Genomic DNA, 72,089 nt, shown 5'->3' on the forward strand with positions numbered 1-72,089 from the left:
TTCTCCCTTTCAGTTCTTCGCCGCTTCTTCTAGGTTTTCTCTTTTCCAACTCTTCTTTCCATTTCTTCTATTACAGGTACGAAGCTTTGAGCAGCTGTATTCATTACAAATTGCTGCAGTTCCAACCTTTGAAAAGCTCTCACTCAATTTGGAACTGCCACAATTACAACCAAAAATATTGGTGAAGTAGAAGCATCATACAGCCTTACGGTACTTTTTTTTATCTCTTTATAATTCAGAAAAAAAAATCCTTTCATAATGAAGCCAAAAGAAACCACAACTCTCGCCCATTTAAGCTGTTGTATCCAACCACCGATCAAGCTGCCAAATATATATCTGTTCTGATACGACACTTATATATAATAGTTACATTTAAATTTTTATTCTTGCTTAAATCAGTTTGTACGTAATTGATAACGGATCACAGGTTTACTGTAACCTCTTTATTGTGTGTATATACACTCAATTAGTGGTTGTGTCCTAACCACCACCCTGAGAAACGTACGTACTTGATTATATACATACAGGCCTTGTTCGGATTGGTTTTTTTTTTAAAAACCTAGAGAGAGAAAAATATAATGATTGGTGATAATTTTGAAGAGATAATGATTATTTTTGATAAAAAGACTTAAAGGGTATTGATATATATGAATAAAATAAAAAATAATAATTTAAAATAGAGCGTATTTTAGTATTTTGGTTAATGAAACGAGTGATGCGATTGTTGAGAGGTGATTGATTAGAAAACTGATTTTTGTTGGGTTTTTTAAAAAACCCAAAGGGATTAAGGCCATAGCTGAACAAACATTTAATTGCAGATCCCATTCTGGGCACCTGATGAAACACCAGTATGAATGAATGGCTTCTTTGATTCAATTAATATGGCTTACAAAATGTTTTTGTCTATTATGATTTTTCTATATTTGTTGTTTCTAGAGTTGGATTTGCAGACGACCCTTGAATAGATAGGCGATGAATTTTACTAATTAAAAGGTAATATGACTGATTGTTTCTCTATTTTTCTTCATCTGTGTGATTATTGTTATGGTTTCACACACACACCTGCTGTGTTGTTCTCAATACCTACAGATTCTAGACAGAAGAAAAGAGAAGAGTAGAGAAGAGAATCATCACCGGTTTGATTCTCCTTCAATGAAAAAGGATGAAGCTCCTTGAATCGTCTGAATTCCTCCTCCTCAGTCCACTTTAGTGTCATAATGATTTGATCAGACTTTATTTGGCCATGAATTAAGATTACAGAAGAGACATTAATAAAAGAAATATCCATTTAGAAATAGAATAAAATATTTTATTAAAATATTTAAAGTAATATATATATATATATTATTATGTATTTATTATATTTTATGAATTTATTTTTATATATAATAATATAATTATGAAGTCATAAATCATTGTTAATTTATTTCTTTGTTTTTCAATAAAATAATTAGTTTATAATATTTTGTTTGAAACAAGTGAAGTATGAATAGAAGAAAAAAAAAATTCAAGAACTAAGTTACACTATTGACAATTTTTTTATAATATCTCACCTATAAGGATAATATTTTTACCACTGTAGACATATTTATTTTATATTTTATTTAATAAAATAAAGTTAAATTAATCTATAATTTCATAATTTATTATTCGAATAAAATATTTATTTAGTTATTTTATTATACTTTTTTTAAGACCCATTCTATATATTTTAAATTCATCGTAACTCAAAATTAATACAACTTATCATAAACCTATAAGATCCTTAAACTCATTTAGGGTGCAAATTTATGGCCACAATCGGTGTTTTCCATTTTCATTGTAATTTACAGAAACAAACTAATAATTTTTTATTCTACAAACATTTTATCTATTTCACAATAAAATGATCTAAGCATATAAGAAATACAAAACAATAGAATTCAACATAAGGTCATTTTAAGAATAAGAACCTACAACTAGACAAACTGAGTATTAATTGTCTACTTAAGGCCCAGTGGCCCATTAGTAATAGTGGGGGCTCGTGGCTACTGGGGTTCATGGACTAGTGGTGAAAAAGTGATACAGTTTTGAGCTTTAGGCAGAAGTATGAATGACAATGAGGCGGATCGGGGCGGGAAATGTAATTATCATCACCGTCCCGTTTTTATTTCGGGGATTCTTTTACTATCATTCTCGTCCCGTTCGGTTTTGAGAAATCCCCGTGGGGCACCGTTTATACTATATTCTCTATTTTTTTTTAGATAAACCAATTTTTTAATATAATATATATTGTAATATATTGAAAATTTATATTATTATAAAGAAAATACTTAAAACTCTTATAAAATATAATGAATAAATATTTTTTTTTAACAATAGTGTTCGGGGTATAATTGTGGTGAGATCGGAGCAGGAACACAAATAACATCCCCGCACAATCTACGGTCAACTACCCGTCAAACCGAGAAAAACCTGTTTCAAACGAAACAATTTGGTTCAGTTACCGCGGACGGTTTCAAATTGTCATCTTAAACATAAGGTCTTGTTTGATGAATGAGTTATCGGGATAAATCCCACTTTTTATCCCAAAACACAATTATCACATCATTAATCTAATCAATCTATTTATCTCTTAAAATATCAAAATTATCCTTTACTTTTTTAAAATATAAATTAATTATTAAATAAAAATAATGAGAAATAAATGATAATTTGATCAAAAATAAATAAAAACAAGCTTTTTCATACTTTTAATCAAACAATTAAAAAAATAGAAACCAAAAAAGAACTTCTTCAGACAAGCTTAATGTATTTGATCAGCAATTATATTTAATATGCCATTATGAAGTTGAATTGGATTCATATTATTGCTCCAATCCAAACCGATGTAATGGTTCATCCTAATGTCCAGCATTCCAACTCACAATCTTTATACAGATTCCATTATATGATAATGGGTTAAATCAAACTCAATAGAATCAAAATTCCAAACTAAAAGTAATAAAAAGGGTAGGGGGCTGGCCCGGCCCGGTCCGGCCAGACCTGGCCCGACAACCAAACTATGAGGTGTTGTTGGTGGGTGTAAGCCAGCACTGACTGTTCCCAAATTTTCAATGTTCCTTCGATTTTTTTTCTCACAGGGAGAGACAAAAGTGTATATATTTTTTTTAAAATGACCGTTTTACCCATATCTATGAGAGGGAAGACGGAACAAAAGCATAGGACATTTGAAAGCAGAAGATTCAGTCCCGTTAAATCAACAATGGACTGATCGAATAGTTTTACTTTGTAAATTTATAAAATTGAGTCTACTTAAAAATAGTTTAACCAAAAATCGAACTGTTTAATATAAAAAAACCGGTTAACCAAAACAGTTAGAACCGATTAACCTATAAACCGGTAAAATGAAACAAGTAAGTTATCAATTCGATTGGGTTATCGGTTTTTCGGTTTTTTTTACATCCCTACACTAAAATAGTTAAACTCGTTATGAATAGTAAGATTTTAAAAATTAAATCGATATTTTAATAAATAAAAAAGTATAAGTTTATTTAAATCCAAAACTAAACTTCGACAAGATTGGAGTTGCATCAAATCTAGAGTTAACAATTTTATTTTTGAATTAACACCACTAAATTATGCACATCAAATTCTTCTTCCTGTCATTGGCTCGTCCAAAATTTTCGATTAATTACTTTGAGACTCGACAACCAGAACTAGCAAATGTCGTGACTTATGTAAATGTTATACCTTAATTGGTACGAGAAAGTTCTTTGCAGTGTAGGAGAGGACCTTAAGGATTTTATTAATTTATAAGGATATAATGAAAAAGAGCCCTAAATGTGGAGTAGGTTTGCCCTTCCTAATGATCTTTACTTGCATGTGCAACTCTTCCCATTTTATATTTTTTTAGAAAACAATAACTCATTCGAAGTGCGATTATCCCCGCAAATACACTCAACCAATTTATTCAGACGACACACGGATTTAAACCCGAGACTTTAAATAGACCGAAAATATCCAATTTTATTTTTCCCTTAGATTAGGTCCCTATGAGAACATGAATGATAGCAATTTTTGGGGCACAAAATAGTTGGAATAAATTTTATATCAATTATGGACCCTTATTAGGCCATGGGTACCCTTAGTTATACCTTAATTAGGTGTAAATTACCTGTTAATGACATTGTTTAAATTGCTTAAACGAGTTATAATGATCATGACACCAAAAAGAAAAACACATTAAAATTAAAAAAAAAAATAAGCTAAGTAGTTATAATGACTGTCTGTTTACGGGCTACATGTATAATCCGTTGTCTCATTTTTATCTCATCTTTCAGCCTAGCGGAAACAAGAGGTGGATATACTCAGCCTCCTTAAGAGGTCCTGGGTTTGAGTCCATTAAACGACAAGTTCTTTGCCTAATTAAATGGTTAAGTGTGTTTGCGGGATATATGTGTTTAACTGGCCACAATTTTTTTTATAATGGTTGTCATCATTATATTTAATCTATTAATGAAGTTAATGGTAATAGGATTTGTTTATTTACTTATAGATTTGGAAGAGAACTTCTTAACACTAGCATTTAGCCCGTGCATTTGCACGAGTAATAATATAAAAAACCGTGAAAAAAAATTACGGATAACATTTTTAATTTTATTTTTAACCGTTTTATGTTTATGAGTGGGTCAACCAACAATCCGATCCAAGTATCCATTTACTCAACATCATTATATATTAGTTAGTTAAAAAGTTGGACTTATATTAATATTAAAACGTCCCGTGTTTATCAAATTTGGTGTTGAATTTAAAATATAAAGCCTTTGTAGCTTAGTTGGTTAAAGAGTTGTACTTGTTTTGTTAGGTTGCAAGTTCGAAACATACCTCTAGCATTTTTAATTTTATTTTTAACCGTTTTAAATTTAAAAACGGGTCAACCCACAATCCGACCCAAGTATCCAAATTAACAAGAGTTCCCGACCCGGTAATCCAGACACTTTAAAAATTAAGCATCATTTTATATATATATATATATATATATATATATATATTATTTGGTTTATTCGGATAGTGTCACGTTTATTAATTCCATAAATATAATAAATTTTTTGTTTTATATTTTGTTACGACAAAAACTCCTGGGATCAATTTCCCGTCCCCATAGCTTAGTACGCGGCGTGGTGAACGCGTGACAATATGAGGGGGAATATCGTGAGAAAATTCGAGTTCGTACGTTTCAACCTTAGTTTGCGTGTCAAACATATTTTAAAATGAAATATTTAGTTTTTAAAATATTTTGATAATACTTGGAGCGGAAGAAATTAATAAGGTAAAAAAAATTAATTCTTTGTTAAAATTTTTAATAATCTGGGGAGTTTGATGAACATAATTTAAATTAATTAAACATAAACATAATTAATTTAAAAGATTATTTATTTGAAAAATCAGAGTGGACAAGCGATTTTATGAAACCAATAAAATGATACGTGTACAAACGTATTTATACCAGAGTTTCTGAAAAGGAGTTCGTTGTCTGTTTACGCTTGGGAAAAGACTTTCGCGCTATGTCTTATGCGCCCGCCTAAGGACGGTTTTGAAAATAAAATATTTAAGTATTAACTATTGAGTACAACCAAAATATTACGCATACTTTTTAATTTTTAATAATTATAGACATGATTAACAATTGGATCGCGACTAATTGAATAGTTGAGCTTAGTTCGGTGGTTTTAAAATCAGTAGATCATTTTGTTTGAATTTAGCGGTTCGGTCCACGCATTCCTAGATCAAGGTTAAGGTAATGCATCCATGAATCTGATGTAAGAACTCTAAAGCAATAACGAAAGGAAAATGTATGAAAAATCTAGAATAAAGTATTAAAAAAAAAACTCACAAAAACGGCTAAAATAGCTAAGTTCGATAGTGGTCCAATATAGCATGAAAACATAGTTTAGTGTAAAGAAATTACAAAATAATTATTTTTTACATAGTTCATTGTGAAGATTTGTTTTGATCAAAATTCAAAAGAAAATAAAATTAATGTGTTCAAATTTGGTCACAGTTTAAAAGAATAAAATTATTATTTTGAAAAAGTTTACATAATTATCGTGAATGTGATCTTATTTCAAAATTAATAAAAAATAAAGCCATACTTATTTTTCTCATTTTTATTTTTGTGTGTTAATGACAGCCAGGAAACTATTTTTTTATATTTTTTTTTTATTTTTTTTTTATTTTTTTTTTATTTTTTTTGTGTGTGTGTTAATGTGCTCGAGTGGAAAAAAAAATTCTCTATATGGCCTCCATCACTCTCAACAAGAATTCCGAGCAAAGCCTTGTGATGTTTTAAAATATATTAAATACAAATGGCCAATGATGCATCTTCTTTTGTCCATAATTTCCTGCGTTTTTCAAATAATCTGTAGGTGATAAAAGTGAATTGGCACCGGGTGGAATAAGAATTGGATCACCTGCAATGACTACAAGAGGATTCGCAGAAAAGGAATTCACACAAACTGCTGAATTTATGAAGTTTATTGGATAAAACGATTTCCCTTTAACCGATAAACTCGAAGCTTTACAGAAGAAAGTCGAGAATCTCACTACCCAATTTCCATTGCCAGGAGTATGAATGAATAATATCGTTTGGCTTCCAATCTTTGTTTGTGCGCCACAAAGATTGAAAATATAATTGTCTTCTTATTCACCCTAAAGGATCTTGATTCTTGTTTATTGTGAACCTTCAATATAATCAAACCTTATGAGAAGAACCCTTATAAGAACCAATATAATCAAACCTTATGAGACACGATGCTATCATCAAACATTGGGCACAAGTAAGGTTTAAGAGCATAGTTTATCGGAAAGAGTAGAGCTACATACTTATAATAACTTATACAAAATAAAAATAATACTAAAACTTAGGGATATCATATGTCGACAATGTTCATAGTCATCTTGTTTAAAAAGCGGCGGCGACGACACCCGGTCCTAATAATGTCGCTGCCCCGCAAATCTCTTCGCGCCTACGGACTCTTCTCCTTTTCGGCTGCCTCAATTTTCGATTCTTCTTCTTCTTCAGTCATCTAAACACAAAAAAAACATGGATAGAATCAAAAACATACACAATTAGAATAAACTCAGAAATCAACTTACCACGGAAGAAGAAGTAGCTCCGGCAGCTGCTCTTTCTTCTCTTTCGGCAGCTCTTGCTGCTGCCGCCGCCTCTAGCAGTGCTATACCAGCACGAACGTTATCTCCACAACATCTTTCTATCTCAGTTGCCATGGAAGAAGAAAAAGCTCCAGATGCTCCCAATTCAAACTTAGTTACTAGTAAGTTAAATTCTTCTCCGCATTCTTTCATTTCCTTAGGATCAACTTTCTCCGCGCACATCATCATTAACAGTCTTTTGATTGCTTCTACTCCAGCATCATCCTTTTTTTTCTCTTTCCCTTTCCCTTTCATTTCATCACTCATTTTTGCAGAAACAGTTGTGGATAACTATTAAAAAAATGTTCCCTGGTGGAACTATATATACACAACACTCGCACACACCATTCATGTTTTTATTATTGATGCAGAAATCGTACACAATTTCTGCTTTTTATTATTCGCTCCTGAAACCGTTACGATTCTTAGAGGGACATCAAAAATGTATGTTTATGGAGAGAAAAAATATACAATTAAAGAAGAACTTGTCCTAACTCCTAGATAATATTTTTATTATTTAATTTGGATGTATATTTTGTTTTTGATAAATTTTATAATATTTACTAACTCCTTAATTTAAAAAAATTTATAATTAATATATTTGAATTTGTATGGGTCTCCCTGTCTAAAATTCTATGATTTATTTGATATATGGTGTCTAGATAGTAAATATACGTGGATATGCTGTTAGTAGTAAATTAGTAATGAATGTACCTAATCAAGATAGGTAAAGAATTAGTTCATCATAAGTTTGTGTTTGTGAAAAAAACAAAATGTTATTAGGAATTGCCTAGTCCGGTCCATCATGACTTCTCCCGGTTCAAAAGCTTTAGCCGGCTGATTGAATTTAACTAAAAACTAAGCCTAATTTGGGTTGAACTCATGGTTTGTTAAATAAATTTTTAATCCAGAATTGTTTAAATAATTTAAAAAAAAATCTGATTTGAAAAAAATATATATAATGATTAGAATTAATTTTCTACATTTTGTAAAATAAAAATATTTTGTTTTGAAGATGTTTGGACATCTTTTATCATCTAGTGCATCGTATAGTGTCTATGACTTCTCCTACATGTGTCCGAAAAATATGAAGAATTATTTATGAATTTTCGGACACATGGAAGATTCAAATCATCTCTGACCCCAATTGTTTATTGGGTTTCGGTCTGTATTTGCCTTTTATCCTAAATTCTGAATTAACATTTTTGCTTCTCCATCGACACTTTCATTTCAATATTCAGGTTTGCACATGAACTTATCACATGCAAGATGTATCCATGAATGAATTAGAGTCGTGATAGGCTTGAAAAAATTGGAATGGTCATAACAAAAATAAAAATATTATAAATAAAATGAGTGAATTAATTTGTGTTTTGTCTTTTTTTTTTTTTAAATTAAAGAAACAAATAGTGAATTCTATCACATTTTTATCGTAAAAACCTGAGCCCTAACATAGATATTATGTCTAGTTAGTGATGACAACGGTACCCTACCCGTCGGGTAGTGAAGTACACATCCTCGTACCCGATTTATATTTCACTATCCGACCTCGAACCCGATGGGTATCTCTACTTCTATCCCTATTCACAATTCGGGTACTTGATGCCCGACGAGAATTCATTACCCGATTAAAAATTTAATTATAAGACTATAAATATTGAAGAAAAAAGAAACATAATTATAATAAATAATTTTAAAATTAGTAATATGAAATGTTTAAAATACAAATAAAAATATTACTTACCTACTTACTTATTTGATAAATTTTAAAGAATATAAATTAAAGTGAAAAAAAAATAGAATGAAAATTGATTAAAAAAAATAAAAATATTAAAGGATTGAATAAGAAAAATGATGAGAAACAATAATATTTTGTTATTAAAGTAAAGTTGAAGATCAAGATTTATGTTAAGAAAATATTTTACCAAATACCAAACTATTGTTTAAATATCTGACCTAAAACACGATTGACAATAAAATATCCGATCAAGTATTCAAACGATCATTTCCATCTTTTATTATCCAGTATCTGATAAACGAGTTAGATATCTGATAAACGAGTTAGATATCCGATAAGTGCCTCAATACCAATTATTTTATTTTTAAAGTGTAAGCAATTATATAATTTTTTAAATATAAGGAAAAAATAACTAAAATATATTTTATATTGTATAAAACAATCCAAATAATAATATTAGTTAAAATAAATATCCTAAAAAGTTAAAATTACACCTTACCTTACCTAATCTTTTAAATTATGTTCAATACAAATTTAAATGATTGTCAATTTGTCATGTTCATTCATATTTTGATTCTTTAAGATTTTAAAATTTGTTCACATTGTTTATATAAAAGTTAGTAGTCATCCTCCTCTATCTATAGTGTTTTTTATCCATCTAAGATTTTAGTTATGACTTTTCAATAAAATTTATAAAAATAAAAAATTAGGTGACACCGATTTATAAATATTACTCATGTTATATCTGTAAGATATATATTATTCTTATATTTTTAAATATATTATTAATTTTAGACCTCCCATCTCTTTTACAACCATCAAAAGAAAATTGAATAAGCTTTTGATGACACAATAGAAAGGTTAAATGCTTCATCCTCTGCTGTTCCTCCACTGGAAATTGAACCTGCTGCAGGTGAGCCTATTTCAAAACACTTATTTTGTGATTTTTGTTGCCCAATGGTGAGGACTGAGAATCTCTTTACTGCAATTTTCTTTATTTGAAAAATAATAAAATAAGAATGTATAAAAGTATATTACAAATAAACAAAATTAAGTTAACAAATATGGAGAATTAAAATATGAATGAACATGACAAATTGACAATCATTTATATTTGTATTAAACATAATTCAAAAGATTATGTATGGTGTAATTTTAACTTTTCATGGTATTTATTTTAACTAATATTATTATTATTTGGATTGCTTTATACAATCTAAAATATTTTTTTAGTTATTTTATCTTTATATTAGAAAAATATATATAATTGCTTACACTTTAAAATAAAATAATTGGGTATCGAGGCGGTTAACGGGATATTCAACTCGTTTATCAGATATCTGGATAATAAAAGACGGAAATAACCATTTGAATACTCGATCGGGTATATTATTGTCAATTGTGTTTTAGGTCGGACATTTAAATAATAGTTTGGTATTTAGTAAGATATTTATTGCTATTTTTATTTTCAGACGAGATTATTACTAAAACGCGAACAAATTACATTAGTATTTTGGAGAAATTATATGTATGACATTGTAAAATTGTATAAAGTATGATATTTTTCGATTGTATGTTGTTTCAATCATTTATATTAGGGAAGCATCGATCAGAATGGTGCAGGGTAGAGCCGCAAGCAACTTTGGTGATAATTATAATACATATATATTCATATGTTATAAGGACATTTGTTTTGGTCCATACATAAATTATTCTAGAGAAAAATAATTGAGAATGATGTCTATAAATTAAATTTGTAACTGTATATAATGTTATTTTTTTAAAGCTCCAACCTAGTAACATTTCTTTGAAAATGATGATTGATTTTATACGAATTATTTATAAGTAATTCTAAACCGGGAAGGAAATGGATCGGTGCAATAAATGCGTTTATTGTCCGATTCTATTTTATTTTACTATCCGTTCTGAAACTTCTTTGGCCACTGTTATATTATATTCAATAAAAAAGCAATTTGATAAAATTATATTAAATATTTTTTTAATATTTTAATATTGTAATATATTAAAATTTATATTATTATAAAAAGATAAATTTAAAACTTTTTAAAATATGAAAATTATATTATTAATATTAAATATTTAACTGGATGATTTCGGAGTACACAAATATCATCACAATCTACGTAACCAAATAATTTCAGACCCTCTAAATATAAAATAAAAAAAAAAAACAAAAACAAAAAACAAACAAACTTCTAAGTTTTTTCTAAAGTAAAATAAAAATTATTCCATTTACCTTTTTTAATTTAAAATTTCTTATATTTATTTATTAAACTAAAGAAATATCTAAAAAAGCCTTCTTTAAATATGATTAAGGTGATTTAGACTCTTAGAGTATATATATAGCATGATAAATTCCTCACATAAATTCAAAGCGCTTCAGATATAATTGAACCCGTAAAGGTCGTGATCTATTGAACTTTTAAACTGACTTTTATCACTATTTTACTTTGATGGAGTTAGACTTTTAGAGTATATTATTCATAAAAAAATATATTTATTTTATTTAGACATTTATAAGTGTTTTTTAAATGGGAAAGAGAATAAATTAAGTAGTACATAGTTTTTGCTCAATATAAATGTGATTTCAATTAAATGTTAATCTAAAATCTTAAGATGTCTTTAATTTTTTATATATTTGTAACATTAAAAAGGATGAACCTATGAGTAGTTAGGTGTTAGGGTAGGAAAAGCTCAAGTCTACCACATTATCATAAAAAAAAACATGGCTTCTTCATTTCACAATTTAAAAAAGCAAGTTTCTCTCAAGTTTCTAGACAAGATCAACAAGGCAAGAAGGGCTAGCTATCACTCAGTTCTACTCCAGCTCAAATGTATGTATAACCTCATATTCTTTTCCATCCAATTTTATCATCTTCTTCTTGATTTTGATTTTTTAATTTGTCTACTTTCTTCTGCTTAGAATCTATAGATGTGTGTATATATGCAAACATAACCGATGAAACCAAAATGACACAGTTGAAAAATAATAGAGAAGAAACAAGCAACGCTTAATAACGAAATAAAATGAAACTATTAAAGCATTGCTCTTTCAAGGGTGTTCAAATTCAACTCCAGAAACAACAAATAAAGAAAACATTTTTTAACAAATAATACTCAGTTGTTTTATAACGGAGACACTACCCTGTGAACAATGGAAGGTCCAAATTCATCATACTCTGCCTTTGTAATCAACATCTGTAAAAAAAAAAAATAGAAAACAATGAGTGACCTAGCCATATAGTATATAACCTGTCAACATAAATTATGTATCATGAGAATGCCTTCATCTATTAATAATTATGTGAATCCTTTGCTTTCTTGAAAAACAAAAAGTTAAGATTTACCTTCTTGAAAGGGCTTAGAGATGCAAAGATAGATCCACCAATCCAGACAAGGTACTTCCTCTCGCGAGGTGCAAACACATTTATCTTCATAGGTGCAAGGGAAATTATCTCTTTTCTCATTTTGTCAGCAATACCATGCAACATAGTTGAACCTCCACTAAGCACAATGTGTTCAAACAGCTCCCTCCTGATATCCACATCACACTTCATGATGGAGTTGTAAGTCATCTGGTGGATTCCAGAAGCAGCTTCCATTCCGATGATCATCGATGGCTGGAAAAGTATCTCAGGGCATCGAAACCTCTCAGCACCAATGGTGATCACTTGACCGTCAGGAAGCTTGTAGGTTTTCTCAATTGATGAAGAATTGGTTCTTCAAGTCTCAATCTCCTGTTCGTAGTCAAGAGCTATGTAAGTCAGCTTTTCCTTCATATCCCTAACAATTTTCCTGGTAAATAAATAACCACCTTCTGTCAGGATCTTTATCAAATGATCTGTCAGGTCTCGACCAGCCAAATCAAGACGAAGGGTTACGTGTGGACTGTGGAATGGCTTGTCCATTATATATGGGTACTGTGTGACTCACACCTTCACCCGATTCCAGCACAATACCTACCCAGATGAAAAGTACAAGTATTGAAAGAGGTTCACTATTCTTCTTTTCTTTTCAAATTCACATAAAGTGTTTGCTTTAATTACTTTAAATGGCTTACCGTTGTAACCACCATGTTCATATAGAGAAAGTACTGCCTGATTGACAACATACATGGAAGGAAGGGGTGTGAAATGTCTCAAACATAATTTGGGTCATTTTTTCACGATTAGCCTTAGAGTTAAGAGGTGCTTCAGTAAGAAGAACGAGATGATCTTGTGGGGAAACACTAAGATCATTGAATGTTTGATGCCATACTTTCTCCATATCGTCCCAATTGCTCACAATACCATCCTCAATTGGGTATTTTAAATTTAAAACGTTTCTCATTATCTCAGCTTTATCACCAACGTAGACGTCTTTCAGCATTCCATCCATCACACGCATGTGACGAGGACAACCCACAATGCTAGGAAAGATAGTCCGTGGAGCATTATCACCGGCAAATCCAGCCTACCAATTGAAATCTTTCGATTACAATTTAGTCATATATCTTAAATACGTATGAAAACTCACTCCATTTGAAATACCATAATTTTTTCAGTCCCATTGTGCACACAATTGGCTGAATGTCCCCCCACCTTCTAACATCTTACTTACTGTCCACATATTCAAATAAGAAGCGATAAGATCATGCATCATCATTTCTGATCTTAAAAATTACATTTAACTAGTAAATCATTAATAACTTTAGTGGCAAAAGGTTAAAACTAGCATCACATCATATAATTATAGTCAAAAGAGATAATCATCCAATCCACTTATTTTGGAAAACAAAGATGATTAGCTTGAAATGTTAAAAGATCATATTGCATCAAGTTCAATGGACAAATTATAGGCATATTGAATCAAGTTCAATGGACAAATTATAGACATATTGAATCAAGTTCAATGGACAAATTCTAGATCTGACTCTACATGTGTGAATCTTAACAATTAATTGATACGGGAAAATGAACGACACACAATACACAATGAACACGAAAACATAAGATATATTTATTGCACCGATCAGATAATTAGCGAAGATCGACGATTAAACTCGTATTGCAACATAAAAATGGATAAATATGACAATGCAGCTGCTACTACTACTACTTAAAAGCTGTTGGAATCCAAATTGAGGTGAACAGATCGAGGTATCGGAAGCAAGAATGAAGGGATCGAAAATTATAGAGGAAGGGGTTAAGAAATCTTACAGTGGAAAAATAAACTAATCTGCTACATAGTGCAGCTCTGTATGGTTAAGGTATTTGCATTTGTAAACTAATTAATTTTTCCATTGATATGATATTATAACATTCAAGATAAATAATTGATCCGATGAATTTCTAAGACCAACATTGATTTGAAATAGCTAAACCTGATCTAAAATGCACGGTCATGTGATAACCGATTATCTTCCATTTTCGAGCATATATGAAAGATGAACACAATGATAAATGAAGCTATCAATTTTAGGCCGACCAGAGAGATGGTGATATTATATAAGAACGATCTATAATCTGCATACATGAATACGTACATCAACTATGCCTAATTGAAGAAGAAGAAGAGTTACAGAAGAGAATACCAGTTCTTCGTTTGTTCTACGAGCACTGTCTTCTTCCCCCTCCCTATAGTGAGAATTAGCTATAACTAGCCTATACCCTAACAAAGATTAATTTATTTTATAATTTGAAAAGATATATTTTTGATTTAAAATTAATAATTAATAAAAAACATATATTTAATAAATATTAGAGAAATTATTAAAGAAGGAAATTTAGAAAAAAATAACAATTTATTCACTGTCTCTCCCTCTCAGGAATTCAAAATCTGATGCCCTGTCCCTTTTTCTATGAAAATTTGACTAAATAACCTCAAAATAGGTTATTTGAGCCGGTGGTAAGTTATTAATTAAATTGCGTTCGTGATCTTTTTATTTTTTTTGACGAAATTGCCCTTGTAGCGAAACGCTAAGAGACTTAGCGTTTCGCTATGTGGATTAGGTTTAGTATAAATACTTAAATTTTTCCATTTCCTTCATTTTCTTTCTCTCTCTTCGCTCTCTTCTCTTGTTCTTTCTTTGACGGCGGCGATGGAGGCGGCGGCTACGGCGACGGAGGCGACATAGCTTACATGATCTTGATTTCAAACCCTAACCTAAATCGATTTATGTTTTTATTTACACGATCTTCATTTCAAACCCTAACCCTAAACTTATTTTGCACGCAGGTGAAGGATTCTAAGGATTTGAAGGTCGAAGAAAAAAGGAGAAGAAGATCTTCATTTCAAACCTTAACCTAATTCGATTTATGTTCATGTTTCCATTATCTTATATTCATTTCAAACTCTTCGATTTAATCTGTTCTTATTTGGTTCATATTGATTCCGTTTCAGGGAAGATTCGCTAAGTGTTTACCGTTTCGCTAAGTGCTTATCGTTTCGCTAAGTGCTTACCGTTTCGTTAAGTGCTTATCGTTTCGCTAAGTGCTTACCGTTTCGCTAAGTGCTTACCTTTTTGTTTCTTTTTTAGACCTTGTTCGTATAAGGGTATGAAAAAAATGTTTTATGCAACTAATTGAAAATTTCACTGAAATCTCTTACATATGGTGCAGACTGATAAGGAGTCAAAGATGAGGAGCGATAGTTATAATCCATTTTTTGAAGATCATCACTCCCATAAGTACATATACTGAGCTTTGCGACTTATTGTTGCCTTTATGATGAAGACTCTTTGTTTAGATCGGGATGGATGGAATGATGTATTATTATTAGTTATGTGTGTGTGAATGCTACTTAAGATTAAGATGATGACGATGTTTTGTTGTTTGTTGCAGCTAATACAGTAATGTTCTTTCTTTTTATAAGGTTGCTAAAAAGAACTAAACTAAACTTGGCTATGTAGATATAATTGTTTTAACTTGTGTGCTTTTTGTGGCATTAATATATAATGTTCATTTTTTCAGTACTTTTGACATTCATCATCTTTTTATTTTGATTGTTTTTAAATATGATTAAAAACAAATTCTAGAGTTTACTCTTAAAAATTATATTAGTTATTGTAAGACGTGAGAAAATAGACTATAAATATCCAAAACAAACCACAAATATATCACTATATTAACTGTGATTTTATGATGGGAATTTAGTCGTTGCGATCTCTTTAAGATTCAAAAGATACTCTTCGTGACACCTTATTCCTACTATCGGGTCGGTTTTGATACGAGTATCGTTACCCGTGAAGAAATATACTAAAAGTACCTCGAGACCAATATAATCAAGCTCAAGAGGTACCCTAATAAAGGTATTTATAGTTTATTAGTGAAGTACATATTTACAGTAATTGATACAAATAAACAAATAATCTTTGCTCTTGCTAACACTACAAAAAGCTTCGGGGCTCCTACTAGCACTACAAAAAGCTCCGGTCCTTTCCTCGGGTTCATAGAGTCGTGTTTCGTTTACCAACAACGGAGGACCCCACAATGCAGGTAGCAACAACAGTTAGGAATAAGATGTCGTCAGCCTTAGGGGTGAGCATAATATGGGTTTACTCAAACCCAACCCTAACCCAAACCCAAAATATTAATTTGGGTTGGTTAATATGAGTTGGGTTGAGTATGGGTTGGGTTGAGTATGGGTTGAGTTTAATTTGGGTTGGGTTAGGGTTACCCAAATTACCCAAATTATATAAATTTAGTTTAATTCTCTATTATTAATCTAATATAAACTAATCATCTTCCAACTTTAAGTCGAACACGTTTAACATATTTTTCACACGTTTAACACGTTTTCCACACATCTAACACGTTTTTAATATTTTTAACACGTTTTTAATATTTTTAACACGTTTCACTTATAACATGTTTTCACACGTTTTCACATTTTTGACACGTTTTCACGTTTTATACACGTTTAACACGTTTTTGACATGTTTAACACATTTTCACACTAATAACACGTTTTTCACGCTTTTGTCAGGTTGAACACGTTTTTGACATATTTAATACGTTTAACGCATTTTTAACAAGTTTAACACGTTTTTTTACGTTTTTGGCACGTTTAATACGTTTTAAACATATTTAACACTTTTTTAACGTTTTTGGCACGTTTAACACGTTTTAAACATATTTAACACGTTTTTCACACGTTTACCACGTTTTTACCTTTTTGGCACGTTTAACAAAATTTTGACATGTTTAACACATTTTCATACTAATAACACGTTTTTGTCACGTTTAACACGTTTTTGACATGTTTAATATGTTTAACATGTTTTTGACAAATATAACACGTTTTTTTTACGTTTTTGGCACGTTTAACACGTTTTAAACATAACTAACACGTTAACACGTTTTTGATAAGTCTAACACAGTTTTCACGTTTTTGGCACGTTTAACACGTTTTTAACATTCTAACATGTTTTTGATATGTTTAACACGTTTTTCACACGTTTAACACGTATTTCACACGTTTAATATGTTTTTCATGTTTTTGGCATGTTTAACACGTTTTTGACATATTTGACACGTTTTTCACACATTAACACATTTTTCACATTTTGATACGTTTAATACGTTTTTGACATGTTTAACATGTTTTTCACGTTTTCACATTCTTAACACGTTTAACATGTTTGTAACATGTTCAATACGTTTGTAACATGTTTAACACTTTTTTTACGTTTTTGGCACGTTTAACACGTTTTGGCACGTTTAACACGTTTTTGACATTTTAACATGTTTTACACATTTAACATATTTTTGACATGTTTAACATATTTTTTTGCACATTAACACGTTTTGATAAGTTTTAACACGTTTTTGTCACGTTTAACACATTTTTGGTATTTTGACACGTTTAATATGTTTTTCACACGTTTGACATCAAACGTGTGAAAACGTATTAAACGTGTCAAAAATGTGAAAAAACATGTTAAACGTGTCAAAAAGTGTTAAACGTATCAAAATATGCCAAAAATGTGGAAAACGTGTTACACGTGCCAAAAACGTGGAAAACATGTTAAACGTGCCAAAAACGTGAAATATGTGTTAAAACGTGTTAAACGGCCAAAAACGTGAAAAACTAGTGAAAAACATGTTACAAACGTGTTAAACGTGTTAATAATGTGAAAAACGTGAAAAACATGTTAAACATGTCAAAACGTGTTAAACGTGCCAAAAACGTGAAAAATGTGTCAAAATGTGTTAAATATGTCGTAATCGTGAAAAATGTGTCAAACGTGTTAAAAACATGTGAAACATGTCAAAACATGAAAATAGTGTCCAACGTGTCAAATGTGTTAAACATGTTGAATGTGTGAAAAACGTATTAAACGTGTCGAAAACGTATTAAACGTGTTAAACGTCTCAAAACGTGGAAAACGTGTTAAACGTGTCAAAACGTGTTAAACGTGTCAAAACGTGTTAAACGTGTCAAAACGTGTTAAACGTGCCAAAAATATGAAAAACGTGTAAAACGTGTCAATAATATGAAAAACGTATTAAACGTGTCAAAAACGTGAAAACGTGTTAAACGTGTCAAAACGTGTCAAAAACGTGGAAAACGTGTTAAACGTGTTAAAACGTGTCAAAAACGTGAAAAACGTGTGAAATGTGTCAAAAATGTGAAAAACATGTTAAACGTGTCAAAACGTATTAAACGTGTTAAAACGTGTTAAACGTGCCAAAAATGTGTCAAAATGTGTTAAACGTGTCGAAAACGTGAAAAAACGTGTCAAACGTGTCAAAAACGTGTCAAGCGTGTCAAAAACGTGTTAAAAACGTGTTAAACATGCCAAAAACATATAAAACGTGTTCAATGTATCAAAATGTGTTAAATGTGTTAAAAGTGTCAAAAACGTGTTAAACGTGTGAAAACGTATTAAAAATGTCAAAAACGTGAAAAACGTGTTAAACGAATAAAAATATGTTAAATGAGTCAAATAAATGTTAAATAAAAAAATTAAAAAAAAATAATTTGGGTTACCCAACCCATACTCAACCCAACTCATACCCAACCCATATTAGTAAATAATATGGGTTGAATTATGGGTTGGGTAAATTTAATTTGGGTTGAATATGGGTTGGGTAATACGGGTTGGGTTTACCCGTTTGCTCACCCCTAGTCAGCCTCAATGAAACTCCAAAAGAACATTTATTGGAAAGTCTATTGTGTTTTTTTCGCTTCTATTTTTGTTTCTCTTAGAGGAGATCAACATTTTTTAATTCCATCATATTCTTTCAAAGCATTTATGCTTTGTTCTAATTTAATAACATCATATTCAAAAAAATGTTATCTAATAAGTGTAAGATAATGATAGCCTGAAAAAAATTGATCAATAATATAAAATTTGGTGGCAAAAACATATACAAATGCTAGACAAACCAAATATAGCGAATGATGAGACTGCTGGTTGATGAAATAGCTAGACAACTCGATATAGCAAACATATTAGGAAATGTGTTTTACAATCAATGTTTCATCAAAATGGATGTAAAGAAGAAACTCGTCATTATCTGTAATGACAATATTATTTGATTTATTTGCAGAGAACATCATCTATTATTGCAGCCAAACTTGAACATATACAAACAAACAAAAGAAGTAAGAAAAGAGAATTGTGATCAAATTCATTAGTAACCAATGGCAATTATAACAATGACAGAATTACAACAACAATAACCAAAATTACAAAGTCAAAAAACACCAACTTCATCAACATCCCACCTCTCTTTCTTTCTTTCTCTCTAGCTATATTCAAAAATTACAACAGATTATCTTTCTTCAATCTCCCCTGTCTGGATGATGTATATGTTTCTTCTCCATGTCTTGACGGGGATTGGGGAAGAAGTAGAAGAAGATTACCTCAAATCCAGCGCTTGCGTCCTCCTCGTGAGTTATGAGCTCCTTGAAACCACTTATCCCATCCTACCACTGCTGGACCTTTAGTGCTGCATGCAGTTCAGTTCAGTTCATTCTCAACAATGTTAATCATCTATCATCTATCTATCTACTACTGCTCTTAACTCTTTCTATAAATCAAACAGTTAACAACAAATAAAATGTAAAGGGATTGATGAAATTGTACATACATAGGGAGCAAAAGATCAAACAGACTTTGTCCAAGATTATCTATCATCTATCTATCTACTACTGCTATTATTTCGTTTATTGATTATCTAAATACATAATGATCTCCAATATACACCATAAGAAAATATATCTATGTACTTTAAACAGGCAGACTTTGTCCAAAATTATCTAAATGGTTGAAAATGCTTAACATATCCTTTGTATTATGTATAATCTTCAAAAGAGATGGGAAAATCTCTAGATAGCTTAACAATGCATAATAATAATAATAATAATAATAATAATAATAATAATAATAATAAATAGGGTTCAATATATCCATTTCGAAATGTTAAGCACTTAGCGAAACGCTAAGCACTTAGCGAAACGCTAAGCACTTAGCGAAACGCTAAGCACTTAGCGAAACGCAAAGCACTTAGCAAAACGCTAAGCACTTAGCGAAACGCTAAGCACTTAGCGAAACAGAAAATAAACCCTAAATAACAGATTCAAAGATGCATAAACCAAACATCAATAATAAACTTGAAGTATCATAGGATAAACGTACCAAGTGTAACCGTGCTTGTGCTCGTCGTGGAGCTCATCGTCGTGGATTTCGCCGTCGCCGCCGATCGCCGTCGCCCAGCTTAGAGAGAAGGAGGAGAAGAGCGGGAAGAGAGAGAAGGAGAAAAAAAGAAATGAAAAAAATAGGCTGGGATATATTAAATAGTAAGGGTAATCTGGACATTTCACACCTTACCACTTAGCGTTTCGCTACAAGGGCAATTTCGTCAAAAAAATAAATAAAAAGACCACGAGCGCAATTTAATTAGTAACTTACCACCTGCTCAAATAACCTCATCTTTGAGGTTATTTAGTCAAATTTCCCTTTCTCTATTATGCACTTAATTCTTGTCAATCCAATCCATAATGTTCAGCTTAAATGTCTATTTTTCTGGTGTAGGTTAATATTCAGAGAGTGTTGGAAAACGATTTAACAAGGTAAAATAGATGAACTATAAGCTTTTTTTCTCTGTTTATGTAAAATAGATTGGTTTGGTTTTGGCAGAAATGTAGAAAACGACAGTGATGCTTCTAATGTTGCCTCTGATAATAAAATCTTGAAGGAAGAAATATTAGAAGACATTGAAGAAGAAGTAGACAGTGACATCAAGAACAACGAGTTATAGACTCTAATACTTCAATGTCACGAGTTTAAACAAGTAAATTCATCCTCGTACGACGACAACACACGTCTACGGAACATAATCGAAGAGCTGGAAGAACGGCCACTAATAATTGCTCCCATGAATCCCTAAAGGTTAGTTCTTGACCAATGCCATGTGATATTAACACCGTTTGAATATAGAAGTATTTTCAAATGGACATGATTTATAGTTAATATAGTTTGGTGAAAATGTCAAATAAGTCCTCAAGCTTTATTCACTAGATCGAATAGGATCATGAGAACTTATCATATTAACTTTTAAACTAAGTGATTGCTCCCATTTATGCAAGGGCAAGACGAAGCTGAAGAAAAAAAAAATACAACAATCATAAGGTACAATAATACTAATACACTAACTTGATAATGCACAGATTCGGAGCTAGACTTGGTTTGGGTAAGAAAAATCAATTTATTTAAAAACATTTTCTTTTAAAATATCTGTAATATTGATTTAAATAAAATAATATTATAGAGTATATTTTAATTATTTATATATTAATAAATTTAATAATATGTGCTCGTTAAGTTACTCGGTCGGGTGTGCAAAACTCAAAACCCGACACCGAACTATATTAATTATAAAAGTATTTATTTCATTAAAACTTAACGTGACTTTTCAAATGTTTATTATTACAAATATATCATAAATACAGTCTTATCCAACCTCAACTCCAAATATCATCATAAATATATTACACCACTCCATATTTAAATTTTTTATATTTCCAAAAAAATAGTTCTTAATATAAATCTTGATCTTCAAGTTTACTTTAATAATAAAATATTATTGTTCCTCATCATTCTTCATATTCAATCTTTTAACTTTTTTTTTCAATTTTCATTCTATTTTTTTTTTTTCACTCTAATTTGAATTCTTCAAAATTTACTAAATAAGTAAGTAGGTAAGTATCAAATTTGCAGAAGTTAAAGGGGGAAGACAACAATTGATTATAACATAGCGCAAACTTAAGGATCCTAAGAAGATGTTCTTCTTCTAATGATACCTCAAAATGCTATCAATCTATCTTTGTTGTTCGTATGTAACTAATTTATTTTTTTTATCTCATTTGTGATGTACAAAATATATAGTCTCCATTTAAAGAAATTACCCTGAGCTTGAAAAAATAACCGATCATCATGGATAAAATTTTATTTTAATAGTTTAAGCATTTGTTGAGATATCGTAAGATTGTTTCTATCATGTTGAATATATATGGAATATTGTGGGTTCTTTTTCAATTGATTTTGGCTTTAAATGGGAAAAGTGACCAAATTTTAACTCTTTACACTATTTTTAGTAAATCTTTTATATTGATAACTTTATTATTTTTACTTTTGTATAATTAAATGTGGGTATATATTTTGAACTGTCCATATCATATTCAAACATGTCAAGGCAATAGAATGAGACCAAGACCAATGTGATAATGTTACCAAACCAAATGTTTTTTTTTATTGAGAATGAATGTTTCGGGAATATATGAGCCTATGATTGACAATGGCGGCTAAGTGAAATTCATCAATGAATAATTTTGTCAAAAACACGTTTAAGTCCAAAAACTCTAGCTAGCTTGTCACCAAAATGGAAAACAAAGAATTGAGCAATGGTGGTTTTATAAAGGTTGTTAAGAAAAATGACATCAAGAAAATATCATATATCACAAGAGATAAATCAAAAATCGAAAAAAGATATAAAATTTCGATGACATATTATTTTGTACATAACAAACTTAGAATGTTAATGTGAATTGATATCCTTAAGAAAATTGAGAAATTTGATGCACCTAATTGAAATCACTATTAAGGAGAAATTTCTTATAAATTATTATCAACTTGTAATAGTCAACAAAAATCCATTATCTAACAAAGGTATAACTTAATTAAAATATTCACTCAACTTCACAAAATCGAGAAACTAAATATTCGACAAAGAACGAAGAAGTAAGTGTGATCAACTCCTTAGCCACATGACCCAAATGACATTTAATAACAAAGATGATTCATTTCTTCTAAATATGACGAATTAATTAATATTTCACCATACACTAATCTCATTACATTCAAAAGAAAACTTTTTCTTTTTGATAGAGTTTAATAATTTCACAAAAAGTCCAAAGAAAGTAGTAGATGTTTTCCACCTACTTGTATAGGATCACATAGGAGTATCTTGTGCGAAAAAATATATTTTTATCAATCTAATCTAAGTGAGTCCAATATTTGGATGAGATTAATTAAATATTTATAATTAGTATATGATTATTAAATCTATTCAATACTGTTTTTTTTTTAAGTTTCAACCTAATAACCTCTCTTCTAAAGTGATGATTGATTTTATATGAATTATTTATAAGTAATTCCAAACATGGGGAATGGATCGGTGCGATAAATACTGTTATAATATATTCTGATCTACAAAAGAAAAAAACTTTTTTGATAAAATTATATTAAATAGATTTTTTTAATATTATAATATATTAAATTTTATATTATTTAAAAAATATAAACTTAAAACTTTTTAAAATATGAAAAATAAATAAATATATTGTTGATATTAAATATTTAATTGGGTGAGATCGGAGAACACAAATATCATCACCGTCCCATTCCGGTCAACTACCGATCAAACCGAAGAAAATCCGCAATAACGAGACAATTTAAATTGAAATTAACGAGACGAATTATAAATGTCATTGTCCCCGTAAATAACATAAGCTTATAATTTTTTATTATAACTAAAAGAATATTGATGGTCACAAACAATAATATTATTGAAAAAATAATTATAGTGAAAAAGTGTTGGGAGTTACTTTTTAATGTATTTGTGATTAACCCAGCTGAAACATGAAATTCAGCCCACCACCATGAAATCACCATTTTATTTCATTTAAGTTTGTATGGTTATGATTTACCAAATTACTCATTAATCATTCTAAAAATTGTATTATGATCCCTACTTTAATTGGTAATAAGTCACACTTTCAATCTAATCCAATATATTTAAAATATTAAATTAAAATAAACAAATATAAGTTGGTTTAATGATTGAATATATATAAATGATTAATAATTAGTGAGAGTTAGTTTATTTGAATTTAATAAAATTAAAACTTACTATTTAACCGATTGAGAGTACGTAAGCATACTAAAATAAAATATATTATATTATATAATTATTAAAATAAAATATATTACATAAATATTAAAATAATAAATATATTTTAATTTTACTTAATTTTATAAATATAATATATATAATTAAAATTAAATATATTAAATTAAATAATTCAAATAAATATTATAAACTAAAATACATAACATAAATTTTAAATAAAATAAATCTTTAAATAAATTACACAAATCTTAAAATATTTATAAAAATATCAATTAAAAATCCTTAAAATAAAATAAATTATTAAAATTTTATTTATATATTTTCTTTTTAGTTTATAATATTTAATTGAATTATTGAATTTAAAATGTTTAATTTTAATTATATATATTATATATATTAAATTAAAATAAACAAATGAAAGTTGGTTTATTGATTGAATATGTAAATGATTAATAATTAATGATTTATTTGAATTTAATCAAATTAAAACCTACCTACATACTATCTTCTTCCTTAATTTATTTAATTGTATATGGATGGTAGAGAATTCAGCATACCCTTTTGATGCGATGGCACTCTATTAATCATAGCTATAGTTAGCTAATGTACATGTTGCCACTCTATTAATCATCTAACCCGATAGAGAGTACGTACTATCTTTTCTTACGTTTACTAAAATAAAATATATTATATTATATAATTATTAAAATAAAATATATTACATAAATATTAAAATAACAAATATATTTTAATTTTATTTAATTTTATAAATATAATATATATAATTAAAATTAAATAATTCAAATAAATATTATAAACTAAAATAAATAACCTAAACCTTTAATTAAATTTCATGAATCTTAAAATATTTATAAAAATATCAATTAAAAAACCTTAAATTAAATTAAATTTACCATATTTATATTTATATTAAGTAAATTTTTTAATATTTATATAATATAATATATTTTATTTTAGTTTATAATAATTATTTGAATTATTTAATTTAGAATTTATTAATTATATATTATATTATTAAAATTTAGTAAAAATAAAATATATTTGTTATTTTAATATTTAAGTAATACATTTTATTTTAATATTTATATAATATATTATATTTTAATATATAATATTAAAAGTTTATTTAATGTATTTTATTTGAATTAATAATATTTATTTGAATTATTTAATTTAGAATGTTTAATTTTAATTATATATTATATTTATAAAATTAAGTAAAAAAATTATATTTGTTATTTTAATATTTATGTAATATAATTTATTTTAATGAATATATAATATAATATATTTTAATGTAGAATATTTTATTTTAGTTTATAATATTTATTTGAATTATTTAATTTAAAATATTTAATTTTAATTATATATATTATATTTATAAAATTGAGTAAAAACAAAATATATCTTGTTATTTTAATATTTATGTAATATATTTTATTTAATATATGTATTATTTATTTTAATTATATTATTTCAAATATTGAATAAATTTTTTATTTTATCTTTTGGAAAATAATATGGTACAATATATTAAAAAGAATTTAAAAAAAATAAAAACAAATATACATATTACAAATATATTTAAACATAATATACATAATTAAACATTATAAATTAAATAATTCATATAAATATTATAGGTATTTTTAATATTATAGGATAAAATACATTACATCAACTTTTAATATTATAGGTATTTTTAATATTATAAGTAAAAATAAAATATATTACTTTATATAAATATTAAAATAAAATATATTACTTAAATATTAAAATAACACATATATTTTATTTTTACTTCATTTTTCAAATACAATATATATAATTCAAATTAAACATTATAAATTAATAAAAATTCAAATAAATATTATACACTAAAATAAAACACATTAAATAAATTTTTAATTTTATATATAAAAATAAAATATATTATATTATATAATTATTAAAATAAAATGTATTACATAAATATTAAAATAACAAATATATTTTATTTTTAATTAATTTTATAAATATAATATATATAATTAAAACTAAATATACTAAATTAAATAATTTAAATAAATATTATAAACTAAAATACAAATCTTAAAATATTTATAAAAACATCAATAAAAAACCCTTAAAATAAAATAATTATTTACTGTATTTATAATATTTTACAATTACCAAAAGATTCTAATCTTATTTTAATATATAATATTATATTTTATGTAATGTATTTTATTTTAGTCTGTAATATTTTATTTATCATTTAATTTTAATTATATATATTATATTTATTAATTGAAGTAAAAATAAAATATATATCTGTTATTTTATTTTAATATTTATATAATATAATATATTTTATTTTAATATATAATATTAAAATTTTATTGATATATTTTCTTTTTAGTTTATAAAAAAAATTATATTTATTATTTTAATATTTATGTAATATAATTTCTTTTATAATTAATAATACATATATTAAATAAAATATATTTCATCAATATTAAAATAACAAGATATATTTTATTTTGCTTAATTTTATAAATATAATACGAGAAATGTAAAAGTGGGAGGAAAGAAAAAAAAGAAAGAAATTATTTAATTTTTTCAGCTCACCAAATTCCCTCACCTAATTATTTCTAAAATATATTTGTTATTTTAATATTTTTGTAATATATTTTATTTTAATATTTATATAATATATTTTATTTTTATATATAATATTAAAAGTTTAGGTAAGGTATTTTATTTTATATTATAATATTTATTTAAATTATTTAAATTATTTAATTTTTAATTTTAATTATATATATTATATTTATAAAATTAAGTAAACTAAAATATATGTGTTATTGTAATATTTATTTAGTGTAAAATAATATTATATAATTTTTTTTATATAATATTATTATTTTTAACATCATTATATTTTGTAAACATATGCAAATATTTTTTTTCTAAAATATGATGTAAATTATAATAAACCAAATTTGAGATTTTAAAATCTATTTAAAAAATATTTTTTACAAATTTGAAATTTTAATAATTTTTTGTTAATTCAAATTTATATCTGTATACAATTTATATTTATGACGTTAAAATATTTGTAAATTTGTTTTTTATTATTAAAAATTTATATATAAAAATGATTTTATTTTTTATAAATTATTATATATTTTCTAATCATTTAATTACATAATAAATAATAGCCATTAACTTAACTCTGGAAAACTAAATATTAGACAAAGAGCGACATGAAAATGAGTTTAATATTTGACAATGCATTAATCCTGATACATCCAAAAGAAAAGATTTTTTTTGATATTTTAATAATTTCAAATAAGTCCAAACAAAATAGTTGCTTTCCACCTACTTTGGATATGATCACATAAGAGTATTTTGTGTCCAAATATATGATATATTTATACATGCACATAAGGGCTGCCATTAAATGGTTTGAATACCTAATCCACATAAATCTTTGATAAAAATTCAAGTACACATTCACGATTTAGCATTACTTCAATTATTTGACATGATTATTAAATTCTGAGAATTTCTTACAAATTTTACAAAATCTAACAAATCACTCAATCAAAACCATCAAATTATAAGACCAACATGCATAGCTTTGACTTATAATTCCAAGCTAATTAGAACTTCAATGGTTATCTTATAAACTATAATCATGCGGACAAACATCCAAATCATCATCATAATTTAGATCATTAAAGAATCACAAGTCATCATAATTATTGCATATTAGATATATGGAATATCTAAATTAATAAGATAGAAGACTGAATAAATTGGTCTAACATGGGTAGTCTTTTTAACATTCCTTGGCGGTTTACGCCGGGGTTTTGTTTATGAGTTGGGGGAACATATAATCTACCCAAAAGAGGATACAAAGCATGCATCCCAATCACATGAAAGGAATAGACTGACCAAGGTCAATCACAACCCATTTTTTTAACATGTTCGTTGGTTATTTGAAATAGTTTTCGACAATGATTCTTCCGCAGGTTCACATACGGAAACATTGTTACGACTTCTCCTTCCTCTAAATGATAAGGTTCAGTGGACTTCTCGCGACGTCGCGGGCGGCGAACCGTCCACGTCGCCGCGATCCGAACACTTCACCGGACCATCCAATCGGTAAGAGCGACGGGCGGTGTGTACAAAGGGCAGGGACGTAGTCAACGCGAGCTGATGACTCGCGCTTACTAGGAATTCCTCATTGAAGACCAACAATTGCAATGATCTATCCCCATCACGATGGAATTTCAAAGATTACCCGGGCCTGTCGGCCAAGGCTATAGATTCGTTGACTTCAGTGTAGCGCGCGTGCGGCCCAGAACATCTAAGGGCATCACAGACCTGTTATTGCCTCAAACTTCCGTGGCCTAAAAGGCCATAGTCCCTCTAAGAAGCTAGTTGCAGAGAGGCACCTCCGCATAGCTATTTAGCAGGCTGAGGTCTCGTTCGTTAACGGAATTAACCAGACAAATCACTCCACCAATTAAGAACGGCCATGCACCATTTATTTGGGAATTTAATAACCATTTATTTGGGAATATGTGTTGTTTGGGAATATGGCAAATAATTATTGGAGCCTTCATATCGTGCAAATCAAGTCAATATATCTATTTTTTCTATCTTTGAAATAATGTGATATTAGTTATTTGCATTTATTTTACTTTTCAATTACTAAGTACTTTTTTCTTTAAAATAAAACTCTCTTTTTTTTCATTTTATGTTATCCAGATCTAACATCACGACTATTAATCTTTAAATTAGCCATGGAAACAATTTCACTAATAATTCAATATTTAGTATGCATAAAATTATGTGAAATTGAAATTCAATTCATTATTTTATTTTTGGTATTTCAAACGTTTAAATAAAATTTTAGTTGAGTGTACATTATTGATTTTTTCGATCAAAATCAAATAAAACATGTAGTTGACGTTAAAACGTGTTTTTTTCATTTATTAATATTACGGTTCATTTTCAAATTAATCAACTTAATTGTACTAAAAGTGCGTTTAATTTGAAAATGAAATAATGATAAAAGAATTATTATTCAAATCATGTATAGTTAAAAAGTGCCATTATACTTCTTGTTTAGTTGTGTTAAACTTCTCAAAACAATAATCATTTTAAAAGTGTAATATTTTCAACTACCATTTAGTCCATATAAAATTAAATTATATTTTCCCATTTTTAATATATCATGTTAGTTTTATCAACTATATTTAAATTACAAATTTTTTTAATAAAAACTTATTAAAATATACTCGTGTATGTTTAAAAAATCTGGTCAAATTTTTTGAATAATTGAATCAAACATTAATTAATTAAAATATCAAAAAATATATATATATATAATTTTAATATAAAAAATATGAAATAATTTAATCAATTAAAAAAACCAAATAATCAAATTTATTATCAAACAAATTAGTTTATAAAAAAACAATAAAAATTTCAAATAAACCAATGCATTAGGGAAATTGGACTAAATGACCCTAAAGATAGGGGTATTTGCGTCCGTGGTCACTGATAATTAAATTTGATCCGGTGACCACTTTATTTTTTTTTGGACGAAATTACCCTTTTCGCGTAACGCGAAGTGGCTTCGCGAAACGCGAAGTGAATTAGGTTAATATAAATACTTAAAATTTTCATTTCCTTCATTTTGCTTCTCTCTCTTCTCTCTCTTCTCTCGAAGTGAATTAGGTTAAACCTGAATCGATGTTTATAATACAGATTTATGTTCTTATTTCAATACCTTCATTTCAAACTCTAACTCTAACCCAAATCGATTTATGTTCATGTTTCCAGCATCTCCATCTGAAAACCTTAAATCAATTAAATCTGTTCATATTGGTTCATACTGGTTCATATTGATTCATATTGATTCATTTTTTTATTCATCTTATTGTTCTTATGTCGATGATGATATTTGCAGATCATATGGGTTCTGTTACGCGAAGGGCTTCTCGTTATGCGAAGGGCTTCTCGTTACGCGAAGGGCTTCTCGTTTCGCGAAGTGCTTCTCGTTTCGCGAAGTGCTTCTCGTTTCGCGAAAGGCTTTATGTTTTTTATTCATCTTATTGTTCAGGTTAAGGTTTTCTTATCTTTGTAGATTCATGGGGCATAATCGTAGTCCTCGTCGCCAAAGTTTTCGCCGTCGCCGTCGCCAAAGTTTTCGCCGTCGCCGGCCGACGAACAAGAACAGAGAGAGAAGAGAGAGAAGAGAGGGAAGAGAGAGAAGCAAAATGAAGGAAATGAAAATTTTAAGTATTTATATGAACCTAATTCACTTCGCGTTTCGCGAAGCCACTTCGCGTTACGCGAAAAGGGTAATTTCGTCCAAAAAAAATAAAGTGGTCACCAGATCAAATTTAATTATCAGTGACCACGGACGCAAATACCCCTATCTTTAGGGTCATTTAGTCCAATTTCCCATGCATTATTATCACTTATGATTGCACACAGGGTCGGCCCGGCAAGCCCTCGGGCTAGGGTAGCCCACTTATTAAAATTATTAAGGTATTTAGTTAAGTTTATTGTAATTTTAAACATAAAATTGTGTAGCTTAGTGATTAAGGATAAAAACTTAAAATATTTTAATAGTTATGAGTTCAAATCTCAAGAAAAAAAAACAATTTTTTTTATCAATTTTTTAAACTAGATCTAGGAAAACAAAAATTTATAGACTTTTTTCTACCGGGACTGGGGCAACTCAAAACTCGGGACCGACTCTGATTGCACATCTACTTTCAAATATGCTAGACTTAAAATCAAATATTTATATGTTAACTTATATGACAAAAATAACAAATATAATATAATTAGGAATAAATTCATACTTTTTTTGTTTAATATAAAATTAAAAAATAATATATTGTCAATTATAACATAGTTGAAAAATTATTAAAGTTAAAATTAAGAGTGATTTTTTATTTATATAAATATTAATTTTATGGATAGTGATCATATATTTGGTGTTTAAATTATAATATGATTTTAAAATTTTATTTAGTGTAAAAATAATAATGTATATTTTTTTATATAATTTTATTATTTTCACAATCATTGTATTTTGTCAAACATTAGCAAAAAAATAATAATAATTAAATATGATATGAACTATAATAAACCAAATAAACTCATAGGGATTTTTGAGATTGTACAATTTATTTTTAAAATGTTTGTATACAATTTTTAGGATATATTTTATTTTTCTTTGTTAATTTAAATTTATATCTTTATGCAATTTATATTTATGGTATAAATTTATAACTGTCCTTTTAGGTGTAATTTTTTTTATATTATTAAAATATTATACATATAAATAATTGTTATTTATATATTATAATTATTTATTTAAGCCATTAACTTAGCTCGGGAATAAAAATTTAAGGATTCAATTTATTTAAAATATCTTAATTATTTATCTTACTATAATTGATTCATAATATTTTAACTAAATAATTCACTTTGAATGTCTTAATTAATTAATTATTTTATTATTATTGATTAATAAAATTTAAATTAAATCAATATAATTCACATAAAAATGTATGAGAATATTAATTAAACTTTTATTAAAATTAATATAAAAAAATCAATACAATATGATATAATGAAATTAGAGTAAATTAAATGAAAAAATAATACAAAATTATAGTCTCAAGCGTGAAATGTAATAATTAAAATAATAAAATATTTATTATTTTATAATAATAAATTAATTAAATATTAATAATATAAAACACAATTAATTTACATATCCACATCTTAATAACTATCTTTTATCCTTATACCATATATCATATAAATATAATTTTTACCAATTTTATACTTCAAATTAACCAATAATTTATACTATCTTATATCTCTTTAGAGTAATTGACATTAAAATGTGTTTCTTTTTTTTTTGCCTGTATTAATATTATGTACGGTTCATTTTAAAATTAATCAACATTGTTTGTACCAAAATTGCATCTATTTGGGATTAAAATGATGATAAAAGAATTATTGTTTAAATATGTATAATTTAAAAGTGCAATTAAACTTCTTATTTTCTTGTTAAACTCTTCAAAATAGTAATCATTTTAAAGTGTAATATTTTCAACTACCATTTAGTCCATATAAAATTAAGTTATATTTTTCCATTTTTAATATGTCATGTTAGTTTTATCAACTCTATTTAAAATACAAAAAAAAAAATCAATAAAAACTTATTAAATACTCATATATGTTTAAAAAATCTGGTCACAATTTTTGGTATTTTAATATATTTAGCCTAACATGGTTTTTTTAAATATCATTCTATTAAAAAATTGAATAACTGAATCACACATTAATTAATTAAAATATAAAAATATTTAATATTATAATATAAAAATATTTAAAATTTTAATCAATTAAAAAAACAAATAATCTAATTTTATTATCAAACAAATTTGTTTATAAAAAAACCAATAAAAATTTCAAATAAACCATTATCACTTATGATTGTACATTTACTTTCAAATATGCTAGACTTAAAATCAAATATTTATATATGTTAATTTGTCAGAAAAAAATAACAAATATAATATAATTAGAAATAAATTCATATTTTTTTTAATATAAAATTGAAAAATAACCTATTGTCAATTATAATCTAGTTGAAAATTCATTAAAGTTAAAATTAAGAATGATTTTTTATTTGTAAAAATTAATTTAATTTTATGGATAGTGATCATATATTTGGTATTTAAATTATAATTCTTTTAAAAGGTAATTTTTTATTAAAAATTGAAAAAATAATTGTTTAAACACAATAATAATAAAGCATTATGGGAAAATAACAAATAAAAATTAAGAAAAAATAAATACTTAAAAAATTATCAAGTTCTAAAGAACAATTAACTCCTCGACAGACTATACTAGTTTTTCTACACGAATCTCAAAAAGGATCGTAATAATAGTAATATGAATAATAGTAATATGAATGATACGCATCGGACGACTCCGGTCATTGAAAGTTCGACGATTTCTCTCCAACTAGATAGTCCACCAAAGAATAATTGGGTTCATAACCCAAATATGTAGGTTTGTCATATCACCCGCATCAATCCAACTTCTCAGCAATTACCTAAATGAATCTTAGTAATACTTAACAAAAAGGCTTCAAATACTAGTCACTCGTCGACAATGCTAAAATAAGTGAGTTACAAATTCAACCTCTTTTTGACACATACGACTAGCCATAATATAATATATTTTCATGCACATATCATCTGTTATTCCACCATGTATAACGCTCCATCCAAAAAACGGAATTTTGGATGGAATCTTTGACTCCTAAAGTTTTTTCTAATAAAAATTATATAAAATCATCTTAGTGAACAACTTGTAGTTATGCCCCACAAGAAAATTGTCCATATCTTGCTAATGTATAATGTATTGTTCAGACGATGATACTTGTTTGTGTCATATCAAAAGTAAAACTCTATTATGGGACGAAGTCTCTCTATCCTTTTATCATTTATAATTAAAATGTATAAAATAATTATTATTCAAACCATTTATAATTAAAAAGTGCAATTAGACTTCTTGTTTTCTTATTAAATTTCTCAAAATAATAATCATTTTAAAGTGTAATATTTTTCAACAACCATTTAGTCCATATAAAATTAAGTTATATTTTTCCCAATTTTAATATATCATGTTAATTTTTTCAACTCTATTTAAAATACAAAAAAATCAATAAAAACTTATTAAAATATACTCATGTATGATTAAAAAATCTGGTCAAAAATTTTAGTATTTAAATTTTTTTAATATATTCAGCCTAACATGTTTTTTTAAATATCATTCTATTAAAATTTTGAATAATTGAATCACACATTAATTAATTAAATATAAAAATAATATTAAATTGTAATATAAAATATATTAAATAATTTAATCAATTAAAAAAACAAATAATCTAATTTTATTATCAAACAAATTTGTTTATAAAAAACCAATAAAAATTTAAATAAACCATGATCACTTATGATTGTTCATCTACCTTCAAATATGCTAGACTTAAAATCAAATATTTATATACGTTAACTTAATTATCAGATAAAAATAACAAATATAATATAAGTAGGAATACATATTTTTTTATTTAATATAAAATTAAAAAATAACATATTGTCAATTATAATCTAATTAAAAAATTATTAAAATTAAAATTAAGAGTGATTTTTTAATTTAATATAAATATTAATTTTATGGGGATAATGGTAGTATATTTGGTATTTAAATTATAATTTATTTATTTTTGAAAAAAATCCATATATATGAAAAATAAAGAAAAAAAATCGTTAAGCACACAACGATAAAAAAAATGACATGAAAATAATAAAAAAATAAAAATAAACCATACTTAAAAAAGCTATATATATATATATATATTTCTGTTCATTCCAATTTATACTTTATGCAATTTATATTTATGGTATAAACTTATAATTGTCTTTTGAGTGTAAATTTGTTTTTTATTGTTAAAATATTATATATATATAAATAATTGTATTTATTTTTTTTATTAATTATTATTATATATTATAATTATTTATTATTCATTTATGCCAATAACTTAGCTTGGGAATAAAAATTTAAGGATTCAATTTATTTAAAATATCTTAATTATTTATTTATTTTACTATAATTTATTAATAATATTAAATTAAATTCACTTAGAATGTTTTAATTGATTATTTATTTTATTATTATTGATTAATAACATTTAAATTAAATCAATATAATTCACATAAAAATATATATGTTAATTAAACTTTTATTAAAATTAATAAATAAAAAATCAATACAATATGATATAATAAAATTAGAGTAAATTAAACTACACAAATAATACAAAATTAGTATCCCAAGCTTATTAAATGTAATAAATAATAAATAATAAAATATTTATTAATTAAATATTAATAAATTAATTAAATATTAATAATTTAAAACACAATTAATTTACATATACATATATATCTTAATAGTTATATTTTATCTTCTTACTATATATCATATAAATATAACTTTTTAACAATTTTTATACTTCAAATTAAGTATATATCATATGTTAATAATTTTTTATACTATCTTATATAATACTTTATACAATTTATACCTTCTATAAACATAAAATCAAAACCATTTATACCTTCAATAATTTCACCCGTTAATCATCTTAATCAAAAGTAGGGGTGAGAAAAATTACCGATATTAAAGGTATATCGAAAATATCGTACCGTAATATATAAAAATATAGATTTTTAAGGTATACCGAAAAAAAGGTAAGGTATAATACTGATACCGAAATTATTGGTACGGTAAAGGTATGAGATTTTTAAAATTTTGGTATATCAAAATATATCGAAATACCGGAATAATATTTATAAGTTAAAATATATATATATAATACTTATAAAGAAATAATTAAATCGAATTGATATTAATTTAATTATAGAAATATAATTTTTGAATAATATCAAAATATAATTATACTGCAATATTATTCAATATATGCAATTTCTATCTTATCGATGAGATTGTTTTTTTTTTAATTAATATATTTTTTAGGTAAGGTAATTGTATACATTTTTTGCATATCAAAATTTTAGGTAAGGTATAAGGTATGGATAAAATATGAATGTATACCGTACCGACCCACCCTAATCAAAAGTAATTTAAGCATTCAGGTATATATACGTCTAATTAAAACACCTAATCAAATTGGACCCGTCATTTAATTTGTTACTTTTTCATAATAAATGATTTGATGTTTCATTTGCATTATTCATAAGCACTAGTTGATGATCCATCATTTAATTTAATTTATTTATTACTATCACAATTGATTTGTATAGAGAAATTTGGCACAATTCAATGTATCCTCTCCATTTTTTTGAAGCTCGGTATACTGTGAAGTGGTCAAATTAATTAATAATTAATTGTGTAGTCAGTACTATATATTCTAATTGCAATCATCCAAAATAAATTATATATTTTATATAAGAAGGATGCATTAGAATTTAGAAATCCTAAATATATATAATCATCCATTTTTTTTTTTTTATCAAATATTGAAGATGACATTAGTCTATTTTGGGTAGCCAACCAAAATAAAATATTTTGTAAACCTCACTTCTCTATCAACTTTAAAGTTGACATTTCAAATTATATATTTATTAACATCACAATAGAACTCATGCATTATTGTTTGAAGCAGCCAAATTTATAATTATTTTAATCATAGTCTAATTTAGATTTTGAACATTTATATTACATATAGATAGTTCGGATGATGACTATAAGGAAAATTAATTTTGTTTCTAGATTATCCATTCTATCTAGATTAAAAATAAGTGAAATTAATTAATTGTCAATTTTCATGGGAACATTTTTGAATTCGCAATAATATTGTATAGTTTATTTGGCTATATTTTGAGAAAAAACTTTATTTATTTTTTGTTTAATTAAATGTACAATAATAATGTGATAAACTAATTAAAAATAAGTTATTATATAAATTATAATAAATTTAATTAAAAGAATTACGATAATATAAAAAATATATATATAATATTAGTCAAAAGAAACATTATCGATATATGCAACAATAGTAAAATATTATTACTAATCTAGAATATTATTAAGATTCTTGAAGGAACTAGGTAGAGTCACCTAAATCTAGATGTGTTTACAAATCTTTATTGGACTGGGTTTTAAACATTTATCAACTCTGTGATATTCATAATTGAGTTATATTCTTCTAGCTCTCGTGTTATTTAATTTCCAGACAGAGAAGAGAATTCAACAAAATATTACAGGTTGATGATCTTTTTAACAAGGTAAAGAGGCGGACTATGGTGGTAGTGTGTGTAGTTATTGTTCCATTAATATAATCATCTATTTGTGGTAGCTTTCCCTTAATTAATGAGCTTCAACCAAAAACTCAAAATCCCAATTGCGCGCCACTGCCAATTAAGATCTTCTTGTCTATCGTCAAAGGTTTCTTCGACTTGGTCGACCTGGGCTTCCCTCCAATTACATTCTGACATTCTTATATATGTAGTCTCCTTTGCGAAAAATTCACTATCTTATAAACAATTATCATGCTTTTGTACGTACAAGGATGCAAATTAAAGAAAATAGATCGGTTGCTTTCCGACAAGAACACGAGGTAACCATATTATTCTAATACATTAATTAGCAATGCGAGGCAATCTTCTTTTAGTTACTGACAGTTCTTTCTTTCGTAGATTAAACATAATTCAGTGAAAGAATACATTGAGTCTGGCCACGGGAGAACTCATCATACAATTATCAACAGAGAGATTGCTAACGTTGAACTTTTGCCTGGCATGAAAAATCATATATAGTTATAACTATCTTGTAATTAATATGTATATTATTTTTTAATGTTTCAGAGGATTGGGCATTCGCTGAGAACAGAAAAGAATATGTCTAGGCTTCATTCACATATGAAAATTAAGCTTAGTCAGACACATATTTAGAATCTTTTTCGTTTGAAAGCAGATAGGCCCAAAGTGTCTCGAATACTAAACACAAGTACATAACTTTAGTTTCATATTTTCACATTGTAAAACTCCATCCAATTCTCAATAAGAGGCAGAATAGGGCTATACTTACTTAGGGCGGAGCTACCCTTGGGCTAGGGTGGACTCTAGCCCCACCTAAATTAAAAAATACTTAATAGGATAGGCTCCGCCCCAATTAAATTAAAAAAAATAAAATATGAACAATTATATTTTCTCACTCCTCTACTATTAGATTCTCATATATCTGGTCCGAGTAATGATAGGGGGAGCGAAAGATTTGCAGCGAATGTGCAGCGAATCTATGTGGTGGAAGGCTGACTAGGCATGATAACTCTCAACATTTCAAATTTTATTTACCTCTCTCTCCATGTCATTAATAATTTCTCTCTCTTCTCTTTATTAATAATTTATTTTTTTATCATCTTCTTCTATCTTTATTAATAATTTTTTTTATAGTTAATTTGTAAATATATATTTATATATTTTATTATTTAACTTATTTATTTATAAGAAATTAAGAATAATAATAATAGGGATAATAACAAATCAAATAAAAAATATATATTATATTTGATAAATTAAGATAATAAAAAATTAAATATAAAAATTCTTAATTTTTTTAAATTAATAATTTCTCTCTTCTACGTATATATAATTTATATATTTATTTATTTGTAAAACTAGTTATAATATGGAAAATAAATAAAATAAATATATAAATATATAATTTTTAAAATTATATATATATTTTTACTTAAATTCTTTAGTATTTGTTTTTCTTTTTTTCTCTCTTTAATTTTTTTTTTCTTGTAAATTATATTATAAACTTAATTAATTAACTCAAAATGTTATATATTATCTCTTCTTATATTATTGATTAACTCTTATCAAAAAAAATTATTTACAATTAAATATTAATATATAATAGTTTGAGCTATATTTATTTTGAATATTAATATATTTGATTTGAGTTAGTTCATCTTGACAAATTTTTATTTTTCGTTATAACTCATTTTAAAAACTAATAAATAAATTATTAACATATATGTATATATATTAATAGAGGAGAGAAATAATTAATTAAAAAATTAAGAATTTTTATATTTAATTTTTTATTCTTTTAAATATATATTTATCAAATATAATATATATTTGAAAATATATATTTTGTTATTTTGTTATTTAATTTATTATTGTCTCTATTATTATTTTAAATTTTATAAATAAGTTAAATAATAAAATATATAAATATATATTTACAAATTAACTATAAAAATAAATTATTAATAAAGATTTAAGAAAAGATAAAAAAATAAATGATTAATAAAGAGAAGAGAGAGAAATTATTAATGAGCAGGAGAGAAGTAAATAAAATTTGATGCCTAGTCAACCTTCCACATAGATTCGCTACACATTCGCTGCAAATCTTTCGTTCCCCCTATCATTACTCATCTGGTCCCACCTAGTAAAACTTCTTTTTTGCTTTTTATTTTTATAAATAAAATTAAATTAGCACTTTATGTTTTTATGATGTTTGAATAAGTCATTGTAGAAGTTAATTTCGCATTTTTAATACTATTTCTTTCTCCACATCAAAATTTATTTGAATTAGCAATTTAGGGAAGTTAGATTTCTTGAATTGATAAAATAAACAAGAACTATTTGATTGAGTTCTTGAAGAGAAAGATTAAAATAATATTATTGATTGAATGAATAATCTTTACAATAGTTTATCTACTAATATAGAAATAACTAAATTGAGAAAATATAGGAATTGATTATTATATTTAGCCTAATTAACAGGAGATAAATAAATAATTTCTCTTATTTATTTAATACTTTATCATTCCCTTAAAGCGAAAAGGTGAGACACAAACTGTGAGCTTGCTACGTAAAAGAGCAAATCGATGAGAAGAAAGACCTTTGGTGAAGATATCATCCACTTGATCTTCAGTAAGAATATACTGAATGAGTAGTTGTTTACGAGCAACTTTTTTTTTCCCGAACAAAGTGAAAATCGATTTCAATATGTTTTGTACGAGCATGAAATACCGGGTGTGTTGATAAGAATGCAGCACCAATATTATCACACCATAGAACCGGGGAAGAAGAAAGTGAAACTCGAAGTTCACTAAGTAGAGATTGAATCCAACAAAGATCAGCAGTTGTATATGCAAGAGCACAGTTTTCAGATTCAGTACTAGATATGTGACTGTTTCAAAAGCTTCACTCCAATAATGTAGTGGCATAAATGCATGAGTCAATAAAGTGAGACCAGTTTCCGTAATATGACGAATTTTTCGTTCAACAATGTCATTTTGCTCACTAGTATGTGGGCAAGATAAACGATGTAAAATACCATGATTATCTGTTAATGATTTGAAATTTCTATATTCTCCTCCCCAATCAGTTTGCAATATTTTGATTTTATGACTAAATAAATTTTCAATAAGTCGAAGAAAGTTGATAAACGTATTCAATACATCCGACTTTTTTTTAGCGGATATATCCACGTGAATTTGCTAAAATCATCCACAAAATGTACGAAATAACGACAACCATTAGATAAAAATTCAGGAGCAGGTCCCCAAACATCTGAATGAATTAGGTCTAAAGGAGCCATAGATGTAGATTTTGAAGCTAAAAAAGGTAGTTTATGTGTTTTCCCATATTGACATGATCCACAAAAAGAAATAGTATTACTACCTGAAACTGGTAATTTAAAGTGTGATATAACTAAAGATGTAGTAGCGCTAGAAGGATGTCCAAGTCGTGAATGCCAAATTTGAGCCGGAGATCTAATACCAATAAATGCTTGTTTATTAGAACATGTTGAAAACAAACTTTCAGTAGGTTCAACGCAATAAAGTCCGTCATTGAGTAATCCCTTAAGAAGCACTATCTTCGTATCTCGGTCGTTTCCGACTTTGATAGTTTGAGTTCCTGTATAAGGAGCATGTACATGTAGATTATTAAGATCAGAAGTAATATGGTCGGTAGCACCTGAATCTGGACACAAAGTGGGATCTACAATAGTAGACGATGTAACTAACATTGTCGTAGGATTTGTAGAAGGATTAAAACGAGGGCACTCGAGAGAACTATGTCCTTGTACATTACATTTTTGACAAGATGGATTATAAAAACAACTTTCGGAGCGATGACCAATTTTATGACAAAAATTACATTGCGGACGATTATTGTCTCGGTTCTGTCTTTGGTTCTTTCCGCCTCCATGCCTATAAATATAAGCAACATTCGCTGAAACGTTTGAGCGCGAAATATTTTCATAATGGAATTTTCTTTTCTTGAATATGAGTCGTTGTTCATAATTTAGAAGGATGTCTGTCATCTCGTTAAACAATAGATCTTGTCCGGAAGTTAGAGCACATATCATCGGCTCGAACTCGTCTCCAAGCCAGTTGAGTAGAGTTAGTTGCAGATCTTGATCAGAAACATATTGTCCGGCAGCGATAAGTGCATCTGATAGGTTTTTGATGTGTTGAATGAAGTTAAGAAGAGAACCACTACCTTTGTGTGCGTTTAGGAGTTGACTCTGTAACTCAAATAGTCGGCTCTTTAATTGAGAAACATAGATTTTCTCTAAGGTTTTCCAAAGTTCTTGTGCCGAAGATGATTTTGAGACTTGTTGACGAATCCCGTCGGTCAATGTTGAAAAGAGCCATGCAAGTACCCTTTGATCTTGGATACGCCATTGTTTAAACTTTGGATTCTTGATTTGAATTGTATTATTTTGACCATCTGTTTCTTGAAGAAATTTGGGAGGAGTTTCAAGATTTCCTTCTATTATATCCATAAAATCATAACCTATCATGATTGGAGTAACTTGTGATTTCCAATAGATATAATTATATTTATCAAGATTTACGCTTCCAGATATTATTGGTAGAACTGAGGAGTGATATTGTTCTTCCATTGAAATTGTTTTCGGGAGTTTTCCCTTAAGCTCTGATACCAAGTTAGATTTCTTGAATTGATAAAATAAACAAGAACTATTTGATTGAGTTCTTGAAGAGAAAGATTGAATGAATATTATTGATTGAATGAATAATCTTTACAATAGTTTATCTATTTATAATAGTAATAGAGAAATAATTGAGAAAATATAGGAATTGGTTATTATATAGATAAATAAATAATTTCTCTTATTTATTTAATACTTTATTAAGGGACAATGATTCAAAAAAGAGTAGTTGTGTTGAAAAACATTTTTTGAAATATTTGGTTAATTTTTTTTAATATGAATACAAAAAAGTTTTTATCCTTACCTTACTTAATTAGAATATTATTTATTGGTCAAATAATTAATAGATGTGTTTTAAGTCATTGCTAGTTAGGTTATTTGTTTGTTTTATTATTAAAATATAAGTGATTTGAGTTAAAAAAAAATATTAAAAGTACAGATATATAATAAAAAATAATTATAAAAGAAAATCTAATAATTTAATTTTTTTAGTTAATTCAATAAATAATTGGTATGTTTTCTCTTTAAATTTTATGTAAATTCACAAATTATTTTTAAAGTATATATTATCTAATTTTGATGAATGATAAGTCTAATTTAAAAGTTAAAATAATTAATTAAATATATTATTAATTTTTTATTAAATATTTTTTAGTGTTATTTTTTTTTAATTTTTTTTTATTAAAAAAATAGAAGAGTACAACTTCAATAATGTGCTAAATGTTTTAATGTACAATGTACTGTTTTATTTCATAATTTCATAAAGTAAATGTTCATATATCTTTTATTTAATATGTTTGAATGAATTAATTTATTATATCAATTACAGGAAGAAAAAAAATGAAACATAGAAAGTTAAATTTGAAGTGATGAGGATTTGATTTGCGAAAAAAATTGTAGTCAGCCCCAGGTAAAGAGCTATTTTTTCATCCTGGTTGCTCACTGCCAATGTTTTATTCTATACTTCATCCAATTCATCGTATATAAATATATATATATATCCATGGGCAGAGTCCTTGTTGTATGGATGAAACAAAGTTGAGAGGAGATTGCTTTGCCCATCGACGAATATCACGAATGTTTTTTTTATTGTTAATATTTTATTTACAACTACTATTTATTTTTATAAATATATATATATATATATATATATATATATATATAAATTCATAAAATATAATATATATATATATATATATATTCAAATATTAAAATAAAATAATTTATTATTTTAATTTATAATATGATCGATCGTATAACAAAAGAAAAAAAAAATATTGAATAAATTTTGTATTCTATTTCTAAATGGATTTTTCTTTTATTGTTTAGCACAAACTAACTAAAGCAAGATAATACTATGTAATCTTAATTCATAGCCAAACAAAGCCGAAGGTTGCTGTCTGGCCTGTTTGAATTGCTCCTCAAAAGCCTGGGGGAGACCCCAAGATGTTCAATTATCGACTTCCAAAAAAGACCCATTTTCGTGTCCATTTTGTGACCCATTATTCAGCATACCGTTTTGATGTCCACGTTGGCAGTTTAGCTAGCTATGAGCCCTACTAATACCGGTCATGATTATATTGAAAACAGAAAAATTTGCGTGTGCATATATATATATATATACACGATCATCAGAGACATTTTTTTTGAGATATGTTGAGAGTTAAAGAACACGATGAATGAAGATAAACATGGTATTTGATATATTCGGTCATTTTAATGACATGATAATCACAAATTTTAGTATTATTTATGCTTTATATATATAATGTATAAGTTATAATAATTAGAATCCGCTTCTAGCTATCTTCCTTAATGTAAGTAACGTAGGTTCCCCACTTGTTTATTGTTTATAATGTGTGAATGATTCTGCTTCATTTGAAGACCTAAAACTGGAAAACACAAATCATTATTATTATTATGCGACATTTTTTTGGAATTCTATTTCTATCTATTTTGTTTTAAGAAATTTCACACGTCATACATTTATTTATTATATTAATGGTTCCCTGATTCTCTTTTCTTTCTTCTTCATCTATTGAGATCTTAAGGGTATGATGATAACAATCTTTATCTTCCAGAGTTAATTTTGAGAGCAAACACTCTTCATCAACAATTGTGTACCAAGATCTAGTGGTGGAGAGGAGAACATGAGCTTGGAAGGAAGTGATTCTGATAATGAGCAAGCGATTGCTCTAGAGTCAGTGAGTGAACATGAAGTAGATTAGTTTTCTTACCATTAAGCTCTAATAGTTTGTATTCAACACATTTTTTTTAGGAGTATCTTGTATATTATTGTATTAGTTTCACTGTTTGCTTAGTCTATCATTTTATGGTCTAAGAATTAACACTTGGGGATACTCTACACGTTCTAAGAATTACAGCATGGAAACTGGGGCCTTGAACATTAAAGTTTTCACAAACTTGAAAAGGGTTTGAATATGATACATGATCGTCAATAAGTTTTTATACTTAAAATTTTAGCAGCTTATAGCCTGAATATGTATTGAACTTCCCAGACTTGTTCTTTGTGCATGATGCTCCATTGAATCTTAAATTTAACTCATGTTTGGTGCACAATGCTAGACTTCTTTTTGAAGAAATTATTAACTGAACATTCACTTACTATGTAATTATGTTCTTATTAAAGTCTTGGCTCATTTCATCCTAATGCTCCCATTGTTGGAGCCATGAGGAAGAATTTCATTGATTTGTTTTAAACAATATATGCATTGAAATGTGGAATACGCGCAGATCATGAGAAAGATTGATTTTCATTCCAAATATGGGCAAATAAAATCAATTTTACCTATATCTTCGATTTGCCCGTATTTGATAGATCCGATTTTGACCATCAATCTCCCCAAGATCTGTGCCTATTCACATTTAATTGGTTGTTCAAGTCTGTGTAATGAGATACTGTTTCACCATTTGTCTTCTTGTTACAGATTGCACAATTCTGAAGGGAGAAATTTTAAACAGCTTACAAAGTGGGGGCATGCTCCAACATTTGCCCACAGGTACTTCAAGTTTCATTTCCCCTAAAAAAAAATAACTGTTGCTTTCATAAACTTTGTCCTTGAAAATAATATTGAAAGGGAAATTGTATCCTGGTTATCACCTTTTTTTAAGCGAGTTAACCTGTTTAGTTTCATCATATTGCTGAGATTTTTAATGTCCTTTGCTTGGAGACGTAGTTATAAGTTAAAAAAAAACTGATTGTTTCATTTTGTATCTTGTGTAACCCAAGGGTGATTAAATCGTTTATTCTGATATCTTATTTTTGTTTGGTAATATGTATCTCAAACATTGTTGTTTATGTTTCTTTCTAGGTTTGACATTTCCAAACCAATTAAATAAAGACGACAGCAAAGCTCAAGCTAAGTCTTTTGCAAAACCATCATTTCCAAGAGTGTCAACTCTGATGATGAAACCTACTGCAAGTCAGTTAGCGAAGCAAAATCGAAAGCACCAAATTGGTGATCCTAGGTCATTTACAATATTCTTTTTTCTTGTGATCCTGCATAGCTGTTAAACTCAACACTAACATTTGGTAATTTGATGCTTGTCTTCTAATTTTGTCTGTCTAACAAACTCTTTTCCTTTGAAATCCAACTTTTTATTCTCTTTTCACGGTTTCTTAAATTTCAGCTGGTGTGATTTGTTCATTTTTGCTTGTGTGAGTCCACTGTCCAGTATAAAATTACTTCTGCATAGCAAAAGATAGCATTTGGTGAAAGAAGAAAGCTCGTTTTGTAGAATACTTATTCTATTTTAGGTTTTCGAAGCTTGTAAATTCGGATAAACCAAAATGCGGGAACACCCCTTTTGGCACCGAGATGCAAGCTGCTGGTAAAGTGATTTCTTTTTCTTATTTTTCCTCTTTTCAAGGGAGGTATTTTGCTCAAGATAAATTATGCTCTTAGACCTTGCTTGTGCCCAATGTTTGATGATAGCATCGTGTACTCAGTGTCACATTTTCTCAAGATTTTCATATTGAAATTCTGAGGTTGTTCCATTTTGTGCATGCAATGATTTCATGAAGTAACCTGACCAACCCACATGTCCTTTCATTATGTGCTTATGCATATTGGGATTCTTTTGATTATAGATTCATGAGAAATAAACATATATTATCCATTTTGTTAGCAGAATTAAGATTGGTGATCCTTATTTCCTGAACTGTTCTCTTTTCTATTAAATAGGATGGTGGCACAAAGCAACAAAATGTATTGATTCATAAGGTGTCTAAAAAGGTAATTTCCTGTAGAACATGATCTTGGAACCAAGATGCCCCTCTATCTCGTCCCTTCATATTATGTTATATGCCTTTATCATACTCTTGATCAACTTTCTTAGGATAATTCTGACAATCAATAGGAGGAAACGATTAATGGGAACTCCACACAGGCCAACTTCAAAATCACAATTCCTAGGGAGCCTGAACTAGTGACATCACAAAGGGCTTACAGGATGAGGTAGTGTTTTAAAAATTTATCTTTGGAGGGGATATATATATTATATAAGGAGGATGACAGATCAGTATGTAATTTGAATCTGCAGCACCAGATATTCGTAGATTCAAAGCGCGACCACTGAACAAAAAAAAAAGTAAGTTATAGTAAAGTCTAAAATGAGGTTATTTGAATGAGATCATATAAATATAATTATGTATCTTTTGCAGATTCTAAATGAGGATATAAAATGTGAACAAACTTTTAGAATCTTTTTTCAATTCTAAAGACTCAAAATATGAATGAACATGACAAATTAACAATCATTTAAATTTGTATTGAACATATTTCAAAAGATTAGGTAGGGTGTAATTTTAACTTTTTAGGGTATTTATTTTAATTAATATTATTATTTGGATTGTTTAAAATATTTTTTAATTATTTTTTCTTTATATTTAAAAATTTATATAATTGCTTATCCTTTAAAAATAAAATAATTGGGTATCGAGGCGGTTATCGGGATATCCAACTCGTTTATCAGTTACGTGGATAATAAAAGATGAAAATAATCATTTGAATAATCGATCGGATATTTTAATGTCAATCGTGTTTTAGGTCGTATATTTAAATAATAGTTTGGTAAGATATTTATTGCTATTTTTATTTTCAGATGAGATTATTGTTAAAAACACGAATAAATTACACAATTATTTTGAAGAAATTGTATGAAGTGTGATATTCTTAGATTGTATATTGTTTCAATCATTTATATTAGGGAAGTATTGATCAGCATGGTGGTAGAGCCGCAATCAGCTTTAGTGATAATTATAATATAAATATATATATATATATATTCATATGTTAGGACATTTGTTGATTTGTTTTGGTCAATAAAGAAAATATCCTGGAGAAAAATAATTAAGAATGATGTCTATAAATTAAATTTGTAACAATATAAGAGTTCTTGAATTAATCATTAGAAATTTGACAATAGATTAAATTTATTCAAAAATGCTCCAACCTAATAACATCTCTTCTAAAGTGATGATTGATTTTATGCTAATTATTTATAAGTAATTCCAAACAGGGTAGGGAATGGGTATTTATCTGTTTAATTCTATTTTATGGATATTTTTACTATTCATTCTGTTTTGGAAAAATTCGTTGAGAACCATTTTACTATATTCTCTACGAAAAGAAAAAAAACATTTGATAAAATTATATTAAATATTTTTTAATATTATATAATATTGTAATATATTAAATTTTATATTATTAAAAAAATATAAACTTAAAACTTTTTAAAATATAAAAAATAAATAAATATATTGTTGATATTAAATATTTAATTGGGTGAGATCGGAGAACACAAATATTATCACCGTCCCATTTCGGTCCACTACTAGTCGCAATAACAGAACAATTTAAATTAAAACCGGGAGACGAATTATAAATGTCCTTTTAAATAACATAAGTCTTATAATTTTTCAATATAACTAGTCACAAACAATAATATTATTGAAAATAATTATAGTGAAAAAGTGAAAAACAAGTGTTGGGACATTACTTTCTAATGTATCTGTGATTAACCCAGCTTTCCAAACATGAAACTCAGCCCACCACCACCATGAAATCACCATTTTATTTCATTTAAGTTTGTATCTTTATGTGAGATGGTATGTCACTTAGTACTTGATGTTTATAATTTACCAAATGGCCTAAATTGTCATTAATCATTCTAAAACTTGCATTATGATTACTTTAATTGGTAATCTGTCACACTGTCAATCTAATCTAATATATTTAAAATATTAAATTAAAATAAACAAATAGAAGTCCATATGAAATAAATAAATACAAATGATTAATAATGAGAGTTGGTTTATTTGAATTTAATCAAATTAAAACTTACCATTTAACCGAGAGTACTATCTTCTTCTTCATCGCACAGAGAATTCAGCATCATATCATATAGAGACAGTTGCAAGCAAGATATAGAACTCGATATTTCTTCTCTAATAACGTTCCTGGATCATTCGATAAGTGTAACAACTTACCTCAGCTCAATCCTCAACTGATTCCGGACTTGCTCGATCAATTCCTCGTCCAGAATCCATCTATTTACAGCTTTGATCTCGTCCGAAGGTCCATCCATCTGCAAATGAAGTGGATCCTCCGGCATTGGGGGAAACCAGACGTAATTTGAGACGTGGAACGCGGTGCAGAGGTTTCCGGCTGAGTTCAGTGAAAAACGAGGCGAGATGAACTGACGCCAACACAGCGAAGATGTTCCGTTCGGCGCGATGGAGGAGGGAGAAGGAGAAGAATAAAATCAAAGCGGTTTTCAAGTTGCAGTTCCATGCAACTGAGGTAATTCGAATTTCTCTGAATCCATGTCATTAGTTAAGCGATCACTCGAGAAAATCAGTGAATTACGATGTACCTAGCTAGTTTGGATTATAGAATCTTATTGACTGATTGATGAATGTGGATTACGTGTTAGATTTCCATCGTTTTCTCTGTTTCCCGAAGTTATTCCCCTAAGAGAAGTAATGAGTTATGGTGTGAATTGGTTGCGGCAGGTGGAAGGAGATGCGTTTACGATATCTCTAGTGCCGGAGGATGTTGGGAAGCCCACAGCGAGGTTAGAGAAAGCATTGGTTCGAGATCGTTGCTGTTACTGGCTGGATCCTGTTTATGAAACAATGAAATTCACTAAGGAAACGAGATCAGGGAAGATGAATCAGAAGATTTACAGTTTTCTTATGTCAAAGGTGTTAATTCTTCTCTATTTCAATAGTATGGATTGACGACATAATTGGTGTTAATTCATTTATGTATGATTGTTTGTTAAGATCACGCAGGGATCATCCAAATCCAATGTTGTTGGTGAAGTTTCCATTGATTTCGCAAGCTATGTTGAAGCTACGAAAATTTATTCACTGTCTCTCCCTCTCAGGAATTCAAAATCTGATGCCATTCTGCATGTTTGTTCTATCCCTTTTCTCTATTGTGCACTTAATTCTTGTCAATCCAATCCATAATGTTCAGTTTAAATGCCTATTTTTCTATTGTAGGTTAAGATTCAGAGAGTGTTGGAAAACGATTTAACAAGGTAAGATAGATGAACTATGAGATTTCTTCTCTGTTTATGTAAAATTCATTATACGTAGATTGGTTTGGTTTTGGCAGAAATGTAGAAAACGACAGTGATGCTGCTAATGTTGCTTCTGATAATAAAATCTTGAAGGAAGAACCGTTAGAAGACATTGAAGAAGAAGTAGGCAGTGACATCAAGACCAACACAATTGAGGTAAGAATTCATTCCATTAGGCTGAAGTTCAATCAATTCTCTTAATCGGAAGTATGTTCATTTGATTCCACTTGACGTTTTTGCAGGATGATTTGAATAGGAATGATCATCGTGTATCTAGTGGATCAAATTTCACGATTTCAAGTTCTGATAGCAGTTTCGACACAGAAACTCCTTCCAAATACGCAGTGAAGAATGATAACACCGTCACTGAACACGAAACAGAATTCTCTGATTTCACTACTACAGATGATTCGCGGGGGAGCATTGAAGAGCCTAAAACGGATATGGAGCTTCAGACTCTGAGAAAGCAAATCGTGAATGAAAGTAAGAGAGCGCAGGATCTAGCAAAAGAGGTCGCCACTCTGAAAGAGGATAGAGACGCTCTTAACCTAGAATGCGACAACTATAAGGCCTTCCATAAACGTCTTGATGAAGCAAAAGATAAAGATAGGTTGCATTTCAATGGAGGTGATGCGTTCAATCTCCTTGAAGAACTCAGACAAGAACTGAGTTATGAAAAGGACCTAAATGTCAACCTCCGTTTACAACTCTGTAAAACGCAGGAATCAAACTCCGAGTTAATCCTAGCAATTCACGACTTAGACGAAACCTTAGAACAAAAGAACAAGGAGCAACTGAAGATGCAATACGAAAGCACCCAAATAGAGAACCTGGAAAATGAGCTGAAGAAGATATCAGAACAGTTAGCGGATTGTTTTGACATCATAAGCAAACACGAACTTCACATTCAAAACCTGGAAGAAGAAATCGAAAACCAGGCTGAAGGATTCAAGGCTGATCTAGATACTGTAACTCGCTCTACAATAGAACATCAACAAAGGGCAATAAAATCTGAGGAATCCCTAAGAAAGATTCGCTTACAAAACGCTAGTACCGCCGAGAGGCTTCAGAAGGAATTCAGAAAGCTGTCTTTTCAAATGACATCCACGTCCGAAGCAAACGAGACTATAGCTACTAAAGCCATGGAGGAAACAAGTGAACTGCGTTTGGAGAAACACCTTTTGGAAGAAATGCTTCTAAATGAAAAGGAACACCTCAAAATTGTCAAGGACCAGTACGAAGAGGAAATCTGTGAACTAGAACAAGAACTGCAATATCTGAAAAGGTCAATGGAGGAAACAGAAGATCTATTGGAAAGATGGAGTAGTGAAAGAAATGAGATGGAATCCATTGTTGTTTCATTGAGGAAGGAAGCAGATGAGTTCATGGATGAAATAACTGCAATTGGTAATCTAGAGGAGGTAAGGAAGAGAACGTTTGATAGTACAAAATCCGAGTTGGAGACTCTAATACTACAATGTCACGAGTTTAAACAAGTAAATTCATCGTCGTACGACGACAACAAACATCTACGGAACATAATCGTAGAGCTGGAAAAACGAATCGCCACTACTAATTGCTCTCATGAATCCCTAAAGGTTAGTTCTTGACCGATGTAATGTGATATTAACACCGTTTGAATACAGAAATATTTTCAAATGGATTTGATTTATAGTTAATATAGTTTGGTGAAAAATATCAAATAAGTCCTCAAGCTTTATTCACTAGATCAAATAGGATCATGAGAACTTATCATATTAACTTTTTAAACTAAGTGATTGCTTCCATTTATGCAGGGGCAAGATGCAGCTGAAGAAAGAAACACACCAATCATAAGGTACAATAGTACTGATACACTCACTAGCTTAGAGATGCACAAATTCCGAGCTCGACTTGGTTTGGGTAAAATAAAAAACTAATTTATTTAAAAACAATTTTTAATTTTTTTTGGAATATTATTTATATGAAATAATATTATAGAATATACTTTAATTATATATATTAACAAATTTAATAACATTTATTCACGTTAAGTTACTCGGTCGGGTACGGGGATGGGGAGTGTACGAAACTCAGACCCGATACCCGAGTATATTAATTTTAAAAGTAATTTTTTCATTAAAACTTAAGGTGACTTTTCAAATGTTTCATCGTTATCAATATCATTATAAATACATCATTTAACTTTGTCTTATCCACAATTAACTCCAAATATTATCATAAATATACTACACTAAATTTGTAAATTTCCAAAAAAAAAAATTTTGAACATAAATCTTGATCCTCAACTCTACTTTAATAACAAAATATTATTTTTTTTTCATCATTTTTCATATTCAATCTTTTTTAACTTTTTTCAATTTTGATTCTATTTTTTTTTCACTCTAGTTTATATTTTTCAAAATTTACCAAATAAGTAAGTAGGTAATTTATATTTTTAACTATTGATATTAATAATTTGAAATTTATTTATTATAATTATGTTTTTTTCTTCGATCTTTATAATCTTATAATTAATTTTTTTAATCGGGTAATGGGTTCCCATCGGGCATCGGGTACCGACGAATCGGGGGTAGGGATAAAAGTAGAGATACCCGTCGGGTTAGGGATCAAATAGTAAAATATAAATCGGGTACGAGGATGTGTACTACACTACCCGACGGGTAAGGTACCATTGTCATCACTAGACAGATCTATGTTAGGGCTCAGGTTTTTACGATAAAAATGTGATAGAATTTACTATTTATTTCTTTAATTCAAAACACAAATTAATTCACTGATTTTATTCATAATTTTTTATGACCATTCTTGTATATGAAGTTCATAATTTACTGTGCAAAACTGAATATTGAAATGGAAGTGTTGATGGAGTTGTATATGATAAATTCATAATTTACAGTGCAAACCTGAATATTGAAATGGAAGTGTTGATGGAGAAGCATAAATGTATGGAAGATGAATTGAATGAGATGCAAAGAAGATACTCAGGATTAAGCCTCAGATTTGCAGAAGTTGAAGGAGAAAGACAACAATTGATTATGACATTGCGCAATCTTAAAAATCCAAAGAAGATGTTCTTCTTCTAATAATACCTCAAAATGTTATTCATCTATCTTTGTTGTTTATAAGTAACTATTTCTTTTTTCTCATTTGTGATGTAGAAAATATATAGTCTCCATTCAATCATATTTTCCATTTAAGGAATTACCCTAAGCCTGAAATAAATGATCATCATGGATAAAGTTTTATTTTAATAGTTTAAGCATTTGTTGGAATATTGTAAGATTGTTTCTATGTTGAATATATATGGAATATTGTGAATTCCTTTTCAAATGATTTTGACTTTAAATGGGAAAAAGTGACCAAATTTTAACTCTTTACACTATTTTTAGTAAATCTTTTATATTGATAACTTTATTATTTTTACTTTTGTATAATTACATGTGGGTATATTGTTTTGAATTGTCCATATCATATTCAAACATGTCAAGGCAATAGAATGAGACCAATGTGATAATGTTACCAAACTAAATGTTTTTTTTTATTGAGAATGAATGTTTGAATATATGAGCATATGATTGACAATGACTGCTAAGTGAAATTCATCAATGAATAAATTTGTCAAACACGTTAAAGTCCAAAAACTCTAGCTAGTTTGTCACCAAATTGAAAACAAAGAATTGAACAATGGTGGTTTTATAAAAAGTTGTTAAGAAAAATGACATCAAGGAAATAACATATATCACAATAGATAAACCAAAAGTCGAAAAAAGATATAAAATTCCGATGACACGTTATTTCGTACGGAACAAACTTAGAATGTTGATGTGAATTGATATCCTTAAGAAAATTGAGAATTTTGATGTACCTAAATGAAATCATTAAGAAGAAATTTCTTATAAATCATCATCAACTTGTAATATATAGTCAAGTTAGAGTACCCAAAAATCTACATTCCAACCAAGTATAACTTAATTAAAATATTCACTCAACTTTGTAACATCGAGAAACCCAAAAATCTATATTTTAATAAGGTATAACTTAATTAAAATATTCACTCAATTTCGTAAAATCGAGAAATTAAATATTCGACAAAGAACAGGAAAAATAAGTGAGGTTAACCCCTAGCTAGATGCCCAAGTGACATTTAATACCAAAGATGGTTCATTTCTTCTAAATGTGAAGTTAATTAATATTTCACCATGCAAAAGAAAAACTTTTTTTTTTATAGAGTAATAATTTCACAATAAGTCCAAAAAGTTTAGTAATAATTGTTTTCCACCTACTTGGATAGGATCACATAAAAGTATCTTGTGCCGAAATAATATATTTCCATCAATTTAAGTGAGTCACTTTAGATTAATCCAACATTGGATGGGATTAATTAAATATTTATAATTAGTATATGATATATTTGTACATGCACATGAGGGCTACCAACAATAAATTATTTCAAGGCCTAATATTACTTCAATGATTTAACATGATTATTTAACTTCACAAATCTTTGACAATTAATTTAAATTTGACAAATTCTAACAAAATCACACTATTAAATAATTCCAACATGCAAACCTAACTTTGACTTATAATATAACTTTGAAATAAAAAATATTAAATAATTTAATCAATTAAAAAAAAATCAAAAATCTAATTTTATTTATCAAACAAATTTATTTATTAAAAAACCCAATAAAAATTTCAAATAAATCAATACATTCACTTATGATTGCACATCTACTTTCAAATATTAAAATATTTATACATCTTAACTTGTCAGACTAAAATAACAAATTTAATATAATTAGGAATAAATTCATATTTTTTTTGTTTAATATAAAATTGAAAAATAACATATTTTCAAAATTATAATCTAGTTGAAAAATTATTAAAGTGAAAATTAAATTAAAAGTGATTTTTTATTTGATATAAATATTAATTTGATGGATAATGATCATATATTCAGTATTTAAATTATAATATGATTTTAAAACTTTATTTAATGTAAAAATAATAATATATTATTCTTTTTTATATAATAATATCATTTTTACAATCATTAATTATATTTTGAAACATTAGCAAATATTATATTCTAAAATATGATGTAAACTATAATAAGATATGATGTAAACTATAATAAGCCAAATTTGAGATTATACAATCTATTTTAAAAATATTTTTTATACAAATTTTAATTCAAATTTATAACTTAATGCAATTTATATTTATGGTACAAACGTATAACTAAGTCTTTTTATGTGTAAATTTGATTTTTATTATTAAATATATATATATATATAATTGTATTTTTTATTAATTATTATTATTATTATATATTTTCTAATAAATTAATTACATCATAAATAATAATATTTTTATATATTATAATTATTTATTATTTATTCTTTATTTAAGCCATTAACTTAGCTCAAGAATACAAATTTAAGGATTGAATTTAATTTAAAATGTCCTAATTATTTATTTAGTTTAAGATAATTGAATAGTCATATTTAAATTAAATAACTGATCACTTAAAATGTCTTAAAAAATAATTAATTAATTTATTATTAATTAATAACATTTAAATTAAATAAATATAATTCACAAAAAACTGTATATTAATTAAAATTTTATTAAAATTAATATAAAAAATCAATACAATTGAGATATAAATGAAAGAATAATGATAAGTATATAATGCAAAATTTGAGCCACAATTTATAATTATTTTAATCTTAGTCTAATTTAGATTTTGAGCGTTTATATTAACTATATATATATATTATATTATATTAGGACTATATAAGAAAATTAAATATTTGATTTTAGATTATCCATTTCATTTAGATGTAAGTGAAAATAGTTGGTATGTTCGCAATATTATACTAGTTTATTTGGTTACTTTTATTTGGTTTCTTTAAACAATAATGCAATAAATTGATAAAAATAAAAGCCATTATAGAGTTAATGTAAATTTAATTAAAAGAGCTACAATTATATTAAAAAAATAACATATTTGACCTTGATCTAAAAATAAAAGCCATTATAGAGTTAATGTAAATTTAATTAAAAGAGTTACAATTATATTAAAAAAATAACATATTTGACCTTGATCTAGATGCTCTTTTATATATATATATATATATATTTACCTTGATTTAGGGTTATGAAGATTTTCTTGATATAGAAGCTCTTTTATATATATATATATTTACCTTGATTTAGGGTTATGAACATTTTTCAACTCTATTAAATATTCTCATAATTGAGTTATATTATTCTCTCATTTTATTTAGTTATCTTCAATCAACACTTTTTTTTTAATTTGCGCTCTTTGTCCATCTTCTTGAATTTTTTCGTCCATCTCAACCATGTTAGTGTCATTTCCCACTTTAGCTATAATGTACTCTTTTACTTCTTTTTTTAAATGAATCCGAAAATTCCCGATTATTTAAAACAAAATAAAAATTAGTGTTAAAAGATGTATCATGAGACCGGATAAGTCACTCCCCTTTCACACAAGCATGTGTGACACACATAGGTCCCATCTCAAAAAATAATAGTATATATATAAGGGACATCAAATATCTTTGTTTAAGAAAACATTTCTAGAAACACAACATGACTGATTAAGGTTATAGTATATATACACTTCTTTTAATTATCGTTTAATTTATAAAATTAGTAATTTATCCTTAAAAAAAATAAAACCTAGCTCATAGATTATGAATTAAGTAACCCTTTTATATACATGAAAAGATTACAAAAAAAAAATCACAAGAACCAACTAAATAGAGATTCTTAAAACTCACATATTTCTAAATAATAAAAGAAAAAAAAGATTTTGATTGAAGTATATGATATTAATTTACATGATAATGATCACTATAGTCAAATCAAAGGAATGTCTTCGCGGGTTTCAACCATGCACCAAACCTAAATCCACGATAATGTAAATTGTTAAAGTCCTACAGCATAATTTCTTCTTTAATTTAATAAATAGATTGTTATCGCCGATTTAGTAATTGTAAAATATTATAAATATTGGAGTATGTTGATCTACGGAGATGTAGTTTGTGATTGTGTTTGGACAGCAGAGTTTGAGGGAACGAAATCAACAGAAAAGAAAGGAGAAGAGTCCTCTTCAAAAAAGAAGAGTACAAATTATATTATATTATATAATTATTAAAATAAATATATTATATTATATTATATAAATATTAAAATAACATATATATTTTATTTTTACTTAATTTTATAAATATAATATATATATATATATAATTAAAACTAAATATACTAAATTAAATAATTTAAATAAATATTATAAACTAAAATACATAATCTAAACTTTAAATAAATAAATTATATAAATCTTAAAATATTTATAAAAATATCAATTAAAAAAATAAAAAAAATTATATAAACTTACAATATTTATAATATTTTACAACTACTAAATCTTTTAATATTTATATAATATAATATAATAAATATTTTACAATTACTAAATCTTTTAATATTTATATAATATAATATATTTTAGTTTAGTGTACAATCTTTTATTTTAGTTTATAATAATTATTTCAATTATTTAATTTAAAATGTTAAATTTAATTATATATATTATATTTATAAAATTCATTAAAAATAAAATATATATGTTATTTTAATATTTATATAATATATTTTATTTTAATATTTATATAATATAATATATGTTATTTAAATATATAATATTAAAAATTTATTTAATGTATTTTATTTTAGTTTATAATATTTATTTGATTTTTTTATTTTTAATGTTTAATTTTAATTATATATATTATATTTATAAAATTAAGTAAAAATAAAATATATTTATTATTTTAATATTTATATAATATAATATATTATATGTTAGTGTATAATATTTTATTTTAGTTTATAATATTATTTGTATTATTTAATTTAGAATGTTTAATTTTAATTATATATATTATATTTATAAAATTAAATAAAAATAAAATATATATGTTATTTTAATATTTATGTAATATATTTTGTTTTAATATTTATATAATATATTTTATTTTAATATACATTATTTTATTTTAGTTTATAATATTTATTTAAATTATTTAATTTAGAATGTTTAATTTTAATTATAAATATTATATTGATAAAATGAAGTAAAAATAAAATATATCAGTTATTTTAATATTTATCTAATATATTTTATTTTAATATTTATATAATATATTATATTTTATTTTAATATATAATATTAAAAATTAATATAATATATTCTATCTTAATATATAATTTTAAAAATTTATGTAATATAAAATTAACTAAAATAAAATATATTATATTATATAATTATTAAAATAAAATATATTACATAAATATTAAAATAAAAAATATATTTTATTTTTACTTAATTTTATAAATATAATATATATAATTAAAATTAAATATAATGAATTAAATAATTTAAATAAATATTATAAATTAAAATACATAAAACAAACTTTAAATAAAATAAACCTTTAAATAAATTACATAAATCTTAAAATATTTATAAAAATATCAATTAAAAAACCTTATAATAAAATAAATTACATAAACTTACAATATTTATAACATTTTACAATTACTAAAACTTTTAATATTTATATAATATAATATAATATTAAAGTTTATGTAATGTTTTTATTTTAGTATACATTATTTTATTTTTATTTTATAATATTTATTTAAATTATTTAATTTAGAATTTTTAATTTTAATTATATATATTATATTGATAAAATGAATTAAAAATAAAATATATCACTTATTTTAATATTTATATAATATATTTTATTTTAATATTTATATAATATATTTTATTTTAATATATAATATTAAAATTTATGTAATATAAAATTAACTAAAATAAAATAAAATATATTATATAATTATTAAAATAACAAATATATTTTATTTTTACTTAATTTTATAAATATACTTAATTAAATAATTTAAATAAATATTATAAACCAAAATACATATATAAACTTTAAATAAAATAAACCTTTAAATAAATTACAAAAAAAAAATTAAAATATTTATAAAAATATCAATTAAAAAAACTTTAAAATAAAATAAATTACATAAACTTACAATATTTATAATATTTTACCATTATTAAAACTTTAAATATTTATATAATATAATATAATATACAATACTTTTAATATTTATATAATATAATATTAAAGTTTTTGTAATGTTTTTTATTTTAGTATACATTATTTTATTTTAGTTTAAAATATTTATTTAAATTATTTAATTTAAAATGTTTAAGTTTAATTATATATATTATATTGATAAATTGTAGAGAAAAAGAAATAAAATTAGAAAGAATATTGTGAATTGTGTGTTCATGCAAGTTAATATTGTATGTTACATCAATATTAAAATAAAATATATTACATAAATATTAAAATAACTCATAAATTTTATTTTTATTTTATTTTTCAAATATAAATTATATAATTTAAATTAAATAATTCAAATAAATTTTTTAATAAATTTTTAATTTTATAAAATAAAATAAAATAAAATATATTAAATTATATAATTATTAAAATAAAATATATTACATAAATATTAAAATAACAAATATATTTTATTTATACATTATTTTATAAATATAATATTTATAATTAAAATTAAATATACTAAATTAAATAATTTAAATAAATATTATAAACTAAACTTTAAAATCTTTAAATAAATTACATAAATTTTAAAATATTTACAAAAATATCATTAAAAAAACTTTAAAATAAAATATTACAAAAACTTATTATAAACTTACTGTATTTATAATATTTTACAATTATTAAAGCTTTTAATATTTATATAATGTAATATATTTTATTTTAATATATAATATTAAATTTTATGCAATGTATTTTATTTTAGTTTATAATATTTTATTAATTATTTAATTTATATAGTTTAATTATATATATATATTATATTTATAAAATGAAGTAAAAATAAAATATATTTGTTATTTTAATTTTAAGGTAATATATTTTATTTTAATATTTATATAATATAATATATTTTATTTTAATATATAACATTAACTTTTATGTAATGTATTTTATTTTAGTTTATAATATTTTATTAATTATTTAATTTATATGGTTTAATTATATATATATTATATTTATAAAATGAATTAAAAATAAAATATATTTATTATTTTAATTTTAAAATAATATATTTTATTTTCATATATAATATTAAAATTTTATTAATATATTTTATTTTAGTTTATAATATTTTTTTAATTATTTAATTTAGACCGTTTAATTTTAATTATATATATATTATATTTATCAAATAAAATAAAAATAAAAAATATTTTTTATTTTAATTTTCATGTAATATATTTTATTTTAATATTTTATAGTATAATATATTTTATTTTAATATATAATATTAAAATTTTATTAATATATTTTCTTTTAGTTTATAATATTTTTTGAATTATTTAATTTAGAAAGTTTAATTTTAATTATATATACTATATTTATAAAATTAAGTAAAAATAATATATATATATATATATATATATATTATTTTAATATTTATTTAATATTTTTTATTTTAATATTTATATAATATAATATATTTTATTTTAATATATATTATTAAAATTTTATGTTAGGTATTTTATTTTAGTTTATAATATTTATTTGAATTATTTAATTTATAATTTTTAATTTTAATTATAAATATAAATATTTTATTTATAAAATTAAGTAAATTAAAATATATGTGTTATTTTATTATTTATTTAGTGTAAAAAATAATAATATATTATTCTTTTTTATATAATATTATTATTTTTACAATTATTATATTTTTTTCAAAAACTTTTTTTTTATAAAATATGATGTAAACTCTAATAAACCAAGATTGTACAATCTATTTTAAAAATATGTTTTAAAAATTTAAAATTCTAATATTTTTCTGTTAATTCAAATTTATAGGGCCGTTTTTCTTTGGTTATTTAAAAAACCTATACAAAATCTATTTTTCAATTAATTACTTCTCACTAATCAAATCACTCATATCGTTAACCAAAATATCAAAATACCCTCTATTTTAAATTATTATTTTTTATTTTATTTATATATATCAATACTCTTTAAGTCTTTTTACCAAAAATAATCATTACTTTCTTAAAATCATCACTCATCATTCAATTTTATTCTCTCTTAATTTTTAAAAAAAATCACAACCGAACAAGGCCAAGATGTATACAATTTATATTTATGATATAAACTTATAACTAAGTCTTTTTAATGTGTAAATTTGTTTTTTATTATTAAAAATTTATATATAAAAATAATTGTATTTTTAATAAATTATTATATAGTTTCTAATCATTTAATTATATCATAAATAATAGCCATTAACTTAGCTCAGTAATACAAATTTAAGGATTCAATTTAATTTAAAATGTGTTAATTGTTTATTTATTTTACTAAAATTGATTAATAATATTTAAATTAAATAATTGATCACTTAATGTCTTAAATAAATAAATAAATAATTTATTATTGTTAATTAATAACATTTAAATTAAATAAATATAATTCACAAAAAAAATGTATATACTAATTAAAATTTTAATAAAATTAATTAAAAAAATCAATATAAGTATATAATGCAAAATTTGAGTCACAATATATTGAATTTCATTTTCCTCCCTCTTACTTTTTTTTCTTTTTTTAAATATTTTCCTAAATCTCAAATATTTTATCCTAATTTTTAAACCATAAATTTTAAACCTTAAATCATAAATTTTATACCTTAAATTCTAAAGAATAAACTTTAAACTCTAATATCATAAATAATAAAGCCTTATATAGTAAACTAATTATATAAATATATATTCATATAAAAAATAATAGTAATATTAATTATATGCAAATATTAATAATAAAATAAAATATATATTAATATAATATGAAAAATAAAATTTACCTAATTAAGAGATGGAGGAGAAGACAACATTCTTCCAACTATATATATATGGCCTTGTTCGGATTGGAGTTTTTGAAAAAACCTAGAGAGGGAAAAAGGTAATGATTAATGATGATTTTGAGGAGGTGATGATTATTTTTGGTAAAAAGACTTAAAGGGTATTGATATATATGAATAAAATAAAAAATAATAATTTAAAATAGAGGGTATTTTAGTATTTTGATTAATGAAATGAGTGATGTGATTGTTGAGAAGTGATTGATTGGAAAATTGATTTGGGGTGGGTTTTTTAAAAAACCCAAAGAGAACAAGACCTATATTAACTTTAAAATAATACAAAATTAGAGGCCCAAGCTTATTAAATGTAATAATTAAAATAATAAATTAATTAAAAAACACAATTAATTTACATATTCATTTCTTAATAATTATCTTTTATCCTTATACCATATATCATATAAATATAAGTTTGAACAATTTTTATACTTCAAATTATGTCATAATTTATACTATCTCGTATCTCTTTAGAATATATATTTTATACAATTTATACCTTCTAAAATTTAACTGATTAAGCTAACCTTAACTAAAAGTAATTTAAGCATTAAGCGTACCTCTAATTAAAAGACCTGATAAAATTAGACCTGTCTTTTCATAGGGAATGATTTGATGTTTCATATGTGTTATTCATAAGCACTTATGACCCATCATTTAATTTAACATTTTTTTATTATTATCACAGTTTATTTGTATAGAGAAATTTGGCACAATTCCATGGACCCTCTCCATTGTTTCGAACCTCTATATATTATTTAATTTATTAGGGTCCTTTTGGTACATGGTACTAATTATACGGGTACGAGTATAAGGAGTATAAATTATACGAGGGTATTAAGATGTATAAAATATATAGGTTATATGTGTTTAGTTGGAGGTATAAAAGAGGTATAAATTGTATATATTTTATAATTTTGTGTTTAATTTGTGATATAAGAAAAAGTAATAAAAAGATAGAAGACTATTTTACTCTTATATTTATAAAAATTATTTTAATTACTATTTTAATATTTATCTTATTTAATTTTTATTATTAATTATATTTAAATTAATAAAATAATATTTAACTTAATAAAAATAATATATATTTATCATATAAATATTTAAAAAATAATAATGTAATATGATTATATATATATATATTTTATTTTAATAAATTCATAAAAATCAAATTTGATTATTATAAATATAAAATATGATCATAATTCATAATCAATCGCTAAGGATAAACTCCTCCATTTATATTGAGATTGACTTTTTCTGTAGTTCTTCCTGTATTTTCACTTTAGGTTAAAAAATGAAATGATTTAGTGAGAAGAAATTTATATACAAAGTTAAATAAAATAATTAGTAATGTTTATACTTATCAAAACCAACCGGTTACAATTTTATACTAGATAAAAAATTATGTAACCAAACAACAATTTAAATTTACTATTTATATTATTATCCTATATCTACAATACTATACCTATAACCAAACGAGGGCTAAGTGGTTAAATAAATTAATTTTATAGTCAGTAATATTTTAATTGCAATTATCGATCCAATACAAATTATATATTTTATATAAGAAGGCTGCATTATAAATCCTAAATATATATAAATTAATGACCACATATACCTTAATTTTAATGATTAATTTAAGATGTAACTTAATTAATGTCACGTTCTTTACAATTATTTTAAAATATTCACTTAACTTCATTTATTGATTTGCAGAAATAATTGCGCAAGTTTAAGACAACAATTGATTATGACATTGCGCAAGTTTAAGAATCTTAAAGAAGATGTTATTCTTTTAATGGCACCTTAAAATGTTATCCATCTATCTTTGTTGTTTGTAAGTGATATATAATGATATATATATATAATGATCCTTTTTTTTTATCTCATTTGTGATGTACAAAATATATAGTCTTCATTTAATCATATTTTCCATTTAAGGAATTACCCTGAGCTTGAAGTAACTGATCATCATGGATAGAGTTTTATTTTAATAGTTTAAGCATTTATTGAATATTGTAAGATTGTTTCTATCTTATTGAATATATATGGAATATTGTGAATTCCTTTTCAATTGATTTTGGCTTTAAATGGGAAAAAGTGACCAAATTTGAACTCTTTACACTATTTTTAGCTAGTCAATCTCTTATATTGACAACTTTATTACTTTTGTATAATTACATGTGGGTATATTATTTTGAACTGTCCATATCAAATTCAAGCATGTCAAGGTAATAGAATGAGACCAATGTCACCAAACCAAATATTTATTTTATTGAAATTGAATGTTTCAGGAATATATGAGCTTGTGATTGACAATGGCTGCTAAGTGAAGTTCATCAATGAATAATTTTATCAAACATGTGAAGTCCATAAACTTTAGCTTCTTTGTCACCAAAACCAAAAAATAAATAAATTATAAAGGTTGTTGAGCAAAATGACATAAAGGAAATAACTTATATCACAAGCACTGTCGGTCCCAATGACTGAGCTGTCCAGTCCTAGAGTAGAAAAACGAGAAAATAATTTGTGTGCCTTAATTTTTTTTTTAATTATTCAAACAAATTATTTTTATTTTTATTTTTAAAATTTGAATATATAACCAAATAAAAAAAAATCTTATTTTCAATCCTAAACTATTACAGGATAAACTTTTATGTTATAATAATTAATAAATTTAACTAAATAATTTAATATTTTTTTATTAAATAGGTTGTCCTAGATAAATGGGTTGTCCTAACCTGTGAGTTTGTGTGAGTTTGTCGGGTTTACCTTCACAAAAAAATATATATATCTATATATATAATCATTGGGCTTACCATGACACATTATTTTGTACCTAACAAACTTGGAATATTGATGTGAATTGAGATTTTTAAGAAAAATGAGAATTTTTATGTACCTAATTGAAATCATTGAGGAGGAATTTTCTTATAAATCATTATCAACTTGTAATAGTCAAAATAAACCATCCAAAAATCCATGATCCAACAAGGTATAATCAAAATATTCCATAACTTCACAAGATCGAAAAAACTAAATATTCGACAAAGAGCGACATGAAACGGAGTTTAATATTTCACAATGCATTAATCTTGATACATCCAAAAGAAAACATTTTTTTTTATATAGTTTAATAATTTCAAATAAGTCCAAACAAAATAGTTGATTTCCACCTACTTGGATAGGATCACATAAGAGTATCTTGTGTCCAAATAATATATGTTCATCAATCTAAGTGAGTCACCTTTGATTTATCCAACATTTGGGTGGGATTAATTAAATATTTATAATTGGTATATGATATATTTATACATGCACATAAGGGCTGCCATTAAATGGTTTGAAGACCTAATCCACGTACATCTTCGATACAAATTCAAGTACACATTCACGATTTAGCATTACTTCAATTATTTGACATGATTATTAAATTCTGAGAATTTCTTACAAATTTTACAAAATCTAACAAATCACCCAATAAAAACCATCAAATTATAAGACCAACATGCATAGCTTTGAGTGACCTTTGACTTATGTATCTCTTGAAAATAAAGATAGGATTGAAGATATAATTCCAAGCTAATTTGAACTTCAATGGTTCTTATAAACTATAATCATGCGGGAAAACATCCAAATCATCGTCATAATTTAGATCATTAAATAATCACAAGTCATCATCATAATTATTGCATATTAGATATCCTGGAAATTCTAAATTAATAAGATAGAAGACTGAATTAATATGGCAAATCTCAAAGTCTAAAAACTAACTCCCTAATAACATCCCTCAATCTCAAATCATGAACCTGGAAAAGAAATAGAAAATTTTGAAAAGGTAACCACTTGCCTCTCACATGTCTTCACTACTTTCGCGCCAGCATCAGGCTCACATTTACGTGTTTTAACATATAACTCTTCAGGTTTATAAGCAACATCCTAGAAAACAAATATGTTACAGCAACAGACGTTAAATTACTTCATTAATATTAAAGGGTGGCTCATACAAAATTGATTATCCAAAGGAGATAACTGAACTGGAATAGGCTGAGTAGTTTACAATCAATAGTCAGACACAAACAAAGTCTAAAATCTTTCTACAAGCAGGGTTTTCTCTTTCAAGTTTCAAATGGACATTGCTCAATCAAGCAAACATATATAGCCTTATCGACTTGTTTTCTAGAAGAAGAACAAAGTATTGAATGAGACAATGTCTTCATACGGCTTGCATGCCCTGGTTTTCAAAAGTAAGTAGTCACTATTGACAAATATAAGCAAAAGTAGGAAAACACAAATTCAATGCAACCCGAGCACAACCTCAAGTGAAATCCAATCTAATAAATAATTTGATCTACTCGTATATATGTCAATTGGTAAAGTGCGTAAGTAAGATGCCGATTTGTAAACCGTTATTATAGGCGGGACTCGCAGAGATAAGGAATATCAAATTATGATCCGTATAACATTACCGATTCGCTCGGAACAACCATGTTGACGATTATCTTCTTTGTGCAATTGAGGCCGCCCGAGTCAGAGACCTTTTCGCAAATGATAATTGTCAAATGATGGAACAGAGGCAATGGTGATGATCTCTTCAAGTTCCTTGGTGCTTGACGACTGAATCCGCGGACGATTTATCTCCGGAGGAAGGTGTTAGGGTCTAAAATCAAGGCATCGGTCCTATAATAAATTCCAACAACGTTCCTCGGCACCCGGTCTCGGTCTTAGTGTGCACATGGGCCAAATTTCTGTTTTGTTGTATTATTATTTTGTTTTGCTTTCTTTTTCTACTTTACAAACTGAATTCTGTTATTTTCTAGTTATTGTTGTAACCGAATATTATGGGGCAAGACATCACCTATACAAGGCTGATCTTTCTTCCCCAAGGACCTATGAATGGAATAATGAAGATATGAACTTCTGCCCTATTCATTTATTATTATTTACTATGGACTGTTTGGTATAGACCAACAGTAATTCTCTTCGCATCCTTAATTCTTCTATCCTTCCCCCTAAATTCTCTATCGAAAACCTTCCGCTGCCCTTTGATTGTAGAATTTCACCGGTCTTATAGATCAAGAACGTGATTCTTGAACCCAAAACACTTCTTACGAAACAAGTCGTAACATTCTTTTATCTCCCCCTTCAAAATTCGTCGCCCTCGACGAAATAAGACCGTGGTCTGCCGAGTCTACCGAGCCTCTAATGCGCATGCTGAATATTTCAAAGAATTCGGTCGGACTTCAGCAAGTCCAGCAAGTGTTGGAGTCTTAGGACCGCATTTCTTAGAAGCCTTCGGTCTTCCTGCTCCACGACCAGTCCTTCCTTCGGCCCAGCACGCCAAGTGCAGCAAAATGGCCATTTTTCTTCCGGGCATACTATAGAATATCTTCAAACAACCAAGCCCAGTCCTTTATCCAGACCAGCAACACATGCGCAACAACATAGCTATGTCTTTCGACTACCTTCCTGGCTGGTGTTCGGTTGTTGGGTTGCTGGGTTAGCCCTTTGATTATTTTTTGAAAATTTTCAGCAACGTCTTCCAAAACAAGTGAAACACTTTGGCATTCGTTCTTGTAAAAATTAACTAAAAGGAGAAAAATTCAATTTATGAAAATATTCTACATATTATCAACTTAAATTGTTTAAGAAAATTAAAAAAATTGAAAAGAGTAATTTTTTTTAATTAAGTCTAAATTAACTAACATTTTATTATTATTATTATTATTATTATTATTATTATTATTATTATTATTATTATTATTATTATTATTATTATTATTATTATCTAACTTATAAAAATTTATAAAACAAATTTGCATATATAAATACATTAAAATCTGACAATTTCTTTAATCAATCATCACACTTCACACTCACATACCTTAATCCATCCTAACACCCACTTATACATCATCATTTTAATTTTTATAACACACCCTCTAAAATTCCTAAGAGTTAGGACTTGAACATTTGTCTCAAATTTGAAATATGAACCCTTTAATCAATACACCATTTATAATTTTTGAAATTAATTTATAATTTTGTATATATATATATATATTTTGTATATAAACTCATAAAAGAGGAAAAAAATTATTTAAATATATCACAAATTAATAAATAGGTCTTACAAAATTTATAAAAAATTAATATAAAATTTTAAAATTATATAAACGCGATGTACATTTATCAAACTTTAAATTGAATTTAAATATAAATCATTATTAGCTTAATTAGTTTCATTTATCAAACTTTATATTAAATTTAAATATAAATAATTAGTCATTACTAGCTTAATTAGTTAAAATGGTAAACTTATATTTTTAGTAATGTAATACGTTAATCAAATTTTGTGTTTAATTTAAAATCTAAAGTCTTATTAGTTATAGTTAGTAACTAAATGGTTATACATTTTTGTTAGGTTGAAAATTCGAAATATACATATAAAATTTTTAATTTTATTTTTAACAATTTCAAATTTATAAGCAGGTCAACCCACCACCCGAGTCAACCCATAATCCTACCCAAATATCTATTTAGTCTCACATATATATCCAAATTAATTAAACGTCTCAATCCGATAATCTAGAGACTTTGAAATTAATATTATTATTAATTAAAAAGTTGAACTTATATTGTTACGAAGGTAGTATGTTAATCAAATTTTATATTAAATTAAAATATAAGTCTTATTTGTCTGCTTAGTTATTATAAATCTTTTTGTATAATTACATGTGGGTATATTATTTTGAATTGTCCATATCATATTCAAACATGTCAAGGCAATAGAATGACACCAATGTGATCATGTTACCAAACCAAAGTTTTTATATATATTTTTATTGAGAATGAATGTTTCAGGAATATATGAGCCTATGATTGACAATGGCGGCTAAGTGAAATTCATCAATGAATAATTTTGTCAATGAATAATTCATCAATGAATAATAACATATTGTCAAAATTATAATCTAGTTGAAAAATTATTAAAGTTAAAATTAAAAATAATGTTTTATTTGATATAAATATTAATTTTATTGATAATGATCATATATTCAGTATTTAAATTATAATATGATTTTAAAACTTTATTTTGAGTAAAAATAATAATATATTATATATTCTTTTTTATATAATAATATTATTTTTAACATCATTAATTATATTTTGAAACATTAGCAAATATTATATTCTAAAATATGATGTGAAATATAATAAGCCAAATTTGAGATTGTACAATCTATTTTAAAAATACTTTTTATATAAATTTTAGTACCTTTTCTGTTAATTCAAATTTATATCTTAATCCAATTTATATTTATGGTACAAACGTATAACTAAGTCTTTTTATGTATAAATTTGATGAATACAAACTTAAGGATTCAATTTAATTTAAAATGTCCTAATTATTTATTTAGTTTAATATAATTGAATAATCATGTTTAAATTAAATAACTGATCACTTAAAATGTCTTAAAAAATAATTAATTTATTATTATTATTAATTAATAACATTTAAATTAAATAAATATAATTCACACAAAAATGTATATTAATTAAAATTTTATTAAAATTAATATAAAAAAATCAATACAATTGAGATATAAATGAAAGAATAATGATAAGTATATAATGCAAAATTGGAGCCACAATTTAATGAAAGAATACTGATAAGTATATAATGCTTGGAGCCCCAATTTATAATTATTTTAATCCTAGTCTAATTTAGATTTTGAACGTTTATATTAACTATATATATTATATTAGGAAATTTAATATTTGATTTTAGATTATTCATTCCATTTAAATGTAAGTGAAAATAGTTGGTATGTCCGCAATATTATACTAGTTTATTTGGCTACTTTTATTTGATTTCTTTAAACAACATGATAAATTGATAAAAATAAGTCATTATAGAGTTACTACTTAACATAAATTTAATTAAAAAAGTTATGATTATATTAAAAAAAAACATATTCGACCTTTTAATCTGAATGCTATTTATATATATATATATAATATATATATATATATATATTTATTTATTTATTTATTTATCGGGTTTTGAACATTTCTCAACTCTATTACATATTTTCATAATTGAGTTATCATTTTATTTAGTTATACTGACCCATCGACATTTTTTTTTTCAATTTGCGCTCTTTATCCATCTTCTTAAATTTTTTTAGTCCATCTCAACCATGTTAGTGTCATTTCCCACTTTATTATTTAAGCTATAATGTACTCTTTTACTTTTTTTTTTTTATAAATGAATCCAAAAATTCAGATTATTTAAAACAAAATAAAAAGTAGTGCCAAAAGATGTATCATGAGGCCATAGAGAATAAGTCACTCCCCTTTCACACAAGCATGTGTGACACACATAGGTCCCAACTCAAAAAATATAATATATAAGGGACATCAAATTCAGTCTTTCTATCTTTGTCTAAGAAAACATTTCTAGAAACACAAAGTGACTGATTAAGGTTATAGTATATATACACTTATTTTAATAACCGTTTTATTTATAAAATTATTAAGCCATCCTTAAAAAAAATAAAACCTCATAGATTATGAATTAAGTAACCCTTTAATATACATGAAAAGATTAAAAAAAAATTACAAGAACCAACTAAGCAACTAAGCAGAGACCCTTGAAACTCACATATTTCCGAATGATAAAAGAAAAAAATTAGATTTTGATTGAAGTATATGATTAATTTACATAATAATAATAATCACTATATTTTAAATAATTTATAAATATTTATTATTTTAATTTATAATATTATTGTATAACAAAAACAATTTATATTCTTAAAAAATATATATAATATTACTTCAAATATTGAATAATTTTTTTATTCTATTTTAATATATTAAAAATAAATAAATAAAAATGAAAACAAAATATATTAAAAATATATTTACTTGTTGTATAATAGCATTTTGAATAGAGTTTTAATGAAAAATCGATATTTTTAACAATATTTATTTTATATTTTAAAATGAAATGCATTATATAAACTTTTAATTTTATATATTAAAATAAAATATATTATATTATATAATTATTAAAATAATATATATTACATAAATATTAAAATAATATATATTTTTTTTTACTTAATTTCATAAATATAATATATATAATTAAAACTAAATTAAATAATTTAAATAAATATTATAAACTAAAATACATAACATAATCTTTAAATATTTATAAAATATCAATTAAAAAAATTAAAATAAAATAAAATTACATAAACTTATAATATTTATAATATTTTACAATTACTGAAACTTTTAAATTTATATAATATAATATATTTTATTTTAATATATAATATTAAAGTTTATATAATGTATTTTATTTTAATATACATTATTATATTTTAGTTTATAATATTTATTTGAATTATTTAATTTAGAATGTTTTATTTTAATTATATATATTATAGTGATAGAATGGAGTAAAAATAAAATATATCAGTTATTTTAATATTTATATAATATATTTTATTTTAATATTTATATAATATAATATATTTTATTTTAATATATAATATTAAAAGTTTATGTAATATATTTTATTTTAATATATAATATTAAAACTTTATGTAATATAAAATTACCTAAAATAAAATATATTATATTATATAATTATTAAAATAAAATATATTACATACATACTAAAATTATATATATATATATAATTTTATAAATATATTATATATAATTAAAATTAAATATACTAAATTAAATAATTAAAATAAATATTAAAAACTAAAATACATAACATAAACTTTAAATAAAATAAACATTTATATAAATTATATAAATCTTATAATACTTATAAAAATATTAATTACAAAAACTTTAAAATAAAATAAATTACATAAACTTACCATATTTATAATATTTTACTAATACTAAATATTTTAATATTTATATAATTATGTAATATATTTTATTATATTTATATAATTATATAATATACGAAAATTGTGAAGATGTATTTCGTATTGTAAAGATACATAATTTTAATATTATATAATATAATATAATATATTTTATTTTAATATATAATATTAAAATATTATTGATATGTTTTTTTTTAATTTATAATATTTAATTGAATTATTTAATTTGAATTATTTAATTTTAATTATATTTATTATATTTATAAAATTAAATAAATTAAAATATATGTGTTATTTTAATATTTATTTAGTATAAAAATAATAATATATTATTCTTTTTGTATAATATTATTATTTTTATAATATAATAAACTAAATTTGATATTATATAATATATTTTAAAAATATTTTTTACAAATTTGAAATTTTAATATTTTTTTTGTTAATTAAAATTTATAATTATAT

The 72,089-nt window shown here is 25.2% G+C and overlaps 2 protein-coding genes and 1 pseudogene across 2 annotated transcripts in view; 2 read left to right on the forward strand and 1 right to left on the reverse strand.

Annotated features, from left to right (window-relative positions):
• LOC124910121 (actin-66-like) overlaps positions 1–190 on the forward strand; it is a 3,926-nt gene extending 3,736 nt beyond the window's left edge. Inside the window, exon 6 of the mRNA XM_047450739.1 lies at positions 77–190. Within this exon, the coding sequence (XP_047306695.1) occupies positions 77–190 (114 nt within the window). The remainder of the gene's footprint in view (positions 1–76) is intronic.
• An 11,889-nt stretch (positions 191–12,079) lies between these two features.
• On the reverse strand, positions 12,080–48,621 carry LOC124910122 (annotated as a pseudogene).
• Positions 48,622–48,725: 104 nt separating this feature from the next.
• Positions 48,726–52,694, forward strand: LOC124910123 (myosin-J heavy chain-like). Its single transcript, XM_047450740.1, has 8 exons — positions 48,726–48,809; positions 49,022–49,213; positions 49,295–49,426; positions 49,517–49,554; positions 49,632–49,752; positions 49,839–51,194; positions 51,393–51,433; positions 52,496–52,694. The coding sequence occupies exons 1-8, from the start codon at positions 48,726–48,728 to the stop codon at positions 52,680–52,682; spliced, it is 2,151 nt and encodes a 716-aa protein (XP_047306696.1). The 3' UTR covers positions 52,683–52,694.
• Positions 52,695–72,089: the final 19,395 nt, after the last annotated feature.

The sequence above is a fragment of the Impatiens glandulifera genome, chromosome 7, assembly GCF_907164915.1.
Source record: "Impatiens glandulifera chromosome 7, dImpGla2.1, whole genome shotgun sequence".
Classification (NCBI taxonomy): Eukaryota; Viridiplantae; Streptophyta; class Magnoliopsida; order Ericales; family Balsaminaceae; genus Impatiens; species Impatiens glandulifera.

What these genes read in the sequence shown, in the direction of transcription:
- LOC124910123 (XM_047450740.1), top strand. Translation starts at nt 48,726, where the DNA reads ATGTTCCGTTCGGCGCGATGGAGGAGGGAGAAGGAGAAGAATAAAATC. An exon ending in GCTCTCATGAATCCCTAAAG is followed by an intron (nt 51,195 to 51,392) that starts GTTAGTTCTTGA and finishes CCATTTATGCAG; the next exon opens with GGGCAAGATGCAGCTGAAGA. An exon ending in AGAAACACACCAATCATAAG is followed by an intron (nt 51,434 to 52,495) that starts GTACAATAGTAC and finishes CATAATTTACAG; the next exon opens with TGCAAACCTGAATATTGAAA.